This window comes from Acipenser ruthenus, chromosome 17 (genome assembly GCF_902713425.1).
Source record: "Acipenser ruthenus chromosome 17, fAciRut3.2 maternal haplotype, whole genome shotgun sequence".
Lineage (NCBI taxonomy): Eukaryota > Metazoa > Chordata > Actinopteri > Acipenseriformes > Acipenseridae > Acipenser > Acipenser ruthenus.
The window spans coordinates 13,118,783-13,183,607 of NC_081205.1; the positions used below are offsets into that span (position 1 = coordinate 13,118,783).

The 64,825-nt window shown below is 42.3% G+C and overlaps 5 protein-coding genes and 3 long non-coding RNA genes across 10 annotated transcripts in view; 3 read left to right on the top strand and 5 right to left on the bottom strand.

Moving 5' to 3' along the window:
• Positions 1-1,979: 1,979 nt before the first annotated feature.
• On the bottom strand, positions 1,980-13,359 carry LOC117423057 (uncharacterized). Its single transcript, XM_034038443.3, has 4 exons — positions 13,208-13,359; positions 9,764-10,120; positions 7,103-7,233; positions 1,980-3,881 (listed from the first exon to the last, which is right to left on the bottom strand). Exons 1-4 carry the CDS (start codon positions 13,275-13,277, stop codon positions 3,633-3,635), a joined length of 807 nt encoding a protein of 268 aa, XP_033894334.3. The 5' UTR covers positions 13,278-13,359; the 3' UTR covers positions 1,980-3,632.
• A 2,909-nt stretch (positions 13,360-16,268) lies between these two features.
• LOC117423258 (CD276 antigen homolog) lies at positions 16,269-25,295 on the bottom strand. 2 transcript variants are annotated; one of them, XM_034038779.2, is made up of 5 exons: positions 25,165-25,295; positions 21,583-21,683; positions 20,878-21,186; positions 19,839-20,141; positions 16,269-18,536 (listed from the first exon to the last, which is right to left on the bottom strand). In XM_034038779.2, exons 2-5 carry the CDS (start codon positions 21,662-21,664, stop codon positions 18,415-18,417), a joined length of 816 nt encoding a protein of 271 aa, XP_033894670.1. In that variant the 5' UTR covers positions 21,665-21,683; positions 25,165-25,295; the 3' UTR covers positions 16,269-18,414. The 2 variants fall into 2 exon arrangements, with proteins under 2 accessions (XP_033894670.1, XP_033894669.1); XM_034038778.3 differs by lacking the exon at positions 25,165-25,295 and adding an exon at positions 24,986-25,152.
• A 1,107-nt stretch (positions 25,296-26,402) lies between these two features.
• Positions 26,403-29,521, top strand: LOC131697942 (uncharacterized). Of its 2 annotated transcripts, XM_058989990.1 has the most exons (3): positions 26,403-26,830; positions 27,551-27,928; positions 28,453-29,521. In XM_058989990.1, exons 1-3 carry the CDS (start codon positions 26,436-26,438, stop codon positions 29,210-29,212), a joined length of 1,533 nt encoding a protein of 510 aa, XP_058845973.1. In that variant the 5' UTR covers positions 26,403-26,435; the 3' UTR covers positions 29,213-29,521. The 2 variants fall into 2 exon arrangements, with proteins under 2 accessions (XP_058845973.1, XP_058845974.1); XM_058989991.1 differs by lacking the exon at positions 26,403-26,830 and having other exon boundaries at positions 27,363-27,928.
• Positions 29,522-30,167: 646 nt separating this feature from the next.
• LOC131697943 (uncharacterized) lies at positions 30,168-33,700 on the bottom strand. The gene is made up of 4 exons (XR_009307569.1): positions 33,540-33,700; positions 33,112-33,284; positions 32,545-32,759; positions 30,168-31,940 (listed from the first exon to the last, which is right to left on the bottom strand). It is a non-coding gene; the product is annotated as an uncharacterized LOC131697943 (long non-coding RNA).
• A 16-nt stretch (positions 33,701-33,716) lies between these two features.
• LOC117423250 (uncharacterized) lies at positions 33,717-36,295 on the bottom strand. The gene is made up of 5 exons (XM_058989992.1): positions 35,850-36,295; positions 35,357-35,519; positions 34,563-34,909; positions 34,315-34,416; positions 33,717-34,135 (listed from the first exon to the last, which is right to left on the bottom strand). Exons 1-5 carry the CDS (start codon positions 35,942-35,944, stop codon positions 33,760-33,762), a joined length of 1,083 nt encoding a protein of 360 aa, XP_058845975.1. The 5' UTR covers positions 35,945-36,295; the 3' UTR covers positions 33,717-33,759.
• Positions 36,296-37,912: 1,617 nt separating this feature from the next.
• Positions 37,913-43,760, top strand: LOC131697944 (zinc finger protein 446-like). The gene is made up of 2 exons (XM_058989993.1): positions 37,913-39,671; positions 43,498-43,760. The coding sequence occupies exons 1-2, from the start codon at positions 38,666-38,668 to the stop codon at positions 43,503-43,505; spliced, it is 1,014 nt and encodes a 337-aa protein (XP_058845976.1). The 5' UTR covers positions 37,913-38,665; the 3' UTR covers positions 43,506-43,760.
• Positions 43,761-54,180: 10,420 nt separating this feature from the next.
• LOC131697945 (uncharacterized) overlaps positions 54,181-64,825 on the top strand; it is a 13,182-nt gene continuing 2,537 nt past the window's right edge. Inside the window, exons 1-2 of the long non-coding RNA XR_009307570.1 lie at positions 54,181-54,375; positions 63,132-63,307. This is a non-coding gene — a long non-coding RNA (uncharacterized LOC131697945). The remainder of the gene's footprint in view (positions 54,376-63,131; positions 63,308-64,825) is intronic.
• LOC117423743 (uncharacterized) overlaps positions 64,468-64,825 on the bottom strand; it is a 5,640-nt gene continuing 5,282 nt past the window's right edge. The window contains exon 4 of the long non-coding RNA XR_004547820.3: positions 64,468-64,825. This exon is cut by the window's right edge and continues 623 nt beyond it. This is a non-coding gene — a long non-coding RNA (uncharacterized LOC117423743).

Here is a 64,825-nt window from a genome sequence, read left to right on the forward strand (position 1 = left end):
TATTATGGCAAAATAAGACTTTTTAAATGTGGTATCTTGTAACAATCGTAAGTCACCCTGGATAAAGGTGTCTGCTAAGAAATGAATAATAATAATAAATTAGATTCAGATTTTATTACACTTTAAAATACTGGAATGGTAACCACACTACACTGGCACCTGTCTTCTATACTTTTAATACATTCTTAGAGCAATACAAAATAACTTTTTTAAACACATCACTGTGACAGAATTGTGTGCTAGGTGTGAGTAGTAAATATTAGTGAACAGCAATGTAACTGCTGTAGTTAATGGACCTGTATTTTGAAGTATATGACAATGTTGGAATACTAATGATGGGGAGGAATGGTTGATTACACCTTATTACTGAGCACGTTGATTCCTTTATTAACTGTGAACAACTAGCTTGTTAACAACTAGCTTCATAATCGAGTGGAGGGTCTGGAAGCACCCTTTAGAGCACAGCAAAGTGGAATAAAGTGAAAGCATAATTAAGTATTGTAAAGCACGGACCTCCACACCTCACCCTCTCTTAACTGGAGTCCCCCAAGGGTCAGTCTTGGGTACCATAAACTTATCAAATTCAGAGCGTGCTCACTTTACCACAACCTTGAATTAGCGTGCTCACTTTACCACAGCATTGGAAGATATGACACACATGCACCACTTTTTTTTTAGAAGTGGAATCATTTTTTTATTTAACGATAGCATAGTGTTTCAAAATGAGAACTGGACAGGTTAATTTCATCAATCCACAACAGGGCTAATTTTGCTAATTCTGAATCTTTAGAAGTTCTTTATTTTGCAAAAAATAACCTGTCAGTTTCTCGAACCAGAAGGAAATCTATCAGCCTTCTTATTAGCATTGCAACGTCTTTTAGAACAGAGAAATGATTCCAGTATGTGTGTGTGAAGACTTTTGTGGCAACATCTGCCTTGCTGAGCAGTAAGTTTCTTAGATAAGATATTATCACTGGAGTAGGTTGAATGTGTGCTAACTCTTTATATTAGCTGAAATACCTTTTTTTCACGCACCTCTTTTCATTGTTTAGTTTAAACATCACTGGAGGGTCAACACTACAGAGCAGCTGTCTCCTCCATGCAGGTGCGGGTATTAGAGTCTGCGTTGGACACAGTGTCCCTTTGAAAGGAAGTACTGATCTCCTAGCAAGCAAACTTTCAATAAAGACATGCACCTTCTCTGTACAGCAAAGAAAACAGGGGGGCGGAAGGATTAATAGGTGCGGACCCTTTAGAGCACAGCAAAGTGGGATAAAGTGAAAGCATAAGTAAGTATTGTGAAGCACGGAGAGATGAGGTAAAGAGAATTCAAACTGTCTGATTGCAGCTAGACTGTCTGAGTGAGTCTGAAATACAACACAGCATGATGCTATTAGATACCAGGAGGCAGAAGCAACTTCTCATCGGTAGTGTTGGTATATCTGCATTATACTAATGACAGAAGCTGTTGATTAGAAAAGGGAGCAGTGATAGTGTTGCTACTGCTAGGATTTTAAAGCATTGGTTTCACAGAATGATTGACATGTGTACAGCAATGCTTTTTCATTTTAGTTTCTGAAAGGATGAAATATCTGCAAATATTTAAAGAATCAATAAGAAACCTGATCTGAGGTGTGTGTATGCATTGTTAGATTATTTTCTATTATTGTTAATAGGATTATTGTTGTTGCTATTTTTGCACCGGGATAAAATGCTTCATGAAGTTTAAATTGCAGTGTGGTCCTCGCTTCACAAAGGGCTCCGGCTGGTTTTAGGAAGAGATTGATCGGGACCCTGCTTTTGAACAAGGTAAGAAGAGGTGTTTAAGTGATTCTGGATGTGCAGATGAAGCAGGGCAGTATCATTATGCAGTGCTGGCAATCCGGAAATGCTCAGACACGAAGATTCATCAAATAAACACAAAGAAGAAAAAAAAAAAGGATGTGGTGAACTGCTTCGTTACAAATGACATGAAAGCATTTTGGTTACATTTGCCCTTTAATGAATTCCGGTTGCTCTTCATACAAGCAGTCTCTGCATTCACAGAATAGTAACAGAAACAAAAACAAAACACAGTCCAAAACAGTAATACACTGGCACAAAAAAAAAGAAATACTATAGAACCAAGGTCCAATCTATCACAGACAAACTGCCAGGTACAGTATCACTTTAACAAAGGATTTACAAGAAGCAACTCAACAGCAAACAGGATGGGGAAAGTGCAGAACATCTGGGGCTTCCACTCCCCTTTAAGCTGTAATTAATGACCTATTAAAGTGATTCTAGCTAGCAAAATCATTGCATACTTCACAGTCATTGTGTACTTCCATTTGTAATATAGACCTCACATGTGTCGTTTTGAAAGAAATGCAAAACATGTGCTTTTGTTTTTCTATCATGGTATATGCAGCTGAAGGCATTACATCCAAGAGGCGAAACATCGGGTTGGTAAAATGAGCAGGGTAGTACAACACTGCCTAAAAGGATGCCTTTCTAAATGACCTAGTTTAGTGCCAGGGATCAAGTTGTAAAATGAAAATACATGATCACTTTAACATGTGTTTCTTTCAAAACTGCACATTTGAGACCCAAAGAGAATTGAAGTAAGATTAATGCAATGATTTGGTTAACAACAGCATGACCACTTTAAGGTCACAAAGAGATTAAGTGCCTTCGCTCAATAACATGGCTAATCTAACAGTTTGCTATTTACTTTTAGCAAACTGATGAAGACCCCCGGCCTTTGCGATGTACAGACCGCAGCCTCAGCTTCACCTTGCTCTGCTAAAATTATTTTAGTCCTGGCTGAAATGTGCCTTTGACTTTACACGTGCATCAAATTAGGGCCAAGGTGCTTCAAATTGACTTACTGGAGCAAAAACATTTGAATATAAACTTGTATATACAGGTATTAGTATGTGGAGATATGAAGATAGATATATATATACAGTATACATACATGCATTCTGTAAAGCATTCAGACAATCTGAGCTTCTTAATGAAAAGGGGAAAAATATTTAAATGCTCCAGGTTTCAAGCTGGCTGGCTGGTTCTCTGTACCTGGAGTGGATGGCTGGCTGGAGTCCTGGGGGTTGCTTGAGGTTCTCAGTATCTGGAGAGGCTGGCTGGCTGGAGCCCTGGGGGTTTGCTTGAGGTTCTCAGTATCTGGAGAGGCTGGCTGGCTGGAGCCCTGAGGGTTTGCTTGAGGTTCTCAGTACCTGGAGCGGCTGACTGGCTGGAGCCCTGGGGGTTTGCTTGAGGTTCTCAGTACCTGGAGAGGCTGGCTGGCTGGAGCCCTGGGGGTTTGCTTGAGGTTCTCAGTACCTGGAGAGGCTGGCTGGCTGGAGCCCTGGCGGGTTTGCTTGAGGTTCTCAGTACCTGGAGAGGCTGGCTGGCTGGAGTCCTGGGGGTTGCTTGAGGTTCGCAATACCTGGAGCGGCTGGCTGGCTGGAGCCCTGGGGTTTGCTTGAGGTTCTCAGTACCTGGAGCGGCTGACTGGCTGGAGCCCTGGGGGTTTGCTTGAGGTTCTCAGTACCTGGAGAGGCTGGCTGGCTGGAGTCCTGGGGGTTGCTTGAGGTTCGCAATACCTGGAGCGGCTGGCTGGCTGGAGCCCTGGGGTTTGCTTGAGGTTCTCAGTACCTGGAGCGGCTGACTGGCTGGAGCCCTGGGGGTTTGCTTGAGGTTCTCAGTACCTGGAGAGGCTGGCTGGCTGGAGTCCTGGTGGTTGCTTGAGGTTCGCAATACCTGGAGCGGCTGGCTGGCTGGAGCCCTGGGGGTTTGCTTGAGGTTCTCAGTACCTGGAGCGGCTGGCTGGCTGGAGCCCTGGGGTTTGCTTCGGACCTTGATTGGTGTATTTTATTTGGCTGGTAGCTTTTCTTGTTCTAAAGGAAAAGATAGAGAAACATGTTTTAATGAAATAAGAAATCCCATCGAGACTAGGCCCATGCTATTGAATGAGATTTTACAAAATCTTACTACTGTACTTCACTGCAGCTTGCATTAATTAGGGATCGACCTTCTGTTCTAAAAATACATCTTATACGCTTGGGTAACTTTGTCAATTCCACTTTGGACTTTATGAACTTCAGTACATCCATCATAGCCGGAGAATTCTTGCAATCTGTCCTCGTCATATAGATCAGACTATAAAGGGATTGTAGATAATAAAATAATTCCATAAATCTTCCAGTGGCAAAACAGTGCTCAAATATGCCATTTTGAAAGAAACACATCGTACAGCACACATGTATTTTAATCAAAAAAATGATATCAGGTACTTCTTTAGGTGTAACAGATTTCCTGGTAAGCAAGGCAACCTAACGGAGAACGTTCTTTTAGCTGGTGCAACACCGGATGTCATGTTGCAATATCTAGAGATGCACGAAAGGTATGCTGTTATCTACAAGCACTTCAAGTAAAATCAGGGTTTATTGTGTATATGTGTGTTATCTATGAGTGTCCTGCACTGCACTCAACCCACAGACAGGACGAGACTGTGAAAGGAGCTCTACCCTGTGCAGTGCCACAGCAGCACACACATGAACACAGACAGGACAGGATTGTGAAAGCAGCTCATACATACCCCTGTGCAGTGCCACAGCAGCACACACATGAACACAGACAGGACAGGATTGTGAAAGCAGCTCATACATACCCCTGTGCAGTGCCACAGCAGCACACACATGAATACAGGCAGGACAGGATTGTGAAAGCAGCTCATACATACCCCTGTGCAGTGCCACAGCAGCACACACATGAATACAGGCAGGACAGGATTGTGAAAGCAGCTCATACATACCCCTGTGCAGTGCCACAGCAGCACACACATGAACACAGACAGGACAGGATTGTGAAAGCAGCTCATACATACCCCTGTGCAGTGCCACAGCAGCACACACATGAACACAGGCAGGACAGGATTGTGAAATCAGCTCATACATACCCCTGTGCAGTGCCACAGCAGCACACACATGAACACAGACAGGACAGGATTGTGAAAGCAGCTCATACATACCCCTGTGCAGTGCCACAGCAGCACACACATGAATACAGGCAGGACAGGATTGTGAAAGCAGCTCATACATACCCCTGTGCAGTGCCACAGCAGCACACACATGAACACAGACAGGACAGGATTGTGAAAGCAGCTCATACATACCCCTGTGCAGTGCCACAGCAGCACACACATGAACACAGGCAGGACAGGATTGTGAAATCAGCTCATACATACCCCTGTGCAGTGCCACAGCAGCACACACATGAATACAGGCAGGACAGGATTGTGAAAGCAGCTCATACATACCCCTGTGCAGTGCCACAGCAGCACACACATGAACACAGACAGGACAGGATTGTGAAAGCAGCTCATACATACCCCTGTGCAGTGCCACAGCAGCACACACATGAATACAGGCAGGACAGGATTGTGAAAGCAGCTCATACATACCCCTGTGCAGTGCCACAGCAGCACACACATGAATACAGGCAGGACAGGATTGTGAAAGCAGCTCATACATACCCCTGTGCAGTGCCACAGCAGCACACACATGAACACAGACAGGACAGGATTGTGAAAGCAGTTCATACATAACCCTGTGCAGTGCCACAGCAGCACACACATGAATACAGGCAGGACAGGATTGTGAAAGCAGCTCATACATACCCCTGTGCAGTGCCACAGCAGCACACACATGAATACAGGCAGGACAGGATTGTGAAAGCAGCTCATACATACCCCTGTGCAGTGCCACAGCAGCACACACATGAATACAGGCAGGACAGGATTGTGAAAGCAGCTCATACATACCCCTGTGCAGTGCCACAGCAGCACACACATGAATACAGGCAGGACAGGATTGTGAAAGCAGCTCATACATACCCCTGTGCAGTGCCACAGCAGCACACACATGAATACAGGCAGGACAGGATTGTGAAAGCAGCTCATACATACCCCTGTGCAGTGCCACAGCAGCACACACATGAACACAGACAGGACAGGATTGTGAAAGCAGTTCATACATACCCCTGTGCAGTGCCACAGCAGCACACACATGAATACAGGCAGGACAGGATTGTGAAAGCAGCTCATACATACCCCTGTGCAGTGCCACAGCAGCACACACATGAATACAGGCAGGACAGGATTGTGAAAGCAGCTCATACATACCCCTGTGCAGTGCCACAGCAGCACACACATGAACACAGACAGGACAGGATTGTGAAAGCAGCTCATACATACCCCTGTGCAGTGCCACAGCAGCACACACATGAATACAGGCAGGACAGGATTGTGAAAGCAGCTCATACATACCCCTGTGCAGTGCCACAGCAGCACACACATGAACACAGACAGGACAGGATTGTGAAAGCAGCTCATACATACCCCTGTGCAGTGCCACAGCAGCACACACATGAATACAGGCAGGACAGGATTGTGAAAGCAGCTCATACATACCCCTGTGCAGTGCCACAGCAGCACACACATGAACACAGACAGGACAGGATTGTGAAAGCAGCTCATACATACCCCTGTGCAGTGCCACAGCAGCACACACATGAATACAGGCAGGACAGGATTGTGAAAGCAGCTCATACATACCCCTGTGCAGTGCCACAGCAGCACACACATGAATACAGGCAGGACAGGATTGTGAAAGCAGCTCATACATACCCCTGTGCAGTGCCACAGCAGCACACACATGAACACAGACAGGACAGGATTGTGAAAGCAGCTCATACATACCCCTGTGCAGTGCCACAGCAGCACACACATGAATACAGGCAGGACAGGATTGTGAAAGCAGCTCATACATACCCCTGTGCAGTGCCACAGCAGCACACACATGAATACAGGCAGGACAGGATTGTGAAAGCAGCTCATACATACCCCTGTGCAGTGCCACAGCAGCACACACATGAATACAGGCAGGACAGGATTGTGAAAGCAGCTCATACATACCCCTGTGCAGTGCCACAGCAGCACACACATGAATACAGGCAGGACAGGATTGTGAAAGCAGCTCATACATACCCCTGTGCAGTGCCACAGCAGCACACACATGAACACAGACAGGACAGGATTGTGAAAGCAGCTCATACATACCCCTGTGCAGTGCCACAGCAGCACACACATGAACACACACACGACAACGACGCCGGCTGACACCATGAGCAGGAGCAGGATAAAGCTCAGATTCGATCTTGAAGAGTCTGTGGGGCACGAGACACGAGGCTCTGGAACAAAGAAGAAAACATTTACACAATATTACAATCCTGCAAACTGTCTGGTGCAGGGCTAGGGGAGCACAGGCAGAACCTTTTAATATTACTTCAAGGGACTGAGCACAGATAGTCATAGGAAGTTGACTGGATCAGGAGTTCACCAATAACATGGAATTGTACTGTGGAAATACTGCCTAGGGTTTGCACTGCTTACAGTTGTGTTCATTAATAATACAATTAATCAATATACAAACCACCATGCCGTACATTTACAACACACTGCAATAATGAAAATCATTAGAAACCTGTAACATACATATTGCATTGTGCTATAGTGTGTTACTGTACTGCATATCTGGAACATTTTAATACTGTATACAATACATTACAACATGCTTTTATTTCACAAAGTGATATTAAGTGGGGTGGAAATGACTTGCATGAATATTAACTCCAGTGTGATAAAAACCAAAGTGATCAGGATCTGGTCCCCATCGATATCTCAATGTGGTGATAATGAGCATAAGGGATAGCAAGCGGGTTTCATTGTAATAGAAGAGGGTGCAAATAGGAAATAGGTGGGGTTAACTGGTCTGAAGTCCTGGAGTTGTTGAGTGTTTGAAACAATTATCATACTAGCTAAATTTGAATAAGACTGGAGGAAAGTGATTTGTGAGAAAAAGCATTGAAAATATTGAAAACATCACAAAGCCAAATGAAGGTTGGTGAATCATACATCCTCATACCTGAAAACACACAAGTACACAGCTATTCAATGACACCCACAAAACCACCGTTAGCCGCCTTTCTCGTTTGATAGTTTGATCAGTGGGACTCAACGGTGTGACTCAAACACTGTGAGCAGCACTGTTCAGTTCACAGGTACACAGAGAGGTGCAAAGCAAGTGCATGATTGCATGGAGACCATTACATCCCCTACCCTCCTGTACTAAAAACACTGTCTTTGCCCCAATGGGATTTTGCAACCTTTTTCAATTTTGTTTTGGCATCAGTCTGGATTGCATTTGTTTTGTACAGATGCCCTGGGAGTATAAAAGTATAAGAGATATCCAGGAATGTTGTTACATTTGTTGCAAAGTATTACAGTGGCATGACAAGTACAGACAAAGCCAGTCAAAGCTCAGAAGAGAGTTTTAGTACTTTCAAATGGCCTACAAATTGTAAAAAGTGTTTTTCAAATGAAATGCAATGCAATATTGTGTAAACTGTTTGTCTTTTTCCAATACAAACTAAAACTTAGGGCCCTAATCACAACACCTTAAGAATAGTTTTAAGGGATGTTTTGTTTAGGACTGTTTTTTTTAACCCCATGTTGATGAACTAAATCAACTTTCCAGTTCATGAGCCTGTTTCCACTGTGTAAGAGAGGGATTATTAGGGTCATCTCATTTTCCAAAGCACTGGTTAAGCTAAGACCGTGTTTATAAACAGCCTTCAAAAACAGTTCTTAAAAGCATTCCTTGACACAGTCCTTAAAGTAAATGGGGCCCTACATATCCTTTATATATCCTTTATACAGTGAAGGCAAGAGGATGACTGGCTTTGCCCAAGTAGCCATGTTGTACAGCTGATGAAGGTGGGGTTCTGTAGTAGCTGTGTGATGTATGTTCTTGAAGGTCTTACAAGAATGTATAGAATCTGATACAGCATTATCTATCCCTGTGACAGGATGTGGCAGCAGTAGCAAGAGAAATGTATCTTCAATAACTGATGAACCTCCTGTGACATTGATTCTCAAAGCGCTCTCAATTAATCATCATTGACAAGTTTTCTCAAGTAAGCTAATAAAGCTGTCAAAACACAAATAAACCTTTTAGGTATTATTTAGTGTTTTATTTTCTATTCTGATAATAAAAAATTGTTTTGAGTCTGTTTGGCTTCTATGTGACTTTGTTTTACCCCAGTGAAAGAATACACCAGGAAAGGTCAGAGAGTACATAAGAGCATAGGAAGAGTTACAATCGAAAAGATGTTCAGCCAAGTTGAGTCTTAGAGGATCCAAGTCATCCAGCATCAACAACATGACTAGGTAACCCATTCCATCCCCTTACCCCTCTGTGTGAAGGAGTCTCCTTCAATAACACAACTAAGTAACCCATTCCATACCCTCTGTGTGAAGAAGTGTCTTAGTTCCCAACTGTGTCCTCTGCTCCTGATTTATGTATACTGTAATGTAGATAGTCTACAAATGAGGACAGCCCAATTACCTCAAGAGTGAAACAACCACAGCACTCTAGAATGTTCATTCTGCATTCTGTATTTATATTCTATATTCTGCATTCTGTATTCTGTATTTCTGTATTCTTTAAGTATAAAGGAAGAAAAGAAAGTGTGTTTAAATGAAAAGCTGAATTCAGATCATTACTTTCAGCTGAACCTTATCTAATTTGAAACAGTGTATTTCTGCCATCGGATCTGAATGAATGTGAGATACATTCTGAAATGGGATCAACATTGAATATGAAGGTCATTCGGTGCTAGATCCCCCGTGTTGTATACAATGGTTTACTAAAGTACATACCTTTCACTACAATGAGCGTCCCCATACTTTCATGGCTCACAAGCCTGCCTGTTGTGATGTCCAAGCCACCCCATATACAGTAATAGCCGTCGCTATCATTGAGCTGCAGCTGGGTGATCGTGAAGGCAAAGCTGCAGCACTCTCCGTGGTGTGTTAAGCGGCCCTTGTACTCCTTCTCAATATTGATCTTCATTGTGGCTAAGGAGAAGTACAGCACGTCCTGGGGCCGAGCAAAGCGCCTCTTGAGATAAAGCCCATCAATCTTACTCAGCAGAGAGATGGAGCACGTGATCTCGGCTGAGTGTCCCTTCAAGGCATTGATGAAGTCAGGAGACTGCGAGACAATAAGCTTTTCATCTAATAAGACAGAGGAGAAAACGGTTTTCAAAATATGGAAATCCTGTCTGAATTAAAGAATTGAAAATCAACTAATTACAAAATAATATACAAAAAAAAAACTGTAGTAACAAAATAATTCTGTAAATCTTCAATTCGTTGTCTAGGTCTCAAATGCCCAGTTTGATAGAAACACATGTTACTGTAAACTTGTAGTTGTATTTTGAAACATGATCTCTGGTACTACACTTGGTTAAAGAGATCTCTGTTTGCAAGCCATGCTTTCAGTTAGTGTTGCACTGGAGGGTGAACTTAAACCCCATCCCTTCAATGGCTTATTTCCTGGCTTTAACCAACAGGTTCCTCTATTGACATGTAACAGATATCCTGAGAATAAGACATAGAAACTGAGAACTTTCTGTAATACCAGATATCATGTTTTAAAATGAAAGTGCATGGTTGCTATGACATGTAATTCTTTCAAAACTACACAATTGAGACCCTTTGAGACCTAAGGAGTATGCAGGACGGAGAAGGGAGTTTCAGAGGATGGAGAAGGGAGGAGGGAGATTCAGAGGAGGGAGTTACAGAGGAGGGAGCACTACAAAACAACTGCAACTCCCAGAGTGCATTGCAAAACAGAGCAGGGGGATTTATTTTGAATGGTCCAGGTCAAGTCGCGATTAGACACAGTACTGATTAGATGAGATGAGCTGGACAGGGAGAGGGAAAGAGAGATAGCCGGACAGGATGCCTGAGAGAGAGCTGGACAGGGAGACAGAGACAGAGGTGGAAAGGGAGTCTGAGAGTACTGTGAGTACTGCCACTTTTTTTTTTCATTTCAAGCACTGCCCTACCCTAAACCCAGAATATTTGGTCCCCGTCAGACATTTCTAGATCTAACTATAAAACAAGTTATGCACAGATACAGATTCAATATAGGCACTATAACAGAGCCGTGTGATCTGCTTAAGTCTGATTCAATGAAGGTAACCTGTAAAGGTTACATTCATTTTAATTAAACGGGTGCCACCCAGACAACAGCTGTCAGTCTTATATGTCAAAGATATTGACTGATGTCACAGATACACTTTTCCATAGGGCAACGGTATATACTATTTCCAATGTGTGGAACAAAATAGAACCAAACACAAATATTATCAGTTGTCTGGCTTCCCAGACATGCTCGGTGTAACAGATTGCACACATGTTGCAATACCTCTAGATTCAAGGACTGAAAACATCATTATTCTTGAACCGTGCAAGTTTTATGTGATGCTCAATGTATTATCACGGATGTAGTTGCCAAGTACCCTGGCTCATGCCACGACTCATTTATCGTGGAGAACAGTGCCTTGTTCAGAAAATTCGAACAGCGGCTTCTAAGTGGAGGCTGGCTAATTTTAGAATATATTAAATACATCATTAACATATGACCATTCGAAAACATATGTAACAAACGCATGTTAATGTTTAACATTTGTACTATGATTTTTTCACAAACATACATAAACATGCAATATCAGATACTGCATGTAAAGCACATGAATATTAATATTGCATCAGAGAATATTGTGATATTGAAATAAACTAAGTTTTTTTTTCTATAGGCACGCTTTATTATTATTATTATTATTATTATTATTATTATTATTATTATTATTATTATTTAGTCTTTAGCAGGCAACTTTAGGTCCCAGAATCTTTTTTCGTCTTCTTTATATGAACTTTTTACGGAAGGGGTTGAGTTCATCTTTTCGGTTATATCCTTCCGTATTTTAAATTTAGCAGTGGCTCCGGACCTTTTGCCAAAAATAACAGTTTTATGTGCTAAAATATTATCGAGCAAAAGCTCAACTTGGGTGGCTACGTATGTATTTTTCCTTTCTTTTTTCCAGTTGTCGCGACTACATGTGCGCTGCCTCGTTGTTTTCCAGTTAAATGGAATTCCGGACAATTGAAATGTGACTAATGGGCTTGTTAATGAACCTGAAAATCAATTGTCGTTTCAATTAAATCAGTCATAAGCAGGAGTCGCAAAGGGCGTTGCGAGCAGGAGAAATTAACCTGCCTCGAGTTGAAAATCGAGTCGTATAATTAGTTGGAAAAAAAATAACAATATTAAGAAAAGCAGTGCAAATGGATTGCGACCTCTACTTTCTCTCTAAAATGCGCCTTCTGAAAATCAGGCTGAAAATGTAAATGCAGTCTCTGTTTTAGCGCTATTAACGAATTTGAGCTGACCAGACAGACATGACTGCAAAGATGCAAAACCACACGTTCATACACAATGATCATTTCTATAAATGTGACTTCCCTTATTGCTGAACAGAGAACGACTGACCGCTTTCTCTTCCTGAACCAGATAAACATACACACACACGCGATGACTAAAGAGCAAGCTACATTTAAACAGGACAGCGCCTTGTGCGCTTAGTGAGACACACATAGGAGCACATTGCAACTATGTATTCAAAATTCAAAATCCCCGAGTGTGTTTCTTATACTGCCATGGTTTTTCCCTCTGTCAAATAGCAGAAGTTCATTCAAGTTTTGAAACGGCATGAAAGTATTGTTAATATTGTGTTTGTGCCTCCGACCGATGTATCTCTTAGAAATGTTTCCCATTGTAAATGTTTCTGATAATTCAGTTTACAGTGGTAAACAAAGGCAGACATGCATTCTGCTTCTGCTTAAATTCATAACATTATACATTTTAGATATATTTTCAGATACAAAGTGGATATAATGTGCACCAGTAATTGACACTGTACTGTACTGTAGGTGTGCATTTTAAAGATGATCTCATTTTTAAAAAAAATGTATTCCTGTCCTCCTACTTTCCAAAGATTTCATTTTATTTATTCAAATCTGTTATTTAAAAAAGAATGCTGGTGGATGCCTCATGTTAACCTTTTGATTGTTCTTTTATAATTTTTGTAATTAATAAAATTTTGGACTCCCCCACCCAAAAAAAAGACAATACATGTCCCAAAACAAAGTGGCAGTTAAACTCACCCAAACAAGCTTGCATCAAAACATCTAACAAAAGAGCTACTATGTATACATTATGAATGTACCAGCTGGCTGGTGTTAGAGCCCACATACCGCTTTGTGATCCAGCTCCCACTGATACAATGAGAAATCCTAGGAAGCACCATCCCAGACAAGCCTCCATGCTGCAGGAGCTGGGTTTATCAGTTACCTACAGGCTGTGGTCCAGACACTGCATTTGCACAGCTACTCTTTAATAGAGCAGTGCAGGCAGGAAGCCACGTCAAACTTTTCTTTCGTGATGTCTTTGAGGTTTAGAAAGTCAACGCAACGCCTGCAATACTGTGCATTGCTTCTCAGCCATAAACACAATGACAGGCTTCATCGCATGCATGGGCTTTCATATATGTATGAAGGCTTAAAGAGTAAGCAGCAGGGTTCAGAAAAATACAGGGTTACCCGTCTCCATGTGCTGCTACAACTGTTTAAATAACAGACCTGGAATTCTTTTCATTGTTAACACCCTGACAACTTTTTACACTTACAGCTTTAAAGTCTGTTTCAAAGCTCTTTTGAAAATGTCCACTCTAGTGCACTGATAGTGTCAGCATTATTGGTCAAACAGGTAACACAGCAATGACGATCCATGATGTGATACGGAACAGAAAAGCCAGAGCACTTGTTGTTATGTTTTTTTTTAACAGATCTCAAACCCCAGTGCACTAGTTATAGGTGTAAAAAGTTAACAATGAAAAGAAAAATTCCAGGTACGTTATTTAAACAGTTGTAACAACATGTGGGGATGTGTAACGCTATATATTTTTCAGAACCCCGCTACTTACTCTTTAACTGAAGTGCACAGTGAATTTGAAAATATTAATAAATGATTAAATTATGTGCACAGGTTGTATTTATTTCTTTTCTATACAGAATGATAACGATAGCTAGTTGTGCTATTGAGCTTCCGTGCTGCACAATGACATTGCAGTGCCACATAAACCAGGGTTAGGGTTAGGGTTAGGGTTAGACTGCACTCATTCAAAGATTCAGCGAGTCTGCAAGGTGTTTCCATTGTTCTGGAGGAACACAGGCCCATTCACCCATTCCTCAATGATTTCCAGCCTCTAATTCTTTCAGGGAGCTTGTTTCAGGGTGCAGATCTGCAGTGAAGTCTGTTCTCTGGAATGGTCTACAGAGAGAGACAGCTCTTTAGAGGCTGGTCTTCGTGGAACAGCAGGGATTCTGGGATATGGAAGCACCTGCCAGCAGAATGCCTTCTATCAGTCCTGTATAAATTTCAAATTCTATAAATTTTCAGGTCTTGAATGAAGCTGACTTTCCTCTATTACAGAATACATGTCAAGGATGCCATGCAAACATTCAGTCATATTCCTATTTACACAAAGACGTGTGTGCTGCGTATGTCAGATACTTTCCAGGGATTTTCAAACCCTGTGAATGAACTCTGCACGCAGATAGAATGAAGAAAGTTGCCAAAGACTGTGCAAAAGGAAGCTCTGTAAACATTTCCATAAAAGGTAAAAAATAAAAACCCCTAAAATTCTTGTGCGTAACTTCCCTGGTTTACTGCTCTTTAGCGCATGACTAAAATAGCTTGTTTTTAAAGCTCTGCTCTCTTTGGTGATCTTTGATGTTTTTTTTATGACTTAGATAATGGAAGGTATCGCTATTGTTTCTGCTAAGAACATTATTTAGCAGGCTTATTAACTCTTCCAGCAAAAAAGGCTTCTGAAAGGACTCCAGGATGATTGTGGGGAAGTGAGATGGGAAAACATATTAGCGTTGCACAGGATTCAGTGCACAATGCTGTATCAATGGGTTTCTGTGCAGAGTGCAACATTAACATGCTTCCCTTCACAAAATCACCCTTAAGAAAAGCAGTTTTTGCCAGAAAATGCATAATAGATTACTACACTTCAGTCTCAACTCATTAGAGTACTGGGCAGTGAGAACATAAGGAAGTATGGGAACGGGAAGTGTCCCCTCAAGTCTAGTTTCGTTCTAGCACACCATTTGCCTTGACTAATTTAGTCGGACAGAATCGTATTGTTTCCATTGTCTACTCTCTGTGTTAAGTTTGAAGTGGTGATTTGGGTTATTTTTATCTCTACTAATTAAGACTTTGTAAACTTCAGTCTCCTACCGCTATTTTTTCTAGCAGATTTCATAACCTGTCCACCACAACACAGATACATTATCGGTAATCAAAGGGAAACAGCAGGAAAGCATTGGCAAAGAAACAGCATTTCAGACTCTTCACAGACAATGGTGTCGTGAGAACAGCTGAGGATTGTGTTTGAGTTGGCCAGAACAGGCTGGCTGCAGTTATTGAAAGGGAAGTTACAGAAGATCATATTCACAGCAATTTGATGGGGGGTATGGGTTGATTTTCCTGGCTCTGTTTTAACCCCCCCAACCATACCCCCCCCCCAATAAAAGATTCTGAATTTACAATGACTTTCTTTGGGGAATTATAAACATCTATTATTTGAAATGATAAATGTACGCTGCATCATTTTTGCACAAACTGACTTCAAAAATCTCAGTCTAAGCACTTCAAACCGTAAGATCAGAAGCACATTGTATTAACAAAAAAAAAAAAAGGAATGGAGTTTGGTTTCACTGGAGCCGGATCATGAGGTTCGACTGTATAAAGCGGATCAGGCTCGGATTCCACTCACCCGTCATTGTCATCCAACAGTAGTGCTGTACGCACTGTAGCAAGGCAAATTACCCTATGAAAAAGATTAACAATTAACTTCTGCAGATTAAGCTGTTAAATGTTAAATGTTGTATTATCTTCCATTTATTGTTGTTACACTCTTTGTAGTTATCAATGTAAGCACTTGTCACGAGTGTGTTTTAAGCATAGGTAGTTCTTGTTATTGTCTTTTGATAACATATCCATAATAATAATAACTGCATTTATCCGCATGATGGTAGATTTGGAAAATGTGTGATTCCTAAAGAATTTCTATTAGTTGATTTGGTATAAATAAGTGATTTAGTGATTCTCTTAACTGTTTACATTGTGTGCTACAGATGTATCAAGGCTTGCCATGTTTGTCTATTCTATCCCCCCTCCCGCTGGAAATCTGACAAATCGCAACGATTCAGTTTATCATTCCAAGTACAATGAAAAATAAAATATAGATTTAGATTGAAAATAAGGTTTTATTAGATTTGAAAACGGTTGTTACAGAAAACAATCATGAATAGATATATTGACAATGGCAAAGCCATTTAAACAGTTATTGCAGTGCAGAAACACACGTCTGTACAGAATACAACAGAGCACAGAGCGCCCTCTGCTGGATAACATGGATGTTTCCCTTTTACCTGAGCTTTAACAGGATCTCATCAGCGCCTCTCGCTGTGTTCTGAAGCTCCCTGACTCTCATCCAGTGGAATTGATCATGTTCTAACTGGCACGTAAAATGAAAGCAATACAGAACTCAGCTACTTCTCCATTCAGAATGGAATGAGGTGCCACTTCCTCTCAAGATTCATCTAGTGTCTGAACCAGACCTGCTGCAGAACGACACGCCTTCCTTATTGCTTTTCTTTCCTCTCTGTATGTGGGAGCTCCATACAGTTCCTAAAGCTTTAGTAGCTATCTACAGTGTATGAAACAAAGTCCCCTCTTTCAAGCTCTGATCGTATTGTATTCCTTATTTTGGCCATAGCTTATAATGACACACCTCAGACTTGACTTACAGATAGCAATTACTTTAATTAGCACTGTCAGAATAGTCTTTAACTATAATTTGTTTATTAAATTAGAAATAAATGATTTAAACAAGAAGCCTGACTCGTGTTGCAGCAAAGCAATCACTGTGCAAACTGAATTGAACTTTTAATTTAGGTATCTTTTAATTAAGGTATCTTTTAATTTAGGTATCTTTGAATTTAGGTATCTTTTATATTTGTCTCTTTTTTGGGAACTTTGTTTTTTGCACAAATAAACGATAATATAGAAATTGGTGGATGTTGCAGTTTCTGGTAAATAATATTTTTAGTGCCACTGCAAATCTGTTTACCTTCAAATCTCTGTAACTGCACATTTTCACATATTCAAAAGATATTCAGATAGATTGTTTAATCACATAATTCATCAATTAGTTTTTTTATTAAACATTACAAAAAATGACCTGCAGTTTGCCTTGTGAAAAACGTATATTAAAATCCCACAGAATAGATGATTCCACTAGTAGGCATTGAATTATATTGACAGATGATAAATACAAATCTAAACAATCCCAATTCAAACTGAAATGAGGAACAATATAGAACACAGGTTGTTACACCCCCTCCTTTAGTAATAAACAACTTGGTACTGGAATGAAGGATCACAGTTATCTTAAATAATGCATTCTTCCTTGTAGTTTACAATCACTTTCTATATTGTTTTCTGTTCAGGAATCACATCTTTCAGGGGCTCCCGAGTGGCACATCCAACGAAATTGATGCGCTCTATAGTCTGGACGTCGCGAGTTCGAGTCCAGGCTATTCCACAGCTGATCGTGGACGGGAGCTCCCAGGGGGTGGCGCACAATTGGCCGAGCGTCGCCCCGGGGGGAGGGAGGGTTAGGTCGGCCAGGGTGTCCTCGGCTCACCGCGTACCAGCTACCCCTGTAGTCTGGCTGGGCGCCTGCAGGCTTGCCTGTAAGCTGCCCGAGAGCTGCGTTGTCCTCCGACACTGTAGATCTTGGGTGGCTGCATGGTGAGTCCGTAGTGTGAAAAAAAGCGGTCGGAGGACAGCGTGTGTTCGTCTTCGCCCTCCCGAGTCAGCGCAGGGGTGGTAGCGGTGAGCTGAGCATAATAAAATAATTGGCAATTCCAAATTGGGAGAAAATAATAAAAATAATTGGCAACGACTAAATTTATAAAAAAAAAAAAAAAAGGAATCACATCTTTGGTACATTCTACATGTTGCAGGGGGACAGGTTAATGGATACACTCTAGTGTTCCTGCTATACTTAGAGAGAAAGCATGAGTTTTAAATGTCTGCTATACTAATTGAACCGACACATGCGTTATTGTAACTGCGATTCAGTCCTGTATCAATTTGCTCTTTAAAAGAGATGAGAAAATGTAGAAGGACTAGGATGGAGGGTGCAATTGTTTTATCCCTGATTTACCCCAGCTCCCTCACTCACTAAATACCTTACAATTGAAGAAGTTAAAGACAAAGGGATAGATTACACACAGAAAATGCCATTAATAAAAACAAGGTGTCACTCTACTGGGAATCAGCAACAGGCGTGAGAGGGGGTTCATCGGGGGGTCATCAGTTGGGGTCATTGCTGCTGTTCTTGATGTTTGTAGAGTTTTCGTAGAACAAAACCTATGAAGAAAACCAGGCAGAGCACAAAGGGGATCCATGGAACTCTCCGTCTCTGTCTATTTTCAGCTGTCCGTGCTTTAGAACAACACAAAGATAAGATTATTGTACACAGAGTATCCGTACACCATACACTCCCTTCCAACCAGCACTGGGACTAATATGATAGTCACACCACTGCCTATACAATGCATTGAAACCATTGTGTGGCAGGATAGCTTGTGGTGACATCAGACCAGGAAAGATATGGACACAGACTCCAAATTAATAATAAATTAATCAATCAATCTGGGGCCAGTCATATTCTGCACAGGTTTAGCATGGATGGGGAAGTTTAACCCCATCCATGCTGCAAAAACAACAATAACAAAACAACATGCTTTATACAAATTCAACAATACGTTTTAAATAATAATAATAATAATAATAATAATAATAATAATAATAATAATAATAATAATAATAATACAAAATAATGCATAATATGCACGGGGGGGGGGGGTAACTTCATTCGTTTTCAAAATGTAATGATCACGCATTATATAGATGATATAGTCTCTCCAGTCCTGGTCTTTGTTCCAACCCTGCTCTAAATAGTGGAATTGAATGCATCCAGACCCTGAAGCGGTTCCTTATCACCTTTTACCTGTTAAACCTGGAGTGGAATTGTCCCTTGTAACAGGGGTCTTGCTACCCGTGATGTAAGGAGTACTTGCAACGAATGGCTGAGTGAATTCTCTGGATGACGTGCATGCATGTTCACTGCTGGATTGACAGGCGATGGAGACAGAAGTTTGGGATTGATACACCCCGCAGGCAGGCAGGTTTCTTTACCGACGCGCAGAGGAACCCCACGTGACGCTACCAGCAACGGTAGCGTCACGTGGGACATATGGCCCTGCGTATAAAACCTGTCTGCTATACTGAGTGGGATCTAAACTAACTCCCTGTTGCTCGGGCAGTTCACCCAACTCCAACCTTGGATATATGCTTGATCTCCGTTAGAGCGAGTCATTTTGTTTCCTGAACCCAGTCGTTTCAGCATCACAGCAGACAGGCTGCTACACACACCAGTATTTACAATGAACAATCACTGAAGCCCCCAGGGTCTGTCTTACTTATTGTTATAATTAATACAGTAGCTAATGCCATTTTGTTTCAAAATCTAACGGTTTGGTTGTAAATTGGGAAGTTTATGTTGAACAGAAGAAAATAGCTCAGGTTATTTTTATCTGCCACATTTCTCTAATGAGAAACCTTATGGCAAAGATATTTTTAAGGATTTCCCATGTAAACCTTACAGTGATAAGGTAGGTGTTTCAAAGTTCCCACCCTTGTGCATTGATAAACGCATAACTGAATAATGCTGTGTCTACATACCCAATAGGAAGAGCAGCTCGCTGCTTGTCTCAGCCTCTCCTAGCTGGTTGATCACAGAGCAGTTGTAGGGCAGGGAGCTGGAGTTCTGAGTGATGGTTAACTCGCTGGTCAAGTTGAAACTTTTGTCCAGTGCCTGTGTAAAACTGAATTGGGCTGCAGCACTTAAGTTGGAACCGTTGTGATCAAACCAGTGAATCCGTGCCTCAGGGTACCCCCCTCCAGAGCTGCACCTCAGGGTCACCTCCTTACCTTCCTGCAGGGTTTGTCCAGGAGCGAGGTGCACTGTGGGTTTGCTATAGTCAGCTGAATAAAAAATAGAAAACATCTGGGTCATGCCAAATCAAAACATTCACATGACACATTAGCTCCCTCAAATGTTCTCTGAGGTATGACAACAGTGTGGGGGCAGCAGCCTTGTAAAATCACTGGCAAAAAAGGGTTAATTGTTCTTGACCTTGAACAAGAGAATCAGAGAACAACTTTGTTTCAAATATGAAGCCAGTATCTCAACCCAAGTCACATGACCCCGATATGTCATCTAGAGTATGTCACAGGTCATCATTCCACTGAAAATATGAAGCTGCATTCTAAAATAAAAGATATGAGCAGTTCACTGAGGTGGCACAAAACCTCTCCAGTGCTGGGCTTGCTTATGAAACAGGGCAGAGGCTGGGGCGCAGACTGATGACCCCACGCACCGCAAGCAAGCGTTTTAACCACTATGCAAAATAGCTGGCTCATCTGCATTTATGGTTATAGAGCTTCTAACCTCATCTAATCGCACCGACAGGGGACCGAATCCGTACTGGCAGTGCAGCACACAACACTGCCCCTACACCTAATAACATCTGGGGGTCAGCTCATTTGACCTAAAACACATTTTCGAAAGGAAAAGATTACAACTGTAACAGAATGATTTGCATGGCTCTCCTTACTGTTCTGAGCTAAAGCCTAAGGATAAATCCTCAAAGCCATTTACTACCATGTGTCATTGGCACCATTTGTTCTGAAAGGAGAAAAAACGAAACTGTAATCTTACCCTTTACTTTCAGAATGATGTGTGCCTCCCCAAATCCCCCATCAGAAGATACAGCACATTGGTAGATCCCCTCATCTGTGATTCGGGTGTCATTCACCAGCAGGGACACATCTCTATCAATATTATTCAATTCTTTTTTCATTTGGAACCTCGGAGTTGAATTCAGTAGTTTGCCTTCTGATCCCACTTTTATCCACACAATTTTTTCAACAATCAGATTCTCGCTTTGAGATTGAAGAACACATTGCAGCTCAGTAACCTCATTGATTCGCCCAGTGCTTTCAGCAGTGCAGTTCACAGAAAACAAGTCTAGAAGATGAAAATGTACACTCTATTAAAACAAGAACTCTGATCCACATTACCACAACACAACCTGCTCCTTATTCACACAATGTCCCTGTGTGTCTGTCTCTACATGTTACATGTATGGAATACACAGAACCGCTTATCCACTTCTGATGAAACTTGGTAAGGACACTGTTTAGAACGCGAATGAGAGGATCAGGGCGTGGGTATAGAAGTCCATACGCATTCATTTGTTATACTGTATATATTTAGAACCAAATGCATGAATCAGTATCTGGAGATAATATGAAAGCACAGGAAAAATCTGAAATGAAAGTGCTGAAATCTGTATGCTTGTTAGCTTCCTACAAATCGTTAAATAAAAAATAAACAATAACAATAAAATATTGCAAAACTCACTGTTACCAGCTACTGTCAGGGGAGATAAGCATGATAACCACAACCCTGCTGTGAGCCAGGCTCTGTAACACGATGATGTCATCCTCTGGGATCATTTACAGCTGAACAAGAAAAACAGGAAATCACTGTGAGCGTTGTAGTGAACTGCTGGCCAATTGTGATCTATCTAAACGAGCAGTTATGCAAACTGAGTTTGCACTTTTCATGTTTATCTCATGCAAAAGCATTTTCACACTTTATTTTCATCAGAACCTATCAGCTTGTGTCAGGGTGTAAACCTTTTTAACCTTCTTGCATTTAGTGAAGAAGAGAAATTAATGGAAGGGATCATTTTAGACTGCTGAGCCCTGACACTACTCAATGTACTCAATAATAACATGAACACAGACTTTTACCCACAGTAAAACTATAGGAAAGTCTGATAAAGCATAGGTAAGCACTGTAAACACCTAAGTCGTATGGTAAACATTTTTAAAAAGCACAAAACCATGGCAAACTAGGGTAAATGCATAGTATTCATGGAAAAACTATCGGACAACTGCTAAATTACCGCTCACTTTTAGTGTAGTAAACTTCAAGGGTAAAAAACACACTTACATCAGGGAGATGCATCTTTTGTATTGTTAGCTGGACTGAATGCATGTCAGGTGTTCCGTTGCATCATACATGAATCAGCTGTGTGAAGGACAGCTGTTCCATTGATAACACGCCGGGTCACCAACATGGTAAAGATACTATACTGATAACACGCTGGGTCACCATGGTAATGAGAGAGTGACAGCTCTGTGAAACACACAGATACTATACTGATAACACGACGGGTCACCATGGTAAAATGAGAGCGACAGCTCTGTGAAACACACAGATACTATACTGATAACACGACGGGTCACCATGGTAAAATGAGAGCGACAGCTCTGTGAAACACACAGATACTATACTGATAACACGACGGGTCACCATGGTAAAATGAGAGCGACAGCTCTGTGAAACACACAGATACTATACTGATAACACGACGGGTCACCATGGTAAAATGAGAGCGACAGCTCTGTGAAACACACAGATACTATACTGATAACACGACGGGTCACCATGGTAAAATGAGAGCGACAGCTCTGTGAAACACACAGATACTATACTGATAACACGACGGGTCACCATGGTAAAATGAGAGCGACAGCTCTGTGAAACACACAGATACTATACTGATAACACGACAGGTCACCATGGTAAAATGAGAGCGACAGCTCTGTGAAACACACAGATACTATACTGATAACACGACGGGTCACCATGGTAAAATGAGAGCGACAGCTCTGTGAAACACACAGATACTATACTGATAACACGACGGGTCACCATGGTAAAATGAGAGCGACAGCTCTGTGAAACACACAGATACTATACTGATAACACGACGGGTCACCATGGTAAAATGAGAGCGACAGCTCTGTGAAACACACAGATACTATACTGATAACACGACGGGTCACCATGGTAAAATGAGAGCGACAGCTCTGTGAAACACACAGATACTATACTGATAACACGACAGGTCACCATGGTAATGAGAGAGCGACAGCTCTGTGAAACACACAGATACTATACTGATAACACGACGGGTCACCATGGTAAAATGAGAGCGACAGCTCCGTGAAACACACAGATACTATACTGATAACACGACGGGTCACCATGGTAAAATGAGAGCGACAGCTCCGTGAAACACACAGATACTATACTGATAACACGACGGGTCACCATGGTAAAATGAGAGCGACAGCTCTGTGAAACACACAGATACTATACTGATAACACGACGGGTCACCATGGTAAAATGAGAGCGACAGCTCTGTGAAACACACAGATACTATACTGATAACACGACGGGTCACCATGGTAAAATGAGAGCGACAGCTCTGTGAAACACACAGATACTATACTGATAACACGACGGGTCACCATGGTAAAATGAGAGCGACAGCTCTGTGAAACACACAGATACTATACTGATAACACGACGGGTCACCATGGTAAAATGAGAGCGACAGCTCTGTGAAACACACAGATACTATACTGATAACACGACGGGTCACCATGGTAAAATGAGAGCGACAGCTCCGTGAAACACACAGATACTATACTGATAACACGACGGGTCACCATGGTAAAATGAGAGCGACAGCTCTGTGAAACACACAGATACTATACTGATAACACGACGGGTCACCATGGTAATGAGAGAGCGACAGCTCCGTGAAACACACAGATACTATACTGATAACACGACGGGTCACCATGGTAAAATGAGAGCGACAGCTCCGTGAAACACACAGATACTATACTGATAACACGACGGGTCACCATGGTAAAATGAGAGCGACAGCTCCGTGAAACACACAGATACTATACTGATAACACGACGGGTCACCATGGTAAAATGAGAGCGACAGCTCTGTGAAACACACAGATACTATACTGATAACACGACGGGTCACCATGGTAATGAGAGAGCTACAGCTCAGTGAAACACACGAATACTGGACTGGACTGATTCCTTGACGAAGGTTTATGTTCCAGTTTGTACATGATTCTATTAATATTATATCGACATTTCATAAACAACATTAATGTTCATTTTACCCTTCATGCCGTGCATCCCCATTATGTTGAGATCGGGTAGTGCTGTGGTCTGCAATACAATAGTTCTGCTGAGAATCATTACAATGGGACTGCGGTTTTAGCGCCTTCGGTTATGCAATGTTCAATTACAAATAGAAACTCGACATGTCTTTGTAACCAATGACTATACTTTATTTTATTTTCAAACATTCTTTAGATTTAAATAAAAATCTACAGATTTAAAAAAAAAAAAAAAACTGAAATTAAAGGTGACTGTTCGAAGTGCGTTAAACCTCCAGCAGAAAATCGAGTCTCCTAGCTGCAGCAACAAGCACTCCACAAGCGCCACTGTTCTGTTTGAAATGAAGGCTCGCTTCAACCCGCGTTAAATATCGAAATAAACAAATACATTAGTGAACATAGAAATACATAAATACATGTCTATATATGTATTTATTTCGATATGTGTTTATTTATTCATGTATGTACTTGTTTTTCGTTTGCCATAAAATATCCTTCATACAGTACAATCTATGCTTTACCTTCCAAACACACAAAACCACAGTCGTGCCATAACGTTCTTCCAGTGAGTGGCTATAGTGCATTCTGAACCCGGCTTTAACAACGCTACTTTACTGCTGTTATTGTCGGTTGTCTTGTAGTATTTGAGCAAAGTTAATCTTTAATCCCAGTTAATAATGCACTAGTATTATGTTGCCTGGCTATTTCTCGATGAAACATTTGAAAATTATGAAAATATAAACCAATGGCAGCCTACCTTTTGTTTTTTTGGAATCACACACTTGCTGAGTGATGTATGCTCAAGTCTGTCCGCAGCTAACATTACAAAAAAAAACTTTCGCTTTGTCAGTATTATTGGCCTATGATCCCGTACTTTCACTTTTATCATGACTCTTTAGGGATAATACAATTAGAAACTCGAGGCGTGCAATATACCTGCGGCTAGGGGGGATTCCTTTTTTCTCGCAGAAGTTCCTAGTTCCCATTTAAGTCGAAGACAGACACCAACGACATTATGTTATGTATGGGATATGCCTGCCCATTGGCATATCTGTGTTTACGCGCCACACTATTTTCTCCCAATAAAACCGCGTGATGTAGACAGGCTTGTTGCTTGACTTGGTTAACGTGATGTACTCAGGCTAATTGTTTTACTTAGTTTGAGGCACGAAAACGTCACATTATATTTATTTTTAGTAATATATTATATTACTAATATATTAATATTAATATATTTATATATATATATATATATATATATATATATATATATTGTTTTTGACGTGAAATTCTGTATCAGAAAAGAAAACTAATCAATGAATAGAAGTCAGACCAAGTAAAACATAACACAAATACTAAGCAGCGTAAAATAAGAGTCAAATAAATTTAAAAAAAAGACTCGCTACTCAGTATTTGTGTTATGTTTTACTTGGTTTGACTTCCATTCATTGCTTATTAAATATCGAAGTCTTTCTGGGCAGCGATACCTCATTGATTAGTTTACTTTGTCCAAGGCGACTTACAGAGACTTATGAGGGGCCGTTCAATTCAAAATTTCAACTTTTTGGCTATAACATATATCAGAACGGGTGTAACATATGTTAGAATGGGTATAGCATATGTTAGAATGGGTATAGCATATATCAGAATGGATATAGCATATATCAGAATGGATATAACATATATCAGAATGGATATAGCATATATCAGAATGGGTATAACATATATCAGAATGGATATATCATATATCAGAATGGGTATAACATATATCAGAATGGATATATCATATATCAGAATGGGTATAACATATATCAGAATGGGTATAACATATATCAAACTTGTGTGGATATACAGCAAACTGGATACATCAAACTTGTGTGGATATACAGCAAACTGAATACATCAAACTTGTGTGGATATACAGCAAACTGAATACATCAAACTTTTTTTTTTAAGAATTGACACGTGACACAGCAACAAATGCATGTGCTTCTGTGACCGTCATTTCATAATTATCTTCAATAATGGCAGAGTCTGCGAAATCTGTAATTGATTTAGTCGACAAACTGGCAGGTGATAGGAGCCATGTAATGATTAATACATGATGTATAAACATACCATAGATATTTAAAATATATATATATATATACACACATACAATTAAAGGGGTCGGAAAAGTGAAGTGCAGCGGCGAAGGTAATCCTATCATGGCGTTTATTAATTTTATGTTTTGCTGTTTTCTTTTCTGTTTGCCGATTAACACATGTGTAGCATCAATAATCGATATTGAGGAGTTTTTACTTTCTTTGAAGTCGTGTTTGAGACGCCTAGAGCAAGCGGAACTTCGTAGAGACATAATACTGATAAACGTTTTGTTTCTTAAACTAGAGAGTCATCTCGAAATTATAGCAGCAATTCTTATTTATTTTTTCTACGCTGATATTCAACATCCAAGTTTGATTTCCATCTTTGAACAAATTCACACAGATCTGAAATGTGCAGTTGAATCTTTACGCATTAATATTGACTCTATGCAAGTAAATACTTGCGACTCTACCTACAGAACCGTGGCAGCGAGACAAGGACACGTGGGAATACCAAGGTAAAAAGTACAGCTTTCTTTACAAGGAAATGCAGACATATATGAATGTACTTATTTAAACAATGAAGTGCTGTGGAGTTACATGTTGACAATGCCCGGTATTCGTGTTTAGCGTTATCGGGACATTTCAAAAAGTTTTTTTTTTTTTTTTAACTCTTTATAATTCTATCGTGTTCAGAATTCACATACACTTTTTGAATAGTACACGCCATTATAAAAATACGAATGTATTGGGATGGGAAAATATAAATATATCCATCGGCATCATTTTTAAGATTAGGGCCAATGTGCACTTGCCCTTACCCTTACCCTTTACTTTACTATAATATAGACCAGCGTGTGGTAGGTTTTGTCCCTGCCCCGATTTGTATTGTATTGTCTCAAAATTGCATTTTTTTTAATCCGAATGTATTTCCTCACAAATCTATCTTTTGTAGACATATCACTCTAATCTGAACATTACTTATTTCTGTAAAACATAAAAATACTCTTTTAGGCTACAGGTTTTCTTGTAATACATTACGTAGGTGTAATAAGGACGTATGTATTAAGATAAGTATGTTTGTTATCTTTCCTGTATGAATGCCTAAGTAGACCTGCCTATACAGGCTACATACAAATTATCCATACACTTTGATCTTAATGGCCATGTGTTATACTGCCACACTAACATTAGTACAGCGACCCGCTAACAATATTGAATTCCTATTGTGTGTTTAGATTTTCAATCAGAAGTAACCAGATCGATTTTCTTCGGAAAATGGGATTTTCATGGAAAGCAATTGCAAAATGCCTGGGAGTCTCCGTTTCTACTGTGTATCGCAGAAGAAAAGAAATGGGAATGGATACCTCCCATCACAACAGATTTTCTGACATGAGTAATCACATTCTTGATGATGAAATACAACACGTTTTGTCTCTTACTCCCAATGCTGGAGAAAGCTATGTCAGGGGCAGTCTTGTGCAGAGAGGAGTGAGAGTGCAAAGGTGGAGGGTTCGGGAGCGGCTTTCTATTTTAGATCCAGTTGGAAGAGCTGTAAGAAAACGAAGAGCAATTAGACGCAGAGTTTACAATGTGCCCGGGCCAAATCACTTATGGTATGCATATTCTTTCTAAACCATTTCCTGACATTGTCTCGCCCTAATATGTCATATAGAAAGCTTGCTGCTCGCAGTAGTTTAATCAAATATTACCAAACAAGATATGTAACACAACCTATGCTGCATAGTTATTTAAATTAATATATTTTTATGTAGATTATTTATTTTGGCCCACCTCTGCAAGCTTGTATGTGATAAAAGACCACCTAATGGTCAAGGACAGGTTAAAAATGCCACAAATATCTGCATAGACGTACAGTAGTTTACATGTAAGAAGTTTGTTACTGACTACCTTATCCTTACGAAAAATAACTTCATAATTGTTTTCCTTTCAGTTGTCAGTTATAATTCAAGTTGGCATTTTATTATTTTACAATATAGCACAACCCAAGGAGGACATTTGTATTATTGGAGCCACAAGAGATGGAAAATACCGATCTCAGCAGCATGCATGCATAATTATAAATATCCACGTTGAAGCTTGTATTTGTAATTAAATTGAGTTTCTATTGTTTCCACAGGCACATTGATGGTAACCACAAGCTAGTGTCATGGAGATTTATTTTCCATGGATGTGTGGATGGCTTCAGTCGACTTCTCATCTACTTAAAATGTTGCACAAATAATTTGTCCCAAACAGTTTTAACACTGTTTGAAGATGGAGTATCTAAATTTGGACTACCATACCGAGTTAGGGGGGATCTAGGGGGAGAGAATATTCGAGTTGCCCGCTTTATGATTACTATGAGGGGTGTAAATAGAGGTAGCTTCATAGCGGGAAGGAGTGTTCATAACCAACGAATTGAGCGGCTGTGGGCAGAGCTCAACAGAGTGGTCATACACTACTACAGTGACTTGTTTCACTGGATGGAAAATCAGGGAATATTAGAATCTATAAGAGGGTACCACATTTATGCTCTTCATTATGTTTATTTGGGCAAGATCAATAGATCTGTCACAGAATTCGTGCACCAGTGGAATAACCACACCTTGAGTACTGAAGGACATCGTTCTCCTTACCAGTTGTGGACTGAAGGAATGTTGCAGAACAGTACTGTTCTTCATGATGTGCCTGTATCAGAATATTATATCAATGGTGCTCAAAATCCAGACTATGATACCAATGACCATATATTGCATGAAAATACACTGCTGTCTGAAGAGCAAATAAACTACCTCCAGTCAATGGTAGATCCGAGCACTGATGATTTAAATTATGGAATAGATCATTATATGTTCACGTGTCATATTTTACAGAGCGTTTTTGGTTATGAAGCGTGATGTTTGAAGTCACATAGAAGTACAAAAAAATCTTTCTACTGCTCATCAAATATTACATTTAAAGAGTGGCCCAACAGTCACACACTCAGGATTCCTGAGTGTAAGACTGTTCATCAAATTGAACTGTATATGGTCACACAGAATGCACCTCAGATAGATGGGAGATTTTCAGGGTGATTTTTAAAGCTTTTTGCTCCACAGCAAAAGCTTCTCCAGATTTTCTGAAAGTAATTGTAAAAGTTTAAAGGTGCAAATCTAGCCAGAGACAATGTAAGTATGGAAGAGAAATAAAATTATTTTTTGAAAACATGCTTTTTTCTTTTCTAAGTCATCTATATCATAGAATAAAATATGCCTTGGTTTTATTTTTGTGCCATGTTAAAAATTTCCATGTAATCCTCTATACCTTGCTTTTTATCTTCAGTTTGCGTGTTTATTTCCACTGTAACCATTTAATTTTAAATATTACACATTTTCTTCAGAAACAGACATGCATTATTTTTAAATGTAATAACATTCACATCTTACTGATAAGATGCCAATGGGCTCAGTAATACCTACAAAGTGAATTGCTAAATAAAATGATAGAAAACAAATATTGTAATGCAAAAACATTTACTTTAAAAATATAATAAATCAACTTGTCATTTTATTTCAAATTATTAATTTTCAAATATTCATGCACTTAACAAAAGAACCTGTCAAAGTATGTGATCAAAATTGTTGCTTTTAATTCTCATTCAACATCTACAATTGTTATACTTTCCAGTTTTTGTAATAATCAAGTAACCTCTTTATAATAACTATAACTGTTGACAAGTTAAAACACAACATTTTACCAGTTATTTCTACTGTTTTTATAATCTACAGTACCTAGTGTTCCATGCTGTGCTTCAGGTTTCTCCATATCCATCTTTGAGTTTCCTTTAGTTGCAATAGATTGGGGGGGGGGGGGGGGGGGGGGGCTTGGGATTGGTAGCTCGCTGCTCACAATCCAGATACTGCCACAGGTGCTCAATCGGACTGATGTCTGGGCTTTGGAGCACCGAGGGGAAAAAAGTGGAATGCTTTGATTTGATTTCTCTTCCGGACTGGTCACATGTAAGGAGTGGTATGTAGAGCTATCCTTCTGAAGAGTATGGGCATCAAATCTTGGCACAGCAGTAGATTTTTCTTTCAAATGTTAATGCACCCTGCAGAATTGAGATATCCTTCAATAAACATCTAGTAGTGTGTCTTGTGTGGCCACAGTCTGAAAAGGAATGAAGGCATTGAACTTCATCCATGGGTGCCCCACAGCCCAGACACAAATCCAATTGAGCACCTTTGTAAGTGCCTGGCTCGTCAGTGGAGATAAACCAATCCACATCCCACACACCAATATGTTGGAACTAAAGGAGACTCGCACCGATCTGGAGAAACCTGGACCAAAGAATGACGCAACACCTAGTAGATTCAATGCAGGTTAGAGGCTCTTTGCACTGCAAAAGGTGGCTCAACCAAGCGCTACAATAAAGTATATCGCTTTTGTTTTTATTAGTCAATTTCAGAACCAAACTAACATTAACTAACAATTTATCGGGATGGCCAAATTATTATAGCAGGACACCATGTATACACATGTAAACTTCTGGAGTATGAGCAAATTGTTTAGGTAACTAAATTCAGTGTGAAACAATTATTTTAAAATAAAACAATACATTTCTGTGCACTTCCTGTTTTTGTTAAACTGCAATCGCGGGCAAACATTTGAAATCCATTTGCAGAAAAGGTAAATAATATGATTGATATTGACTATCTATGAAGAAATTGTAATAAAATGAATTTGTCTTTTGAGACCATTTGTCTATAAGCAAATTTGGCAAACAGTCACATTACATTCCTTTTTGTTAAGAAAAGTTTGCATACCCACATCTATAATTATGAAAACGTATCTTTCATTAACTAAAAATGTGTGAATTACATTGTTGACACAATTACATTTTGCAAACAAATAGCTGCTACTACACAAACATTTCTATGGTGGCTCACTGAGGACATGAGAACAATGGCAACCCTTTCTATAAATATGCAACTGCTTTCTGGCTGCAGGTGCCTTATAAAATCAATGAAGATGCTTATTAACTTGCATTTAGACTAAACAACCATGTGTTCAAAAACTGGTTTACAACCACATCTTGTTAAATTAACCAAAACAAAAAGAATTGTACAATAGTGTGGTTGTCCCAAATATTTGCACTGAACTGTTTTATACTTAAGGTGACCATATGACTCCATGTTCAGTGGGACAGTTCAGGCTTTTTAACTCACACTTCATTGCATTCTGTTAAGTGCAGTACTACTTCTCTTAAACAAGTAATGAGGTACCCGAGATGTAAAACATACCTAAATGCATTGAGATGCGAGTTAAAAAGCCTGAACTGTCCCAAACTGTCCAACTGAACATGGAGTTGGTAAGAGTATGAAGGACTGCCTCAGGGGTGACCAAAGCCTGGAGAGTTGAGAATATCAAAATCCATCTGCTTCTTAAATTCATCAAAGGACTTCAAAATTGGTAGCTTTAAAATATTGCAGCATGTGTTAGCTTGTGGAAAGTTGGAGATATATCCTTCATTATTCTCATGCAGGAACTCAACAGACGGTTGTGGTTGAAAACCAAGAGGTGGCTCTTTGTCTGCTCCTGTGATGAATGCTAGAATCTGTCTTAATGACATGCTGGACTCCGCATCTGAAAATAAAAATAGTGAAAAATAAAAGTAAATAATTATATAAATGCATAAACAAGTGTTGTGCATCAAAGTTAAACTTTCTTTTGCAAAATTATACACATGGATTACATCAGCTGGTGGCTGTGGTACAGAAAACAATTAATGTAGTGAAAATTGACGATGCTTTAGGTCTTGTCCCAGCCCCGCAACTGTCACCTTTATGAATACCATAATATAGTAAATGTCTTTCATATAGGTCTGAGCCAAAGTATATATCTCAGAATGGCAAGTCTGCAATTGATGGCCATGGCTAGTCACCTTAGGTGCAACAAACTTGATCCCTTCAATATGAAAGTAATTACTTGCTTATTAGCAGGTGTATATTATTGGGCTGCATGTTTGACTGCAAGCATTTTATTGTGTTTGGCTTATTACAGTTTTAGGGATTACAGCTTCAGCTTCAGGTGACAAGTGACTCAACCTAGCTGTATACAGGGATTTTGGGTGAAGGTAACCTTACACTTTCTTGCAGAAAAAGTACATATTACATTTAAACCATATCCACTTTGTCAGCTGCAATGACCCAGCAGCCCTTCCACATTGCTGCAAGTACATTATCTTTACCTTCCACATCCTGTAGGTAATCTCTCCAATAGCCCACAATTCTTTGTTCCTCACGTCTTTTATTACTTCCAGCAGTGCTGAATGATATTTTGAACAATTCTGAAAACTGTTCAGATGTGAGCACTTCCTCCCTCCAGCAAAATGAATTGGCAAAAAGAACAGGATGTGCAACAATGGCGTCAAGCACACCAAGCGTCTTCAATCCCTCTTTTAACCTAGGAAACATATATAAAGTACATGAAAAACAGAATGCCTGCTTCTTTCTTCATGTTAGTGACCAGTCAACACATACCGTACTAATAAATAAAGTTGGACATCAGTTCAGATACTTCTTACAAAACTACACAGAATATTTTCTACCTTTACTGTGACAGTGTACGTAACATGTTTTATAAATCTAAACAAACTATTACTCACAGTTCAATGTGAATATTGCTAATGTAAGCATTAATTAAATGGTTGAACAGGTATTTGCTACACTCTCACTCCATATTTAATATACTCATGTTTTCAACTGACAAGTATAAATATAGTAATCTACTGAAATGCATGACAAAATAAATGTACCTTTCCAGGGAATTTCTTGTTCGGCCACAAACATATCACTTCATGAAGTCTTGTACAAGTACATCTCTGTCTTGCAGATTTTGTAAATAGCGGTAACATCCTGCCACATGCAGAAGGTTGCAGTGCTTGGCTGCAACATCTTTAAGCCCCTCTAGTGTTGACACATTCTCCATCTGAAAAAGTCAAAACATAAGTATAAAACTTAACTCAGAATTGGTATGACAACATCATACCAGCCAAACCTTTATAAAAACTAGTGTGTGGGGGGAGTGTATGAGAATAACATGAAGCATGGCAATAGTCACAAACTGCTAACACACAACAAATCTATGTAAAGAGGAATATTTTCCAATAATACATTAGTATTATTATTAATAGTGGTACACAGATTCTCATTAAATGTATTCAAGTTAAAACTTTGAACGCACCTCCAAAATTATCTCTGCAATATCACAATCACAGATGTCTTTCACAGAAGGTGTGACCTGCTGAGGGTCATAGGCTAGACTGTCATATAATGTCCGAGAAAAAAAGTTGGGGGATGGTCCGCCATGCACCAAAGATATGGCTATAATTCTTCCAGCCAGAAAGTAATCGTCATCACGTAATGCTATTGAAATACATAAAAGAATGAAGCATGTGAAAAAATTATAGATGGGTGTATTGCAAGAAAATTAAGATTAAAAAACAAAATAAATACCTAAAACTGCAATTACCTTGGGAATCGCAGGTCAAATTTTTCCAGTCTTCTGAACCTTCAAATATTTTACTGTTCTGTAGTGTCTGCATTAATAAAGTTAGAAATTCCCTTGTAGGACCACCTCTGTCCACAGCTCCTTCCGAGTTGCCATCTGAGTCAGTAAACATTACAGACATTCTATTTTCTGGCTTGTATGTTTTGCGCTTAAATCCACGAAGTGCACCATCCCATATATTTATTCTATCAATATTGAACTTTGAAACTGCATCTTCAACTATTTGTAGGGCAAGATTTGTGATAACATCATGAAGAGTTACTTGATCTCTAAAAGAAAAGAACATTTAGGTAGTTAATACATTGTGTTTGTGAACACAACTTTTGCTAAAAATATAAAACACTATATTTTTTGTCTGTATACGATAGGGTTCACTTGAGCATTGCAAAAATATTAGTGGGAGAAATACAATCATTTTGACACATTATAAATATTTTGAAAAAAATACCCATCATGTAAGCGGACAGATGAATTCTCAGCAAACTGTACTCCTTCTTCATCACTTGAAGAATTAAGCTCAATACAATCATAGATAAGCGATGTATACTGCCTAAAATAAAAATAAATAAAAAGATATTTTATTGAAACTCTTCTGCTTACATACACGTTCCTCCTAAATTCAATGGTAACAAAGCTGGTGTTACACTGGTGTTACATTTATGGTGACAAACTGAGAAAAATGAAGCAATATCTTACTTGTAACAATCTGATCCTTTTTTCTCCAGAACATTAGTTTCCAAAGTCATGGCAGATGTAGACTGAAACAGTGTAGTGTGTATTTTAGATGCCTCTACACCAAATGACACTGGTGTCTGTGTTAGTACAGAGTCTGCAGAAACACAAACATCCTGTACTGCATGAAGATCATTACTGTCCAAGCCTAGATAGTTTGGAAATGCGATTCCAGCATTATGCAGACCATCTGGATTGGATGTCACAGGTTCAGAGGAACATCCAAGTATTTCATCTGCAACTAGTGTCTCTTCACGAATACAGTTAGGATCCTGAGAATTATCTGGCACATTAGTTTTATCCCAGTCTTCCTAAAATGGCAAAGTAATGAAATAAATGAATAAAAACTTAATAATGTATGAATATTCAAAATAGAAAATCTATTTGTTTTATTATACATTACATCAAAAGCATACTTATTTTTAAAAGTAAAAAATCTGTGGTATTATTTTCTTTAAACAGGATAAAAATTGTTCCTGAAACAGAATTGTGTAACTGCATTACGATGACAGATGATGCCAAAGAATGCTTAATTTATTAATAAAGATGGATACTGTTTCTCTGACAATTCCTCAAATACACAATTTCAGATGAACAGATAACTTATTACTGTCCCTGACAAATTATAGAAAAGTATAATATATGATTTGCATGTCATCTACCTAGAAGTAACACAGCAAAACTTCTAAACCCTAGTAACTTAATCCTAAAATAGACATGAGGCAAATATTTCACAAAACAAGAAAAATAAAACTTACAGGTTGTTGGTCCAGCCTTTGCAGATCCAAGATTTCAACCGAGGGGCGAATATAGACAGAGCGTTGCTTAAATATTTTGTTCATCATCCAACCATTGAGTGTTTGGTTCCTCATTAGAGAAGGAGCTATCAGTTTATTGTGGCAAGCCATGAGTATTTCCAAACTGTAATTAAATAAGGTTTTTCTTGCATTAAATGTAAGATATTTGGATAGCGTTCTTGCAAAACGTTTTTCAACAACCACCAATAAATAATTAAAGCAAAACATGTTTTAAAACACTTGTAAAGTGCAAGCAGTGTGGCACTTTTTGTATTTATTTTTCACACATAATACAAGTGTAACAAATACACAGTGGATTTTAATATTAATAGTATAACTATTGTAAAAATCCACAGCACAACACTTTACCTATACAGCACTAAACTGCAGAACATCTATAGTACATCTTAACGTATATCTGCCCTGTAGCATTAGTAATAATAAACATGCATACTTAGCTCCTGGAGGAAGATGACTGCTGAAAGCTGATCTAATATTCTCTAGAAGTTCTTCAGCCGACCACTCCTTGTGGAATTCAAAGGCATTCATCACATGCCCACTTTCATAGAGTAATTGCTTGGTTCCGTGTTTTACAACTACATTGTTGTGAGGTCCGCCCAGCAATACTACCTCCTTTGTAAAAGTAGCAGGACCTTTGAAAGTTGGTCGCCTTCTTAAACAAAGAAATATATCACATTATTTTCATAACATGTGCATTTATTCATTCATGTATATAGGCTTACTTTTGTGAAAATGTAGTACTCGTTCAAGTTACATTTCAGTATGGCTGTTTCAAGCATCCATTAATGTATACAAATATAAATTACTTAAAATAATAACAATAATATAACAACGTAGCTCACATATAAACTAAACTTAACTTTTTTTCCCGTTACAAAAGCCTGTTACGAATTTATGAATTACCACTTCTTTTGGCGTGCATGCACGTATTTGGTTTATCGTGCCTAGGTGTATAGGACACTACCGTGTGGCCTACACACAAAATGCGTGTTATTATAATTTAAAACACACTTGAAAATAATAAATATAACTAGGTAATGCTTACTTTTTGGTTGGTTGAGGTAATCTTTGTGGTGGTCGTATCGTTGACCTCGTGAAATAAGATGATGCAAGACTTGACGTGTTACTGATTTCGGAATGTGTAGGCCCGGCGGCAGCTGATGAAGCTGGTCTCAAAAAAATAGTTTTTAATTCTTTTTCCACATTATTTTCATTTACGACTTCGTGCATCCTGCGACCCCCGTTTTCTAAAACATTTGCTAAAGTTGTTAACAGGCTCCTATCACCTGCCAGTTTGTCGACTAAATCAATTACAGATTTCGCGGACTCTGCCATTATTGAAGATAATTATGAAATGACGGTCACAGAAGCACATGCATTTGTTGCTGTGTCACGTGTCAATTCTTAAAAAAAAAAAAAAGTTTGATGTATTCAGTTTGCTGTATATCCACACAAGTTTGATGTATCCAGTTTGCTGTATATCCACACAAGTTCGATATATGTTATACCCATTCTGATATATGCTATATCCATTCTGATATATGCTATATCCATTCTGATATATGTTATACCCATTCTGATATGTGCTATATCCATTCTGATATATGTTATATCCATTCTGATATGTGCTATATCCATTCTGATATATGTTATACCCATTCTGATATGTGCTATATCCATTCTGATATATGTTATACCCATTCTGATATATGCTATATCCATTCTGATATATGTAATACACATTCTAACATATGCTATATCCATTCTGATATATGCTATACCCGTTCTGATATATGCTATACCCATTCTAACATATGTTACACCCGTTCTGATATATGTTATAGCCAAAAAGTTGAAATTTTGAATTGAACGGCCCCTCATAGAGACTAGGGTGTGTATACCATGCATTCGCTGCAGAGTCACTTACAACTACGTTTCACCCGAAAGACGGAGCACAAGGAGGTTAAGTGACTTGCTCAGGGTCACACAATGAGTCAGTGGCTGAAGTGGGATTTGAACGGGGGACCTCCTGGTTACAAGCCCTTTTCTTTAATCACTGGACCACACAGCTAGCTAGAGTGAAGTTTAATTCCTTATTCATTACACTGTGTAACAATGTTCTTTTTTTTTTTTTTTTTTTTTTTGGTTCCTGGGTAGTAAGTGTTATTTCCTAATTGCTTATGCAAAGTATAGAAAATGGCTATTATTCCCCACAAACTCTGCTTTTGTGACCAGGACAGTGATATTTTGAAATTTACCTATTTTCCAGAACATTCCAGATAGATTCAGTGCTGAGTAAACTTGGAGTAACTTCTAGAACTTTCTAGAACTTTCCAGTAATATAAATAGTAGTATAAATACAGGGGCCTTAAGCCCACCACTTCAGTTTAGTTCCAGCTGCCTAAGTGGATACATATCTGCATTTTTCTGAGATGGCATCAAGGTCATAGGAGACTTCAAAATGGTGGCATTCCTGATGGGTCTCTGTGACAGAAATACAATGAGTTCTGGTGATAAATCTTCCTCCCGACCTGTGAGGGCGCTAAAGAACGGGAGGAGAAGTATCTGGAAGGGCTGGCCTGACAGTTCGTTTCCGGGACCGGAAAGTGGGTCAGCCTGGAAGGAAGCGAGACTCTGTTGTAAGACCGTATTGATTTGACAGGTAAACAAGGGGCAGCTGCAAGTAATAAGGCAGCTGCAACCGTTTACCTAGATATCATGCGGGATTACATATAGGGGCCAGGGTAACGCTGTTCTTTTCCTTCGTTTGGGTTAAGCCAAGGACCGAGAAGGACGTAATCCCTGTATTACTCTGCAAAGAGTTGTGTGTGTGTGGGTTTGTGTTTGTTCGTCTCTGTAAACTAACTGTCTGTGTCTTTTGAAATCACTAGACAGCTAAACACACATCCGGAGCTGTCGCCTTGGGCCAGCACAAGCCGGATCACCACTTCACGAACTGTCACGGAATAAAGTATATTCACGCACCACCATCACGACTGCACGCACCCGAGACGGGTGACCGTGTTTTTGTTTCCTTTATCAGGACTGCAACCTGTGTTCTTCAGCCCCGAGCTTTACACATCGTTGTGTATTGCCGGGGCTTATTATTTGTGGTCACTAGACCAGGAGGGAAAATAAAAGCTTATTTTCTGGATTACAGTTGTCTGCCCATCATTCCTGCACCGCATCACTGCTACACCTGTTCCCCCTACCACCCACTTTGCCACACGTGGTGTCAGAAACGGGATCATGGACCGCAACGCGCTGGCGGAGCTGCTGCAGGCACTGGAGAGCAGACGGGACGCAGAGGAGAGAAGGAGGGAGGAGCGCTATACAGCGCTCATTGAACGGGTAGGACTGGCCGTGGCTGCAGTAGCGACCCCGACGACAATACCGGTGATGTCGCCCCCGAAGGCACGGGCGATGAAGATGTCGGCGGAGGATGACCCGGAGGCGTACTTGGTGGCATTCGAGCGGCTGGCTACCGCGGCGGCTTGGCCGCGGGAGTTCTGGGCCAGCCAGCTGGGACCCTGCCTGATTGGGGAGGCTCAGGCAGCTTACCAGGCTATGAGCGACCAGCACGCCACCGAGTATGACCTAGTCAAGCAGGCTATCCTCCGCCGGCTCAATATTACTACCGAGACCCACCGGGCGCGGTTTCGGGAATACCGGAGAGCCCCGGAGACACGCCCCAGGGTGGTTGCGGAGAGGTTGTGCGACCACATGGTGCATTGGCTGACCCCCGGGAAGAAGACCGCCCAGCAGATGGGGGAAGCCATTGTGGTAGAACAGTTCTGCCATGTGGTCGGCGCCGAAACCCAGGCGTGGATACGGCGCCACAACCCCGACACCCTGGAGGAGGCGGTCAAATTGGCCGAAGATTTTGAGGATTCCCTGACCTCTGCCCGGATTGGGATCCTGTCCGCCCCTGCCCTTCGAAGCAGCCGCGCTCTCTCTCCCTCTCCTCCAACATCATCACCACCACCTCCCTCGTTCCAGGGACCCAGACCTCCCAGAGCACCGACCCCATTGGGCCCCCTTGCCTCCCCCCCATGGAGACCAAGGTTGGCCCCCAGCTGGGGTAGAGGTGCTGCCCCTGCCCCGTTGCCATACCAGCAGCGGGACAGATTTCTAACCCATGCCCCCTCTGTCCCTCCTATCTGTTTTAGGTGCCACCAGCCGGGACATCTGGCCAGGTCATGCCCCGCTGCCATGGAGTGTGACGTGGCCGCGTGCAATTGGGCACCTGAGACTGGTAAGCGGGGGGAAAATGGTCGGGAGGGGCCTTGTCTGATTAATGTGGTGTTAGGGAATGTGAAAACCCACGCGTTAGTGGACACAGGGTGTGAGCAAACCTTGATTAGGACAGCTCTCCTGGGCGGTGTGTCGTGGCGGCCACGAGGTCAGGTGGCCATCTCCTGTATCCATGGAGACACGGCGGCATACCCCACATTAAAAGTATATTTATCGGTAGGACCGATAAAACGTCACCTTGTAGTCGGGGTGGCGGAAAGGTTGCCACACCCAGTTATTCTGGGCCGAGACTGGCCAAAATTCAAAGAATTGATGAAAGAAATGGCAGTCTCAGCCACACACGTAAACGTGGCAGAAAAAAAAAAAAGGAACGAATTGGTGATGTGTTTCCTTTTCACACTGAAATGTTTTCCCCTCTTTTCCGTCCTAGAAAAACGAATAAGGAGAGACGGACCGCAAAATGGGAGGGAGCGTTGTTGAGACAAGGCTGGGGTCTGGTGGGAGAGTGCTGCAATGGTAACAAACGCCAGTCGAAGGGAGTGGGAACGCAGTGTGACCGAGAGAGCGAGGTTACTGGACCGACTAGAGCAGATGTTATTCCAGCCCCTCTCAATGTACCGGACCCGTGGTACTCAAGCGCGGACCTAGTGTGGGGCCAACAAAACGACCCGTCACTGGTGCACGCTTGGGGACAGGTCCGGTCCATTGAAGGTAAGGATGTTGACGGCGCTGGGGCGCTAGTATATCCACATTTCAGTATCAAGGGGCAATTACTGTATAGGGTAAACCTAGCCGCGGGCACAGGACAGCCTGTAACACAATTATTGGTTCCCCCGTCTTGTCGGCTGGAGGTCATGAGGCTGGCGCATGATATCCCTTTTGCGGGGCACCTCGGAGCCGAGAAGACGAGGGAGCGAATATTGGCTCGATTCTATTGGGTAGGTCTTCATACTGATGTGTCGAAATATGTAGCCACCTGCCCAGACTGCCAGCGAGTAGCGCCGGGTCGAGTGCGCCCCGCCCCTTTGGTCCCACTGCCGATTATTTCCACTCCTTTCGAGCGCATTGCAATGGACATAGTCGGCCCTTTGCTACCTTCTGACTCCGGGTATACGCACATTTTAGTAGTGGTGGATTATGCAACGCGATACCCGGAGGCAGTTCCATTGAGGTCCACTAGTGCCGCTGCAATAGCCACCGAGTTAGCCCAGATTATGGCCAGAGTAGGGATCCCCAAGGAGATTTTGACCGATCACGGAACTAATTTTTTGTCCAATACGTTACAGCAGGTGTACAAAATATTAAAAATACGTCCCATCAGGACGTCCGTTTATCATCCACAATCGGACGGTCTGGTGGAACGTTTTAATCAGACCTTAAAGTCGATGCTGAGGCGATTTGTGACACAAGAGCAGAAACATTGGGCATCACTTCTCCCCTACCTCCTTTTTGCAGTGAGAGAAGTGCCGCAGAGTTCAACTGGGTTCTCCCCCTTTGAGCTCCTGTACGGCCGGCAGCCTCGCGGCATTCTCGACCTGCTGAGAGAGGGGTGGGAGGAGCACAAAGGCTCGTCTAAAAATGTAGTGAAGTATGTGCTCCTACTCAGAGATCGCCTGGATTTGGTCGGTCGTTTGGCCCAAGACAACCTCAGATCGGCTCAGCACCGACAAGAGCAGCATTATAACAAAAATGCACGGATTCGAACCTTTCGACCAGGGGACAAGGTAATGCTGCTACTTCCCTCATCAGAGTCAAAACTGTGTGCTAAATGGCAGGGGCCGTATGAGGTGATTCGGGCTATAGGGAAAGTAAATTATGAAATTAGACAGCCCGATCGCCGGAATGAACGTGAAATCTACCACATTAATTTGTTGAAGCCCTGGCAGGCAAGAGAGGTCTTATTTATAGCCCCAGGCAATATGGAGGATGATTTAGGTCCCTGTCCAGAGACCCCGAGCACAAGAGCGATTTCAATGGGGGAACAATTAGTTCCGGATCAGCAAAGAGAGCTGCGTAAGCTTATTGAGGAGTTCAGCGATGTTTTTTCTGATGTGCCCGGCAGGACGAACTTAGTTGAATATGACATTATCTCTCCCCAGGTGTCACAGTGCGAGAGAGACCGTACCGGATCCCGGAAAGTCGACGAAGTGGCGTTCGCAAAGAGGTACGGGATATGCTCGAGCTTGGAGTGATTGAACCTTCCAGGAGCGAGTGGTGCAGTCCTATTGTAATAGTGGCTAAGAAGGACGGCACCAACCGCTTCTGCGTAGATTTCAGAAAGGTGAATGCTATTGCCAAGTTCGATGCGTATCCCATGCCTCGGGTCGACGAACTTTTAGACAGACTGGGAAAAGCGAGGTTTATTTCCACTCTGGACCTGACGAAGGGATACTGGCAAATCCCTCTAACCCGCAGCTCCAGAGAGAAAACCGCATTTTCAACACCAGAGGGGCTGTTCCACTTTAAAACCATGCCGTTTGGGCTACATGGTGCGCCCGCTGCCTTTCAGAGACTGATGGACCAGGTTTTACGCCCACATCATGAATATGCAGCAGCGTATATTGATGACGTGGTGATTTACAGCTCCACCTGGCGAGAGCATTTGGCTAGGGTTGCAGCCGTTCTTCAGTCTCTAAGGGCAGCCCGGCTGACAGCTAACTTGAGAAAATGTGCGTTTGCCAAAACAGAGACTCAATATTTGGGATTTGTAATGGGAAATGGAAGGGTGAAACCTGTGGTCACCAAAATCCAGGCTTTGGTTGATGCAGCGATCCCCAAAACCAAGACTCAGGTGAGGTCACTACTGGGCTTAGCCGGTTATTACCGCCGCTTCATCCCCGAGTACGCCACAGTGGTTAACCCGTTAGTCGACCTCACCAAAAAGAGTGCTCCAAATTTAATTAAATGGTCAGCTGAGTGTCAGGGGGCGTTTGATACGATTAAGCGTAAACTTTGCCAGGCCCCCACTCTTATTACCCCAGATTTCACCAAGAGATTCATCCTCCACACCGACGCCTCGGATGTAGGTTTGGGTGCAGTCTTGTCCCAAAAAGTAGCTGGAGTAGAACACCCGATATTGTACCTGAGCAAAAAAATGTTACCTCGGGAGCGTAACTACTCCGTAGTCGAAAAAGAGTGTTTGGCCATTAAATGGGCTACTCACTCTTTACGATACTACCTGCTGGGACACTCATTTGATCTTGTCACAGACCACGCCCCACTCCAGTGGTTAAGCACCATGAAGGACAGCAATGCCCGGATAACTCGGTGGTATCTGGCATTGCAGCCCTTCATGTACCATATGATACACCGTGCGGGGAAAGACCACCAAAATGCGGATTATTTTTCCCGGGAGGGGGGAGCAATGGGAAAGGTAGATTTAGCCGAGTGTTCCTTCGGCTCCACTCTGAGCGGTGGGATATGTGACAGAAATACAATGAGTTCTGGTGATAAATCTTCCTCCCGACCTGTGAGGGCGCTAAAGAACGGGAGGAGAAGTATCTGGAAGGGCTGGCCTGACAGTTCGTTTCCGGGACCGGAAAGTGGGTCAGCCTGGAAGGAAGCGAGACTCTGTTGTAAGACCGTATTGATTTGACAGGTAAACAAGGGGCAGCTGCAAGTAATAAGGCAGCTGCAACCGTTTACCTAGATATCATGCGGGATTACATATAGGGGCCAGGGTAACGCTGTTCTTTTCCTTCGTTTGGGTTAAGCCAAGGACCGAGAAGGACGTAATCCCTGTATTACTCTGCAAAGAGTTGTGTGTGTGTGGGTTTGTGTTTGTTCGTCTCTGTAAACTAACTGTCTGTGTCTTTTGAAATCACTAGACAGCTAAACACACATCCGGAGCTGTCGCCTTGGGCCAGCACAAGCCGGATCACCACTTCACGAACTGTCACGGAATAAAGTATATTCACGCACCACCATCACGACTGCACGCACCCGAGACGGGTGACCGTGTTTTTGTTTCCTTTATCAGGACTGCAACCTGTGTTCTTCAGCCCCGAGCTTTACACATCGTTGTGTATTGCCGGGGCTTATTATTTGTGGTCACTAGACCAGGAGGGAAAATAAAAGCTTATTTTCTGGATTACAGTTGTCTGCCCATCATTCCTGCACCGCATCACTGCTACACCTGTTCCCCCTACCACCCACTTTGCCACAGTCTCCAAGGCGGTTTTACCAAGTTTCCCTGCTATCTTTGCCTTTGGGACAGCAGGGACACCAAGGCGCACTACCACAGGCGGGACTGGCCACAGCGGACCGAGTTCTCTGTGGGGAGGAACAACGTCAAGTGGGAGCCACTGGTGGACCCCCGGAAGGTGCTGATGCCACCACTGCACATCAAATTGGGCCTTATGAAACAATTTGTCACAGCTCTAGATAAGGAGTCGGCAGCTGTAATGGAAGTTTCAATCCCCCTTGAACCTAGGTATGGTAAGGGGTTATCCTTCCAGGTCCTTTATCCCAGCCCGCGTGTTGACTCAATGAGGAGACTGTGTAGTTCTTTTTCAAACAAGCTTTAATAAGTTTGCAAACTGGAGCGTTCAACAGAGTGACACAGACTCTGTTAGCAATCGCAGAATCGCACCCCGAGCTAATTTTAAATGCAGCTTATATAGTTTTCTGGAACATCATACAGAAGAAGGAAACTAAACAGTGTAACCATATAAGGATTGGTTATAAAAATTAAAGGAAGTGGAGACCATGTAGGGTCACAGTCAGGCTATAGAACAAGAAATTATCTCCATTTCGGAGAATCATAGAACAGTCATAAGAAAAGTACACGCTAGACATGACAGCTAAAATTAGATTAACCCTTTGCAGTCCATTTATTAACTGCGCGTCAGGCACGCCAGGTCTAATTAATTTTCACACGCGCAGTTAATTTTATACGCGCTGTTTAAAAGTATTTTTTTTTTCACAGTCAAACGGGTTTAAATGGCCCTGCATATCAACAAAGCACTCACTAGGCATCTCCAGCCCCGCCCCACCCTTTCGTTTGCTATAGCGTTCACCTATGTAAGAAATAAATAATAATAATAATAATAGTCGTACATACCGATCGATCATCTCCGGATCACTCGTTTTATCACCAAACTCCTCAATAATGCGATCCAAGTCATTATTTTATTACTATAACATCTGAAAAAAGCTCTGCAAATGTCCATGATAGTCTCTGTGCGCTGACGCACTCAGCCAGCTTGTTTACTATGAACGCCCCGTTATCTGATACCTGATACCATGTATGACTATTGTCACAAAGACGGCCGGAGTGGGTGGCGTCAGACCAGATGCAGGAAATAAACAGACAGAGATTTGTGGTTTGGTGAAGCTGAGCGAATGCTTTCGCTCAGCATTTAATAAACAGAACAGAAAATAAAAGGTTTGAAACAACAAAACACAGCACATGGCACTTGAGGCCAAAATAAATAGACGAACAAAACGGACTAGACAGTGCACAAACAGACGAACAAAACACGGTGAGTGAAAACACTATTTTTACTATTATTATTCTAACAATTACTACCTCCGTCTCCAATCCCGTTCTCCACTCACCGAACACCCAACCCCGAGTGAAAGAAATGTGCATCTATATATACTGTTGTGCTGGGATTCAATTACTAATTAATTATTCACTTGAATCCCAGCACGTGAATTAATTCTGTGCAACCCCGTGCTCACATATTACATTTAACCAGCACGTGAAGTGATTTGTGCCCTCCTCATGCCTAAATACAAATCTACATTTTTAAATACACGTGAAACACAGACCCGTTTATATCCTGTGTACCAATCTCTATACACCAACATTAACACACGCACGCAACATACAACATATAACACACAAATGCACACAGGGGCGGGGCACATTGCCACATATACCCCCCCTTGTGCGCAGCACACATGGCCTCAACGGCCACCTCCCCCCTTAAAAACCCAGCAGTCCAGGACAAAGTCTCGGGCTGAAAAGGGAGGCTTCAGTGGGCCCATGGCTGGCAATGCTGTCAGCACCCCTGCCGGTAGTGGCACGGCTGACAGCATGCTGGTCCACTCCTGCAGCGAAACTACTGCTGGGGAAAGTGGTCTCCTGACCTCTCCCCCGATCTCCGGCAGTGAAAGTGCGGCTGGGGGAGCTGGTCTCCTGACCTCCCCCCTTTCTTCATAGCCAGCAGCTCCCCTTCATGGAGCTCCGGCCACAGTGTAGCGACCCAAGGCAAAGCAGAGGCCCTGGCGACCCCAGGCGATGCAGGACCCTCGACGACCCCAGGCGAAGCAGGATCCCTGGCGACCCCAGGCGACGGCAGCAGCAACGGACCCTCGGGAGGCGACGGCAGCAGCAGCGGACCCTCGGGAGGCGACGGCAGCAGCAGCGGACCCTCGGGAGGCGACGGCAGCAGCAGCGGACCCTCGGGAGGCGAACTTGGGAGGGGAGCCCCTGGCAATAGAGGCGGCAGCGGGAGCTCCACTTCTCCCTCGCACCCTGCACCCTGTGTGGAGCAAAAGGCAGCCCCAGGCGATGCGGAACAGGCAGCCCCAGGCGATGCAGAGTGGCTGGCAACCCCAGGCGATGCGAAGCGGCTGGCAACCCCAGGCGATGCGGAGCAGCTGGCAACCCCAGGCGACGTGCAGCGGCTGGCAACCCCAGGCGAAACGGAGCGGCTGGCAACCCCAGGCGAAGCGAGGCGGGCATCCTCGGGCGAAGCGAGGCAGGGAGTCAGGACACGCTGGGGTGCGGGTTTTAGCCCTCTTCTCGGCCACTGCGGCCGGGCGGTTCTTCCCCATGCTTTCCTCAGCAGCCTATGCAAGGGCTGCTGAGGACCGCCAGCATCTAGTCCTGGTTTTTCTCGTGAAGGGAGAGGTAGCTCCTGCTCCTCTCCTCGTAATGGTGGGGGAAGTGATACCAGCAGGCATTCATCCTCTGCTGGTTGGGGAAGTGTTACCAGCAGGCATTCCTCCTCTGCTGGTGGGGGAAGTAATACCAGCAGGTATTCATCCTCTGCTGGTGGGGGAAGTGATACCAGCAGGTATTCATCCTCTGCTGGTGGGGGAAGTGATACCAGCAGGCATTCATCCTCTGCTGGTGGGGGAAGTGATACCAGCAGGCATTCACCCTCTGCTGGTGGACAGGGACCCAGCAGGCATTCACCCTCTGCTGGTGGACATGGCGGAGGCAGACGCAGCTCCTGCTCCTCTGCTCCTGGCGGTGGTGGAGGCAGAGGCAGCTCCTGCTCCTCTGCTCCTGGTGGTGGTGGAGGCAGAGGCAGCTCCTGCTCCTCTGCTCCTGGCGGTGGTGGAGGCAGAGGCAGATCCTGCTGCTCTGCTCCTAGTGGTGGTGGAGGCAGAGGCAGCTTCTGCTCCTCTGCTCCTGGCGGTGGTGGAGGCAGAGGCAGCTCCTGCTCCTCTGCTCCTGGTGGTGGTGGAGGCAGAGGCAGCTCCTGCTCCTCTGCTCCTGGCGGTGGTGGAGGCAGAGGCAGATCCTGCTGCTCTGCTCCTAGTGGTGGTGGAGGCAGAGGCAGCTTCTGCTCCTCTGCTCCTGGCGGTGGTGGAGGCAGAGGCAGCTCCTGCTGCTCTGCTCCTGCCGGTGAAGGTGGCGGAGGCAGAGGCAGCTCCGGCTGCTCTGCTCCTGCTGGTGAAGGTGGGAGCAGTGTGTAGTCTCCTGGCGATGAAGGTGGAAGCAGCGTGTAGTCTCCTGGCGACGGAGGTGAGAGCGGCGTGTAGTCTACCCTTGTTTCAGGGGACTGGTGCGGCCCTCCCTCTCTTGCAGGGGACTGGTGCAGCTCTGCCTCGGAAGGGGAGACCAGCAGGCATTCATCCTCTGCTGGTGGACAGGGACCCAGCAGGCATTCACCCTCTGCTAGTGGACAGGGACCCTCTACCTTCCTCTTCTTGGGCCGTGGACGCACCGACTCCTCCCTCTTGGGATGTGGACGCACCGACTCCTCCCTTTTGGGCTGTGGACGCACCGACTCCTCCCTTTTGGGCTGTGGACGCACCGACTCCTCCCATTCAGGCGTAGGACGTTCGGGCTCCTCCCACTCAGGCGTAGGACATTCGGGCTCCTCCCACTCAGGCGTAGGACGTTCGGGTTCCTCCTCCCCTGGTTCCTGCTCTGGGCAGTCCTCGTCCTCATGCCCATAGGCAATGCACATGGTGCACCATCTTGGCTCCCTCTGCTTCCTCCTCACTTTTCCCCCTCTCTGCCTCCTTCTCCTCACCTTCCTCTTTCGGGCTGATTCCTCCTTCTCTTCCTGGAAGGGGCAGACAGCCACCGTGTGCCCATACGCATGCCCATTTTTATTATTTTTTTTTAAACAACAAATTGCGGTTCCTGCTCTGGCCTGAGTCCTGGAGGCGCTGTAGATCCCACGCAGGACACCACGTGTCACAAAGACGGCCGGAGTGGGTGGCGTCAGACCAGATGCAGGAAATAAACAGATAGAGAAGTGTGGTTTGGTGAAGCTGAGCGAATGCTTTCGCTCAGCATTTAATAAACAGAACAGAAAATAAAAGGTTTGAAACAACAAAACACAGCACACGGCACTTGAGGCCAAAATAAATAGACGAACAAAACGGACTAGACAGTGCACAAACAGATGAACAAAACACGGTGAGTGAAAACACTATTTTTACTATTATTATTCTAACAATTACTACCTCCGTCTCCAATCCCGTTCTCCACTCACCGAACACCCAACCCCGAGTGAAAGAAATGTGCATCTATATATACTGTTGTGCTGGGATTCAATTACTAATTAATTATTCACTTGAATCCCAGCACGTGAATTAATTCTGTGCAACCCCGTGCTCACATATTACATTTAACCAGCACGTGAAGTGATTTGTGCCCTCCTCGTGCCTAAATACAAATCTACATTTTTAAATACACGTGAAACACAGACCCGTTTATATCCCGTGTACCAATCTCTATACACCAACATTAACACATGCACGCAACATACAACATATAACACACAAATGCACACAGGGGTGGGGCACATTGCCACATTATTCATGAGATACGCCTTTTTTTTTTTTTTTTTCGACTTGTCTCGGCTCCTGTCGCTCCCACTCGGCAATTGAATGGTTTTCTCTGCTTTTTCCGGAGAAAAAACGACTAAACACCCGTTTATTGCGTTGCTATAATGATGTCGGACCCAGTCCGACAAAGGACCTGTGAGGAATAATTGTAATGTCGGACCCAGTCCGACAATGGACCGCAAAGGGTTAAACTGGTTGCTCCTTGTTACCCGCAAAGTTTGTTTACTTTAGATCCTCATTGGTTCGTCTGAATAGAGAGGTTAATAATAAGTCTCTGATTGGTTGTTGCTACCCCTGTCGGAGGGGGATGGTCCCCCCCCCCCCCGAGTTCCAAGGAACAGACAGTTTAGTTTAAAACAAATTATATTTTTTATATTTGTTACACACAAAATCATTATTTTCCTTATTACATGTCCTGCTAGTCCTATTGACTTGGGACAGGCTTCAACTTAAACTTAACGTTACAACCTACATTGTCATCTTAAAACCTATTTGCGAGCTATTGAGCAAGCTTTGTTATCTTAACCTATTTGTTTGCTATTGAGCAAGCTAAGCAAGTGCGAAGTTACAAAAATTCCATTACAGTTCCCTCTTTTGGTATCGTGCAAACCCGGTACCACATTCAAATGGCATCATCGGCAATTGCCTCTAGTGGGTTCGAGTCAATGCCTTCCTCACCTTCATTATCCTTGTCTGTGGCCAGGAGGGACATGGTCAGGGCATTATCCAACACCTTGGTGCACGATTTCTTTACACAGGCCAAAATGAGTACTAACACTAACAGTACCACTAACCCATAAATCATCCAATGCAACAGGGTGGATCCCCATGTGCCCAACAATGTTTTTATCCATGCAAATGGTTCCCAGCCTTCCTTCCCATGCTCCTCCTCCATTATGGCACTCCTTAATCTATTTAGTTGGTTAGCCACATCAGTCATGTTTTCTGAGATATCAGGGATGTAAGTACAACAATGTTCCCCTACCACTGCACACACACCACCTTCTGCAGCCAACAGGTAATCAAGGGCTGCTCTATTTTGCAATACCATCAGCCTAATCTCTTTTACCTCGGCGGTCAGGGTGCTGAAGCCTAGTAAGGTCGTGTTGCAGAAGCTTTCTAAATGGTAGCCAATTCGGTCTATCTCATGAGCATTTTCCATCGCCCCATATGCAGGGAGAACGCCCCTCCAGAATTTATCCCACTTGGTGGACCGCCTATGCTCCAAGGGGACGTTATTGGGGTCTCCCAGGGCTCGCCTACTCCTTGTTTTGGCATGTCGAGTGGTAGGGATTATTATCAATGACATATTTAATCTCACCAATGTGCAACAACCTTGCCATCCCGGTGGCAGCATGGCCCAGACATTAACCCTGCACAACCAATACACATCCATTAAAGCCATTGAGCCCCAATAACCTGGAAAGAATTCCCCAGGGTTTGAGCTAACTACCCTATTTTGCAAGGTTATATTTTCAAGGCGTCTTTTCCTTGAGCGGTGAAAGTATAGCCTGCAATCTGTGTCCCCCATCCATTTTGAAACACCTGTATCGGTAACATTTCTACACACACACTGGCTGTAAACCCTCTGGGTTGATTCTACTAGCAATAATGGTCCTGTCGAAGCACCTGGTTTTTCTTTTGCCCCAGAGAACAAGTTGTCACACATACTGGTACAATTCAACGATTTTAATTTTGTCCCATCCCTTTCTTGTACCCACTGGTCTTGAACGCCTTGCATTAAAAGGGTGGAATTAATACAGCACTCCCTGCTTAAAGCCCCACCACAGTTCTTTTCAGTCCTCAGGGTCAGTATACCACAAACCAATTCATCGTCTGACAGCTGTGCAGGAGTTACTGTATACGGTGCCATGGTCGGCGGTGGAGGGCCATCCCGGAGTGCACTTTCTTCGGGTTCGTGGGGAACCCTTCTGCAGTGGCTGGCGTGTACCCACGTGGCTCTTTCAGCGACCTTCACGGCAGTGTGTGTGGTCAGCAGCACCTGGAAAGGTCCAATCCACCGTGGCTGGTCCCAATGTTTCCGTCGGAGATCTTTGATCACGATCCAATCTCCGGGCCGGATGTGATGCCCTGGTCCTTCTGCTGGGTCAGGTAAGGCGTCTTGTACTCTGGAGAAAAGATTCTTAAGCACATTATTGAGAGCTATACAATACGCAACCATTTCATCGTCGCATCCCTGGAGGGTAAGCTGTTGTCTGGTAAGAGGTGGGTGGTTAGGCATACACATTACTCTGCCAGTCAGAACCTCATGTGGACTCAAGCCAAGTGTAGAATGAGAGCGTCCCCTCATGTACATCAAGGCCAGAGGAAGAACCGTTCCCCATGCTAGCCCCGTTTCAGCACATAGTTTAGTTAGTTTAGTTTTGAGGGTTTGATTTGTGCGTTCTACAGCGCCACCACTCTGTGGGTGATAGGCGCAATGACGTTTCAAATTGATATGAAAAGAGGCCCCCAGACAATCAATTACCTCATTTACAAAGTGGGAACCATTATCGGAGCTCAATTTCATGGTGACCCCATACCGAGGTATAATTTCCCTTATCAGAACGCGGGCCACTGCCAGTGCAGATGCATGTTTGACAGGAAAATCCTCTACCCAATGGGAGAACATGTCTACGAGAACTAAACAGTACTTTTTCCCTTGCCAAGGGGTTAGTTCAATAAAATCCATCATCACATGATCAAAAGGCTGTCTAGGTTTTGGATGGGCTGCCATGGGTGCACCGGTTCCCTTCCCAATGTTGTTCTGCATACATATAATACATTTTGAACAGTACTGTTCAGCAAAAGCAGTGAAACCAATACAAAACCAAAATTTATAAACATAATCAACTACCCCTCCTTTGGACACGTGGTCAAGACCATGTGCCCACTTACACATTAACGGGTAACAGGAACGTGGCAGGATGGGTTTACCATTAGACCCTAGCCAGAGCCCAGACTCAGTTTGTCCTCTGATCCGTTTCCACTTCCCCCGCTCCTTTACATCAGCAGAAGCCTGTAGGTCGAGTATGTCCTGTAGAGAAAAAGGTTGTTCTACAAAAGAAGAAGTTAAAAGGGGCACTAAAGGGGTATCGACGTCTGTTGCAGCAGCCTTGGCTGCTGCGTCTGCCCGGGCGTTACCTAAAGAAACAACATCAGTGGCGTTAGTATGCGCTGCGCATTTAACCACAGCAATGGCTGCTGGTTGTTGAATGGCGTCTAGTAAGTCTTTAACCAGCTTCCCATTATTTATTGTTTGCCTGAGGCCGTCAGAAAGAGCTCCATAGTCGTGTACAACACCAAAAGCGCAACAACTGTCAGTGTAGATGGTAACGGTCTGTTCTGTTGCAAGGAGACAAGCCCTGGTAAGGGCGAATAGTTCCGCCGCTTGAGCAGACCAGTGAGCGGGCAGTCTGCCAGCTTCAAGAGTGGTGGTGTCAGTTACGACTGCGTAGGCAACGAGCCCTTCCCCTTTGTTGTTTCTCTGGGCGGAGCCATCTACATATAGAACAAGATCTGCGTTGTCTAATGGCTCGTCTTGCAGGTCAGGGCGTGGTGTGCTGACAGCATCCACGATATACTGGCAGTCGTGGGGTTCATCGTCTTCGCTGTCTGGCAGGAGTGTGGCAGGATTAAGAGAGGTACAACGCTGAATGGATACATTTGGCATAGATAAAAGAACATTTTGATAATGTAGAAGTCTGGCGGGGGTAAGATGAGCGGTTTTACATTGATTAAGCAGGGCCGAGACTGCATGGGGTACATGCACTATTAGTTCAGACATTCGCACCAAGTCAACACAACTGTTAACAGCTTCTGAGGCAGCGGCTACGGCCCTAATACAGGCCACCTTCCCGCGGACTACTGCATCTAATCGTTTGGAATAGTACCCCACTGGCCGTTGTTTGTCACCATGTTTTTGAGTGAGTACGGCTGACATGAATCCGTCCTTTTCAGAAACATACAGATGAAAGGGTTTATCATGGTTTGGCAGCCCCAAACACGGGGACTTTGCTAGATCTTGTTTTAGTTCATTAAAAGCCTGTTTGCTTTCGTCTGTCCACGTAACAGCATCAGTCATTTTTAATTGGTTAGTATGTAACAAATCTTGAAGAGGCTGTGCTTTTGTGGCATAATCGAGTATCCAAGATCTGCAGTAACCGGTCATTCCTAAAAAAGTCATCATTTGTTTCTTTGTAACAGGCTGGGGTATTTCTAGCATTGCTTTTATTCTGTCACTACTGAGTGATTTCCCTGCTGCTGTGAGTGTGTGACCCAAGTAAGTGACTTCCTGTTTACACAGCTGTAATTTGTGTTTGCTAGCTTTGTGACCTTCCCGAGCTAAAAAGCATAATAGAGCCTTAGTATCAGTTTCACTAGCTTCAAAGGATTCAGAGCAGAGCAAAAGATCATCGACGTACTGCACAAGCGTGCTCCCCGCGGGGGGAGTGAATCCTGCTAAATTTGCCTGTATTGCAGCACTAAATACGGCCAGGCTTTTGGCATAACCCTGGGGCATGACGGTCCACTTATATTGTTTTCCTTCAAAGGTAAACGCAAACCATTCCTGGGACCCCTGTTCAACAGGTATGCTATAAAACGCATTTGCCAAATCGATTACAGAGAACCACCTGGCAGATGGGGGAACATCAGAGAGGAAAGTGAGCGGGTTCGGAACAATTGGGGTTTGTTGCTGCACAGCCGAATTAATTTCACTGAGATCCTGTACGAAACGCCATTCCCCATTGGCTTTGCGCACAGGAAGTATGGGAGAGTTGCACCTGGCTCCAGTAGCAGGTACAAGTGCTCCCTTTTCGAGCAATTCTTGGAACAACGGGCGGATTCCTTCAATAGCATCTCTTCCCAGGGGATACTGCTTGCGCTTGGGGCGGTGGGTGCTTTTGGGGGTGACAACTAGAGGTTAACAGTCTTTAATGCGACCAAAATTGTCCTCCACCACCATGATGAGAGAATGTGGATCGGGATGCAGGGACAGTTCTAGCGCCACTCTGTGAGAGGCCCAAGTTTCCCTTTTTAACAACCGGTGAGTGTGACCGGATGGGGAATATTCGCCTTCCTCAGCAGGCTCCCAATCTTGGAGCTGTTGTAAATATAACACCCAGGGCCCCAAATCTTTCCAAGCAGAAACACACCTAGTTTTCCCTAACGACACATGTGGGGCAGAGCCCCTAACTTCATACATCTTTGTTTGTTCAGGGGTGAGGCTAATGGACAGTGCAGCAAAATCAGCAGACCAATAGATATATTCTGATTGCAAATACTCTACGTTTTTGGGATGATGTTCAAAGAATCAGTTTTCAAATTCTAAGTCTCTCTGCCCATGAGAATATAGTACAGTGCAGTGCATTCATGACGCAGGCATGGTTTCCTGTTTAGCTCCCCAGAGGCGAACAGTGAGTTCCTCTAGCTGTGCGGTCTGTTTCCCCAGCAACAAGTCCCACGCATAAAGCCAGTCAGACTGAAACAGCTGTCTGTGATACATTAAAGGCACGTCTACTGATATCTCATCAGTATCGCATTCAATCTTTATGCGCAGGGCCGCCAAGAGATCTCTGCCACACAGGTTCACTGGACATAATTGGGAGCAAATAAAAGAGTGCGTCACGGATGCGCCGCCACACTTCACTTTGACTGGTTCGGTAAGTCTTTCATTGTTTGGTTGCCCTGAAGCTCCTACTGTTGACACTGTCTTCTGTGACAACTTTAAATGCTGTGCTTCGCTATCCTTTATTAATGACATGGCAGCTCCTGTGTCTACTCAAAATATTAACTCTTTTCCAGCTACATCTAATATAATGTTTGGGCTTTCATGGGGTTTAAATTTAGACTGAAACATTTCAAACACACTGTCACAGGGTAGCGTCGTGGGCCCAGATGTTATTGGCAGGCAAAAGAGACTCAGAGGCAAGGAAACTGTAGTTAACGCGCTTCTGCGCTGTTTAATAACAAAAGGAAATCAAAACACTGCTCACAGAGCAAAAATAAAACAGTTAAACAAACACAAAACTGTTCAGCCTGGGCAGAGCCTTCACTGAACTTGAACCTTTAACAAAAATACAGCAACACAACACCAAACTATTCACTCAGCAACTCCCACCCCCAAACAAAGGATTTTCTTTTTTTTATAGCATGTGGCTGGAGCCTAATTATCAATTATTCAATTAGCTCCAGCCACATTCTCACATGTATTTTGGCAGGGATAGGAAATTAACCCCATCCCTGCCAGCCACCACCAAATCACCACATAACAATATTATTTACAGGCAGGGCCCTGCCCTGCTACACACACATTCAGTACTCTCTGATGCTCCCTGTTGGCTTCATTGCGGTCCTGCACTCCACATACTCTGTCCCTCATTCTGACTTCCACTATCCCTTTGTATCGGGCAATTTCTCTCCATATGCCCATATTTCCTACACTTGTGACAATTTCCCTTAAACCCTTGTTGCTGGCCTGTTCGGCCCCTACCTCTGTCCGTGGCTTGGGATTGTGTCAATTTCCAGTCCTCTCTGCTGCTCCATCCACCCCCTCTGCCTCGACCGAGTCCCCCTCGCTGTCCTCCCGTGCCGGGTGTTTGGTTCTGATAGTACTCAAGTTGTACCATCTGTAACTTGCTCTGTTTCTTTTCTTTATCTTCTTTCTTCTTTATTTTTTGCTCTTCTTGTTCTCGACTGTGGTGCACGATGTGGCGCAGGAGAGTATCCAGGTCCCCGGTTTGCCAGCCTATGCAGGACAATATTACTGCCTGCTTTAGTTCAGTACGTATCCTGTTCATAATTACATTCTTTAGCATTTCATTTGCTGTGTCAGTACCTGGCTTTAAACCACTGTGATCTCGATAACACTTCAGCAACCGGGCATAATAGTCATCCCACGATTCCTCGCTTCCTTGTTTGCAGTTGTGTACAAGTGTCCAGTCTGCCAATACTGGCCATTTTTCGGTGATACGTTTCATTAGGGCCTTTAGTTGGCTATCAAAAGTTCCGGTATTAGAATAGCCCAGGCTATCGAAGTCCCCAGCCACAGTCGGCCAATCAAACTTTAGTTTTCGGCGCAATACCTGACTTATCTCACCTGTGCTGGGCCGGTACATTTGAACCAGGATGTCTACTTGGTTCGCGAATTGCTTTGAGTCCTTGCGGTAATCCGGCAGGTCCCCAGCAATGTCGTTTAATTCATCAATTGACCAGTCTCTTTGCACATCCACAGTTGGTGTCCAGGTGTCGCGATTTGCATCCCCAACCGGTGGTTGTGGTCGGGGGTTCGGGTATGAGACCAAAGGGTACATGTCATTTGTTTTCCCCGATCCCCGGGTTGTCATTCGCGATTCCGACTCCGACTTATTGGTCTTTTTCTTTTCTTTGATCTTCGCATCGGGAGGCGTTTCCGATTCTGGTGCTTCCTCTACGCCTTCTTCTTTCATCCTGGATGGGCCGGGGACTGAGCTCAGTTCTTCAAGCGGAGCGGATGCGGCGACTGGTTCCTGGTAGGGGGGCGCTGGCAAGCAAGCAGAGGGGAGTGGAGCCAAACGCTCAAGCCTTTGTGCCCTTGTCTTTCCTACCCTCTGTACCATTAATTCTTTCTTTTCCTTAGCCCTTTCCTGTTTCTCTATCTCGTCTTCTGCCATGCGCTCCCACTTCCTAAAACTGTCACAATCTATCCTCCCCTTACGTTTCTTTTTCTGTTTTTCCCACTGTTGTAGTTCTTCCCTGACAGTTGCCAACTTGGTTATTGATAAGGTGCCCCCTAATGGGAAACTTGACTTAGCATACCACAAATCATTTTGAGTGAGAGGACTAGAGCCCCATCTCTCGTGCATTAATTTTTGACATCCTGTTAAGCTTGTACAGTCTACGGTCTTGCTGTCTGCCGCACCCATTTTCCTGCCCTGACTCTAGCATCTCAGTGTTTTTGTAACAGGAAACGAAATAACAGCGCATATAGCAGATCAAAGCGAGAGAGAAAGGAAGAAAGAGAGCTAGAGAGAGAGAGAGAGACAAATGTCAGACAACCAACAATTATTTCACGTTAATTCTTAATCTATGTTTTCAGACAATACACAATAGAAACATTCATAACCCCTAGGGTCCTGGTCCACGACTTCAATCTGCCTAGTGCAAATCTAACTTTTGTTCCAGGACACACCATTAACATAAAAACCCGAATCTTCACAAATGTGATCTGACGGGACACTAACACATCCACACCTTGACACCAATTAATTTCTAAATCACTTCATTAGGCGATTATCGACCGCTTCGTTAGGCGGTTGATTTCTAAATCGCTTCGTTAGGCGGTTGATTTCTAAATCGCTTCGTTAGGCGATTGATTTCTAAATCGCTTCGTTAGGCGGTTGATTTCTAAATCGCTTCGTTAGGCGATTGATTTCTAAATCGCTTCGTTAGGCGGTTGATTTCTAAATCGCTTCGTTAGGCGGTTGATTTCTAAATCGCTTCGTTAGGCGGTTGATTTCTAAATCGCTTCGTTAGGCGGTTGATTTCTAAATCGCTTCGTTAGGCGGTTGATTTCTAAATCGCTTCGTTAGGCGATTGATTTCTAAATCGCTTCGTTAGGCGGTTGATTTCTAAATCGCTTCGTTAGGCGGTTGATTTCTAAATCGCTTCGTTAGGCGGTTGATTTCTAAATCGCTTCGTTAGGCGGTTGATTTCTAGATCGCTTCGTTAGGCGATTGATTTCTAAATCGCTTCGTTAGGCGATTGATTTCTAAATCGCTTCGTTAGGCGGTTGATTTCTAAATCGCTTCGTTAGGCGGTTGATTTCTAAATCGCTTCGTTAGGCGATTGATTTCTAAATCGCTTCGTTAGGCGGTTGATTTCTAAATCGCTTCGTTAGGCGGTTGATTTCTAAATCGCTTCGTTAGGCGATTGATTTCTAAATCGCTTCGTTAGGCGGTTGATTTCTAAATCGCTTCGTTAGGCGGTTGATTTCTAAATCGCTTCGTTAGGCGGTTGATTTCTAAATCGCTTCGTTAGGCGATTGATTTCTAAATCGCTTCGTTAGGCGGTTGATTTCTAAATCGCTTCGTTAGGCGATTGATTTCTAAATCGCTTCGTTAGGCGATTGATTTCTAAATCGCTTCGTTAGGCGGTTGATTTCTAAATCGCTTCGTTAGGCGATTGATTTCTAAATCGCTTCGTTAGGCGATTGATTTCTAAGATCGCTTCGTTAGGTGATCCCTTACATCTCTAGCTAGTCTCCAACAGTTAATTTGTAGTCTACTCACCACAGTCAACCGCAGTCTGGTTCAGAGTCCCTTATCGGCCTCGGAAGGGAACTGTCTTTCGGACGTTCTTGCCTCCAACTGAGTCAAATAGGTTATTCCCCACCAAACCGGATCGAGTTAGGGACCCTGCTCGCAGCGCCAAATTGTAATGGAAGTTTCAATCCCCCGTTCTCAAAGTGCGTGGACGCTATTCTGGCCGATGACTGGTTGATCTCTTCCTAGTTGCGAGAGGGAGCAGTGGCCCAGACAGACAGTGTGTGATGCCTGCTTCCAAAGATTTTTTACACCAACTCCTTTGAGATGCGATGGTCACATCGGGCAGTGTGTTCCGGGCTTAATTCTTGATTTTTTTAAAGCTGATTTCATGTCTGAAATTAAAAAGATGTTATCCTGAAGGTGATTGGCTACTCTTGTAATTAAGCTTCATGTGTGTAAAATGACCAGCCCCTACGTAGGTACTACTGTAAAATGACCAGCCCCTATGTAGGCACTACTGTAAAATGACCAACCATAGAAAATGAATAATTAATTTACATTTATTTAGAAGACTTATTTTTTATGTATTCTGATTGGTTGAAATCAATACACGTACTAAATATTTGAAACACGTACTAAATAATGTGTTTTTGACCCGGATGGCCTTCAATACACACACATACACACATACACACACAAAAACACGGTATTTCATTGGCTTGTATACAATGTCCTTGCCGATATCTTTCGAAAACCCCGACAGCCCCATTAGCATTGTTTCTAACTATTAGACTAAATATTTACACAATACTTATAAACTGCTGCTACAACCATGATTAATTTATTATTAATAGCGTTTTAATTAAATTATAGCAAATCACGCTTTTATTTACAATGAAGGAAACATATACTGTGTCGCCCAAATGATTATAATAAAACCATGTATTATGTTTTCACGTGATTAATAATCTGTTTAAAATGACATATTAGTTCCAGTAGAGTTACCACTGAATTAAAGCTATTTCTAAGGCTCTGAAACCGCCGGTTGATGCTCATCTTGGAGGGTCCAGGTCTATCCATCTTTCATTAGACTTTACCCAATGGCAAGTCCATATACCGCCACGAATTGGAGGGGAATGGCACATGTAAAATGACTTTGAATTTATTACACGTACCATTTTCTTTAAATTCATTGGGTCTCGTTTCATTTTCAGCAATCTGATTGGCCAAATTAGTATGCGTAGTATTAGAATTACAGCATGTACTCAAGTCAAATGAGAACATGTAGTAAATATTTGAAACACGTACTAAATAACACGTTTTTGACCTGGATATGGCAAGCCGTTTTAACATTGAATCCTCAATTGCTGATATTAGCAATTTTAATACTGATATCAGTAATGTTATGCTGTTATCAGCAATTCTATTTTTGATATCAACAATTGTCAATGTCATTTTTTGATATCAAAAATAGAATTCTTGATCAAAAATAGTACCTTTTATTTTGATATCAACACTTTTATTTTTGATATTACAATTCTATTTTTGATATAAAAAATGCATACTATGAACATCGGGTCTGAATTTTAGATTTAAAAAATGCATACTAATTAACATCTGGCTTCTTAACATGAAATCACTGTGTGGACATCATGGCTGATGGGGAGGTATCCTCAGAAAACACTGTTTCTGGCATATTTAGGCGTGTTTTTTCCGCTATAGACAGAGCAAGAACAGAATTGACTACTAACAGTGAATTACTAACATCAAGACGGAGGTGTTTCCAAAGAAGAAGAAATAGGTTTATGACTCCAGCCTTGCCAGGTTGGTTTTCTCTAGTAGTGGATATTTCTTATGTAACGTTGTTTTTTTTATTATTATTTGTGTCAGCCGGTGGAGTGGATATTTGAATGAGCCAATGGGGAGAGAGGATGAAAAGAGGGTCGTTGCAAGGAACTGTGGGAACCTGGCCAGGCTCCTGACCCTAATTGAAGGGACAGGCGGGTGAAATTTACACCCACATCATGAGGCATGGGGATTGCTAAAAACTGTCCTCGTGTCCTTCATGGTTTATTTTCAAACAAATTTTCTATTTAACGTTTTGAATTTGTATATTTTGTATATATGTGATGTATGAATGTGATGTAAAATCTAAATAAAATGAATATCTTAAGATATATGAATTGTGTTTATTTTAATATTATTTTTATGACAGTATGAAGATTTAAATGAATCAGAGTGGCTAAATGCAGGGACTCCAAATGTGAGGATATATATATATATATATATATATATATATATATATATATAAATCAGTTCTCTCTCTTGTTATATACAGTTTTCATAGCATCTTTGTTTTCCAATGGTATTTCCCTCTTCACAATAACGCTTGTGTATTGAGAGAGTTATGTTATATAAAAATGTATGGCCACAAGCAGATCATTACCAGATTTGATCTTTTGTTTTTAGGGTTATTTCAGAGTTTGTCCAAGAACAGAGCAAAGTGACGACACCGCCCCCCCCCCCCCCCCCCCCCCCTCCCCCCCCTCCCCCCCTCAATGAAGCTCTCCTACTTTACCTAACAGGTATCTTTACTAAATCAATACAATATGTACTGTAAGTTCACTATACATTATATTACATCAAATGTGTCAGCGCTTTTACATCATGTTTATATCATCTTCATTTTCCTGTTTTTTGTTGCTAAAAACTTATGTTATATGGTTAAATGGTTATGCAGTGATATTTTTGCTTTAATTATCTGCCATGCTAAAAAGCCATTCTGACAATAAGCTTCTTCTCAAAGTTGATTGCTAGGAAGTGTGCAAGGAAAGCACATTTGTCCAACACATCACCTTATGTACTTTTTAATTAAATATGATTGTTCCTGTAAACAGATCCAGATCCAGCCTGTTTTTTAAGATTATATATTTGTTGCTAAACTGCAGCAGTGTCTCACACATAATTCATCCTTCTATTGCCATCTTTGAAAAAATAGATTCCCCAGAACAAGTTTCTACCTAACAATATTTTACCATCATGACGCCATTAATTTTCCAGGTAAATGCAATCGTAAAACGTATTTAAGGCAACATACTTATAAGAACATAAAAAAGTTTACAAACAAGAGGAGGCCACTTGGCCCATCTTGCTCGTTTGGTTTTTAGTAGCTTATTGATCCCAGAATCTCATCAAGCAGCTTCTTGAAGGATCCCAGGGTGTCAGCTTCAATAACATTACTGGGGAGTTGGTTCCAGACCCTCACAATTCTCTGTGTAAAAAAAGTGCCTCCTATTTTCCGTTCTGAATGCCCCTTTATTTAATCTCCATTTGTGACACCTGGTCCTTGTTTCTTTTTTCAGGTCGAAAAGTCCCCTGGGTCGACAATGTCAATACCTTTTAGGATTTTGAATGCTTGATCAGATCACCGTGTAGTCTTCTTTGTTCAAGACTGAATAGATTCAATTATTTTAGCCTGTCTGCATACGACATGCCTTTTAAACCCAGGATAATTATGGTCGCTGTTCTTTGCACTCTTTCTAGAGCAGTGTAGCAGGGCGGTAGAAAGCCCTGCTGTGTAAATGTATTTCTTTCTTTTTAGAACAGGGTTTCCCCCTCCGCCCCTGTGTTATTTTGTATTTGTTTTGTATTATTATTGTTATGGATTTATGTATTTATATGATGGCGAAGCGCCGTGTGTTTTGTTATTGTTTTTGTATTTATTTATTGTATTTAAATATGACGGCGTAGCTCTGCGTTTTGTTTTGTTTATTTTAAAACGTGTTCTGGCAGAGGCGAGATTGGTGCTCGTAGTCTGCCAGGAATAATTAATAAACTCGTGCAGGTTGTGGCCGAGGGGTAATAGAATAATTCATAGCCAGTTAAACCCCTCGACCATGATATATAAACCTGCAGCTCTCTGCACTCCAGGTGGAGTACTGAGGAGTGTTGGGGACGAAACAAAAGTAAAGGAAAGCGAAACTAAAAAGTCATAGGAACAGTGAAGGCAATCTGCCCAGCCTGACCTATTTTAGTGTTTGTGATTTTGTTTTGTTCTGTGTTTTCTTTTTGTAAAAATCTTTCATTTATTTTTCTTATTCAATAAACGGCGCACAGCGCCAGCTATAACATCTGCCTGCGTGTTTTCCCTGCATCTCTGGCCTGACGTCACATGACTCAGCCAGCCTGCCACAAGCAGCAATATCCTTTTTGTAGTGAGGTGACCAAAACTGAACACAATTTTCTAGATGAGGTCTTACTAATGCATTGTAATGTTTTAACATTACTTCCCTTGATTTAAATTCAACACTTTTCACAATATATCCAAGCATCTTGTTGGCCTTTTATATAGCTTCCCCACATTGTCTAGATGAAGACATTTCCGAGTCAACATAAACTCCTAGGTCTTTTTCATAGATTCCTTCTTCAATTTCAGTATCTCCCATATGATATTTGTAATGCACATTTGTATTGCCTGCGTGCAGTACTTTACACTTTTCTCTATTAAATGTCATTTGCCATGTGTCTGCCCAGTTCTGAATGCTGTCTAGATCATTTTGAATGACCTTTGCTGCTTCAACAGTGTTTGCCACTTCTCCTATTTTTGTGTCGTCTGCAAATTTAACAAGTTTGCTTACTATACCAGAATCTAAATCATTAATGTAGATTAGGAATAGCAGAGGACCTAATGCTGATCCCTGTGGTACACCACTGGTTACCTCGCTCCATTTTGAGGTTTCTCCTCCAATCAGTACTTTCTGTTTTCTACTTGTTAACCACTCCCTAATCCATGTGCATGCATTTGCTTGAATCCCTACTGCGTTCAGTTTGAGAATTAATCTTTTATACAACTCAAGTCTCCTATCTGTGGTTTACTATAAGACCTGCTACACCTTGGCGTCACATCATCACTATATATATATAATATATATATATATATATATATAGTTATAGACACACTATAATGTATTAAACAATTTAAATCATATTCTTTTTTAAATTTAAAATCCTATTTTTTTTGTTTATTTCTATTTATTTTATTTTTACAAATAACAAAGTGTGTGTATTAGGTGTATCTTATTTAGCAGAGTATTGAATCTGTTATATTACATACAGTTTAATGCATCCTTTTGACAGAATATATTTACCGGTAGTGTTTTCTTTTCTCATGCTAGGCTTCTTATGTTAGAAGTGAAGTCCTGTTTCGGACCCCTTGAAGCTCACCCAAGGCAGCTGTTTTTCATTTCCGATCAGGGAGCTTTACAGGAAAGGAAGTACTGTACTGTAGGGAAGGCCCGGTCTCTGGCACACGGAGGAGCAGGGATTAGTGCACAACACCATCCTCTATAAGGTAATGTGTGGCCACACGCCCCAATTACATCGTTTTCATTGGAGTATTCTAACTGATACAGACATACAACTGAAATTGCAATAAGTAAATTATTCACCATCCATTATATTTACTTGTTCTGCCCTGGTAATGAAGAAAACATTTTTAAACAGAACCAGCTCAGAATATTTATTCTAGATTTAGAGTAATTTAATCCTATAGCCTCCTATATTTAGACTCTTCAGGAACATGATAAAAATACTAAATGAAAATGCCTTTATCTGGTGTTTTTAAATTGAATTCCTGAGCCTTAGTTTAATATGTCTGATTTAGTGCAGCCCATGGAGAAAGTTTGTGCAGAGCAGATCCTTTAAGTTTTAATTATACTGTGTGTTTTAGGACTACCAACATGATTCTTCAGTTCACAGAAGGGCTCAATACTTGTGGGACATGGTAAGGGAAAACATGTTTGCTTTCCTGCCAATCTTCACAAATATGAGGAAAACAATTACAAGAACCAGTTTCAAAGGTTTCTTTGACATTTGTTGTAGTACACAAGGATCTAACAACATGAAGCCGAAGAGGAGATTGCATATGCATGGGAGCTGTTTGTGAACATGGTGAAAGTATCTGTGGTTTTCTGTGTGTGTGTGTGTATGTATATATATATATGTGTATGTATATGTATATATATATATATATATATAGTGAGGAATGTAGAGCTGAGAGTGTGGAGACAGAGTATCAGGGATATGGGGTTCCTGATAGTGTCCTCATGCAAAGAAAATCTCAAAAACAGAGGCAGGATAAGAAACTGCTAACTTCAGCAGGGCTACACAGAGGAAAAAGAACAGTTTAGTTAGTGCCCAGAGGGCAGGTTTTTGTTTTGATTTATTGTTTTCAATTGCCAAACTGAACTGCGTAATAAATAAAACTTGCCTTAGGTTCAGTACTTCTGGTGTTCCGACTCCTCTCTGAGAAGGCAAAGATTTGGCTACCACAACAAATACAGAACACATCGTTCACAGTATGTATGTTGCAGACAGTTGTACCATGTTCATTGTGCAAACTGTACTCCTAGAAGTGATGCATTCTGTATGTGTTACAAACCTGCTTCTATCCAAGCTAACAGATCTGACTGGCAGAACATGACACTGGACAAGGGTTCAGACAACAAAACACAAGTTTAGAGATATTTATTAGATTTAAAAATGTAAAACATATTTACACAATATTCATGATTACATATTTATAACAGGATGTTCTTGTGTCACCAGCACCTGATCTACTAATGCTAGATCCACAGACAGTGTTTTTATTTACAGTGTAGGTGCTTACAGTGGATCCCACCCCCATCTCCCCCAGTTCTTTCAACAAGTGCAGTGGCATTACCAAGACAAACAGCTTCATATACGTTTTTCATTGTTTGTGAAGGAATCCAAGAGTAACTAGAAGTTAAATTTAAAATTCACAATTTGAATGTGACTTATTTAGGAATGAAGTTATCTGGGAACTTTCTTACTGCAAAATTGAACACTA

Coding starts and splice junctions, on each gene's coding strand:
- LOC117423057 (XM_034038443.3), bottom strand. CDS start 13,277: ATGGAGGCTTGTCTGGGATGGTGCTTCCTAGGATTTCTCATTGTATCA. Junction 10,121..13,207: donor GGGAGCTGGATCACAAAGCG/GTATGTGGGCTC, acceptor CTGTCTTATTAG/ATGAAAAGCTTATTGTCTCG. Junction 7,234..9,763: donor GACGCTCATTGTAGTGAAAG/GTATGTACTTTA, acceptor TCTTTGTTCCAG/AGCCTCGTGTCTCGTGCCCC.
- LOC117423258 (XM_034038779.2), bottom strand. CDS start 21,664: ATGACATCATCGTGTTACAGAGCCTGGCTCACAGCAGGGTTGTGGTTA. Junction 21,187..21,582: donor CCTGACAGTAGCTGGTAACA/GTGAGTTTTGCA, acceptor TTCATCTTCTAG/ACTTGTTTTCTGTGAACTGC. Junction 20,142..20,877: donor CATCATTCTGAAAGTAAAGG/GTAAGATTACAG, acceptor TTTTTTATTCAG/CTGACTATAGCAAACCCACA.
- LOC131697942 (XM_058989990.1), top strand. CDS start 26,436: ATGGCGTTTATTAATTTTATGTTTTGCTGTTTTCTTTTCTGTTTGCCG. Junction 26,831..27,550: donor GGACACGTGGGAATACCAAG/GTAAAAAGTACA, acceptor TTGTGTGTTTAG/ATTTTCAATCAGAAGTAACC. Junction 27,929..28,452: donor CCCGGGCCAAATCACTTATG/GTATGCATATTC, acceptor TTGTTTCCACAG/GCACATTGATGGTAACCACA.
- LOC117423250 (XM_058989992.1), bottom strand. CDS start 35,944: ATGAATGCCTTTGAATTCCACAAGGAGTGGTCGGCTGAAGAACTTCTA. Junction 34,417..34,562: donor AAAGGATCAGATTGTTACAA/GTAAGATATTGC, acceptor TTTTTATTTTAG/GCAGTATACATCGCTTATCT. Junction 34,136..34,314: donor TCTGTCCGCTTACATGATGG/GTATTTTTTTCA, acceptor CTTTTCTTTTAG/AGATCAAGTAACTCTTCATG.
- LOC131697944 (XM_058989993.1), top strand. CDS start 38,666: ATGGACCGCAACGCGCTGGCGGAGCTGCTGCAGGCACTGGAGAGCAGA.